Source organism: Acomys russatus, chromosome 14 (assembly GCF_903995435.1).
Source record: "Acomys russatus chromosome 14, mAcoRus1.1, whole genome shotgun sequence".
NCBI classification, from domain to species: Eukaryota; Metazoa; Chordata; class Mammalia; order Rodentia; family Muridae; genus Acomys; species Acomys russatus.
The window spans coordinates 20841481-20913263 of record NC_067150.1 but is presented as its reverse complement, the minus strand read 5'-3'; the positions used below and the strand labels follow the sequence as shown (position 1 = coordinate 20913263).

At 44.2% G+C, this 71783-nt stretch overlaps 1 protein-coding gene across 1 annotated transcript; it reads left to right on the top strand.

The window, feature by feature from the left end:
* The first annotated feature begins 18142 nt into the window (after positions 1 to 18142).
* Positions 18143 to 70675, top strand: Jam3 (junctional adhesion molecule 3). Its single transcript, XM_051156103.1, has 9 exons — positions 18143 to 18306; positions 62679 to 62744; positions 63296 to 63409; positions 66772 to 66924; positions 67294 to 67496; positions 68693 to 68792; positions 69969 to 70098; positions 70181 to 70235; positions 70432 to 70675. Exons 1-9 carry the CDS (start codon positions 18231 to 18233, stop codon positions 70465 to 70467), a joined length of 933 nt encoding a protein of 310 aa, XP_051012060.1. The 5' UTR covers positions 18143 to 18230; the 3' UTR covers positions 70468 to 70675.
* The last annotated feature ends 1108 nt before the right edge of the window (positions 70676 to 71783 follow it).

Here is a 71783-nt window from a genome sequence, read left to right as displayed (position 1 = left end):
CCCACGGCTGTGATTGAACTTTTTGGATATAGGATGCAGGGTTCAGGCTAGGTTAGAACCTATTATGAATATGTAACACTGTTTCAGCCTTACGGTTGAGCCCGGCAATTGGTCTTTACTCTTTGCATTATTTTCTTGTTCCTGGGACAAAATACCGTACAAAAGCAACTTAAGACAGGAAGAGTTTGTTTCTCCTTAAGATCCATTATGGAACATGGTAAACCCGGCTCTAGCAGGCCTTGCCTTCCCACCCTGCCTCCCCCCCCTGCCCCCAACTCCCTCTGCCTTGCTAAAAACAAAACAAAACAAAATGGATAAGAACCAAAAAAGTTAGATTGCCTTCCTAAAGCTAGCCACTAGGGTCTATTCCCTTATTTGGGCATTTCCTCCTCCTGAGGCTGACTACCAAGGTCCAGCTATCCAAATATTGAAACCTAGCCATCACATGCCCCCTTTGGCTCACCTGACTAACATGCCCAATTAAAATTAAACATTCCATCCTAACAGAGGTTCCTCTTTTTCTTTTATAAACGACCATTTTCCTGTGGGCCGTGCCTGTCTCCTCTCTATTCAGAGGCCTGTCCTTTGTCCTCTAGGAAAAATAGCCCTGCCCCCTCTCCTTTATTCCTTCCTTTCTCTCCTTAGTCCTCTATCTTCTCTTTTGTCTTTGTCTCTTATTCCCTGTCCTTTGTCCCCCTAGAGCAAAAAAATCTCCTTTGTGCTGGCTGTGGGGTGCCCTGAACTGATACAGTTCTCTCACAGAGGGGAGGGCATGGCAGCAGAAACAAGAGGCAGCTGGTCACACTGCATCTGTAGTCAAGAATCAGAAGTCAGAAGTCAGAAGTCAGCTTGCTCCCTGCTCAGCCCCTTATTTTTTCCAAGACAAGATTTCTCTGTGTGACCTTGGCTGTCTTGGACTCCCTTTGTAGACCAGGCTGGCCTCGAACTCACAGAGATTCTCCTGCCTCTGCTGGGATTACAGGTATACATCACCACACCTGCCCGGCTCAACCTGGAATTATTTTTTTTAATATATTTTATTAATTTATTCATATTACATCTCAATTGTTATCCCTTCCCTTGTATCCTCCCATTCCTCCCTCCCTCCCATTTTCCCCCTACTCCCCTCCCCTATGACTGTGACTAAGGAGGACCTCCTCCCCCTGTATATGCTCATAGGGTATCAGGTCTCTTCTTGGTAGCCTGCTATCCTTCCTCTTAGTGCCACCAGGCCTCTCCATCCAGGGATGTGGTCAAATATGGGGCACCAGAGTTCATGTGAAAGTCAGACCCCACTCTCCACTCAACTGAAGAATGTCCTGTCCATTGGCTAGATCTGGGTAGGCATTCAAAGTTTACTGCATGTATTGTCCTTGGCTGGTGCCATAGTTTGAGCAGGACCCCTGGGCCAGAAATCAAGAAATTAAACACCACCAAACCAAATAACCCAATTGAGAAATGGGGCTCAGAACTAAACAGAATTCTTAACAGAGGAATATCGAATGGCTGAGAAACACTTAAAGAAATGTTCAACCTCCTTAGTCATCAGGGAAATGCAAATCAAAACAACTCTGAGATTCCATCTTACATCCATCAGAATGGCTAAGATCAAAATTTCAAGCGACACCACATGCTGGCGAGGATGTGGAGAGAGGGGAACACTCCTTCATTGCTAGTGGGAATGCAAACTAGTACAGCCACTTTGGAAATCTATCTGGCACTATCTCAGAAAGCTTCCTCAAGACCCAGCTATTCCACTCCTTGGAATATACCCAGAAGATGCTCCAGCACACAACAAGAACATTTGTTCAACCATGTTCATAGCAGCCTTATTCATAATAGCCAGAACATGGAAACAGCCTAAGTGTCCCTCAGTAGAAGAATGGATAAAGAAACTGTGGCACATTTACACTATGGAATACTACTCAGCTATTAAAAACAAAGAATTCCTGAAATTTGTAGACAAATGGATTGAACTAGAAATGATCATAATGAGTGAGTTAACCCAGAAGCAGAAAGAGTCAAATGGTATATACTCACTTATATCTGGACACTAGTCCACAGGGCATGTCCCATGGAAGTCTTCACTTACCAGGAAAGTGGGACAGAGGGGAGGACATCCTATTGGGACTCTCGGTGAGAGAAGCATGGGAGAATGAGGAAATAGAAGGATCCAGAGGGTCCTAGAAACCTACAAGAAGAACATTATGATAAGCCTGGAATTCTTGTCGGGAGACCAATTCCTTTCTCTTTGACGAAGGGGCTGACTCACAGCGAAGGCAGGTTTATAACCTCCTGGCAGGAGAGAAGGTATTCAGCACGGAAAGCCTTAATCTCCTTCCTTTGTTTACGGGACTGTTGAAACAAAGGATGCCAAAGAAAAATCTCCCAGGAGTCTCATGCTTGGGGAAGGAAAAGGCTGGAATCCTGTCAGCAGCCAGAGATTTCACAGGCTTCTATGATTTACAGAGCTGACCTGAGTAAGCCAACACCTTGACCAGGATTCTTTACTTTCGAATGTTTCACGTCTTCTGTTTAAACCTAAACCTCAAAAGAGTCCTGAAGACAGACTTGGACTCACAGGGTTACTAGACCACTTCATTTTGTTCTCTTCCCAATGTGGCCTCGTTAGAGATTTCTGCTTCGCTTAGTGTGCAGGGGATGGGTGCTCCATCCTAGCTTGTTGGGAGTGCCAAAGATGAGGGAGGCTTTGACCCTAAAACCTCCAGATTCCACTAAGAATCACATCGTAATCTTTTGTGGGACACTCAAGACATAACCGGGCCACTTGGTTCTTTGTGCAGGCAGGTTGGCAATCCAGCATTAACTGTCACTCCTAGAGTACCCTGTCAGGGGTAGCATCTTTAAGCCAGTGAGCCATGTCTTCCATGAATCCTGAGTGTTCTGAGCCTTCCCTTCGCTGCCTTATTTACATCTTTGTTCACACGCTGTCCTGCAGTTCTCATACTCTGCACTTCTTACCTCATGACACCTCTCCATCCTTCCGGTGTCTCTCCCTGGGCAATTGTCTAGTGTGTCCCTTTCATCTCACTGTTTCTCATTTGTTCTCCAACTGACTCCTTCCACGGAGGCATTCCCTGTTCTGTTTTTCTTTGGGACCATTTCATTCATCTCAAGATTTGAACAGAGTTTTCCATTTGCTTCAGACTTCTGGAGTATGCAGGCTGTGGAAGGTCAAACAAGTTCACACCCCACATAGGCGTTTGTCATTGTCCTAGAAGCTGGGATTTGTCATAGGAAATAGTTTGTCTCTTACCCAGAGCTCAGGGGCTAAACTGGATGCTTTTCTTTCTTTCTTTTTTTTTTTTTCCTGACCACCCTCTTTTCAGTGAGCAAGCTTTCAATAGCAACGTTGCTGCTCAGAAAAGGCCCTCCAGGCTGCCCCTTTTTTTGATGGGTACTAGGCGTGTCCTGCTCTGCCTGATTCCCTGTTCATCTTCCTGCCCTCTCTTTCTTCTGTCCCACCCCTTCCCCATCCCTTCTTCCCATTACCACCTCTCTAACTTTCAAACATGATTTTGGTTTGAAATTCCTTTCAGTTTCTCTCACTTGGAAACTTATGTTCTATTTCCGGCTCTGTGTATTTGACTTTATTCTTTTCTCTTATACAGAATTTGTCTATATACACTGAGGCCTAGTAGAGATCAGCTGAGTCATGCTGAGGGTTTCTGCCTTCCTCCATTTCCTACTGGAATGCAAGCTCCTCCAGGCAGGAAACTTTTATCTCAGCTCCTGAGTTCCTACCTCAACACTGAGCAACATAAGCAACAAACTCTTGTTAAATGACGGGTTGAACCTGTTAGGATCAGGCTGTGCTTCTCTAGGTTACTCTAGAATGTGTGAAACAGTGGGGTTTTTTTTGGGGGGGGGGTTGTTTTGTTTTGTTTTTGTTTTTTGCTAGGCTGTGCCCCACCACAAGAAGCTCTGTTTTACAAGCAGCACTCTACTCCATTTTGAGTACAAAAGTAGAGACAGGATGACTCTCCATCTTGGTGGGTATGTAAACATCTGTCCAGCACCACGTATGCAAAGACTGGCCGAAGGCTTACTCCTAACAATAAAAAAAGTGTTCCTGTTAGGATTCTGTTTCAGTCTGCCTACCTGTGATGTCATTGCCTACCTGCCATGGAGGCATGGCCCTCCCCAGGGCTATATAAAAGGACAAAGCCTCCTCCTGGCTCCCACTCTTACTGTTCCTCTCTACCCTCTACTCCCCCTCCGCCCCCTCTCTCTCTTTCTCTCTCTCTCTCCCTCTTACTCTTCCCCTCTCTGTCTCTGTCTCTGTCTCTGTCTCTCTCTGGGGTACCCCTACCCCTTTCCTTCTCTCCCCATGCTCATTTAATAAACTCCTCTCTAACCTAATATCTGGTGCCTGGTACCTTATTGTTTTATTGTCTTATATTATGTTCTTATACTAATCATAAGAGTTCCAGCCTACAAAGTTATCAAGGCAATTTGGGACTGCATGGGGACATGATAAAAACTTTTCATGAGGAGGCCCAACACACACATCCATTCCCCCCAGATAGGGAGTACTTGGCAGAGCAAAGCATGGATACCAGTAAAGTCTAACTCCGTGAACTGAACCAATGAGTTTTATTAGAATTACTTACAGGAATGTGTATGAGAGGTTACTTGCAGGAGTAGAAATGACTCAAAGACAGCTGCATCACCCAATCCCACCCCAGCATGGGTGGCAGCTCACAAAAGCTAGGAAGTTGGAGCACACTGCACAGCCTGCAGACAGCCCCACAGGCTGGAGGCAATCCTTTCCAGGTACCTCAGTTGGTCTAAACCTCTTCTAGACAGCACAGCTGGTTTCTGCTTCTTCTAGACAGCTGGTCTTGTTTCGAGAGTCTTCTTGGCAGCTTGGGTTAATGTGGGAATCTTCCTTGTGGCTCGCTTTATTCTGAGAGGGACTCTCAGTTTTAATTGCTTATTCTGGCAGGAGGGGCTTAGTGAATCTGATCAGTTTCAGGGACTTCCTGAAACTAGTTTGAGTCGTTCGCCTTTCTCCTTAAGAAGTCTCCTGCTTCCCTGCAGGATAGAATGTTTCAGGCTTGGAGGAAACTGTCAAAAAAAAAACCAAAAAACAAAAAACAAAACACATGGATGCATAAAAATCATATCAGTAAAATCAGGCCCACACAGTTTTCAAATACCAGCCTGAGGAGAGAGTACAACATCTTCATCTGTGCCCTACAAAGAGAATGCCATCCAACATTGTGGTGGCAACAGCCTCCATCTCATTACTTTATGTGTTTACCACTGAATCAGTAAGAACTGTCCCAGGTGCTTCAGCTTGGCTCTTTCCCCACTGTTGACCTAAATGACCACCCATCCATCCATTCACTTATTTGTCTCTCTGGGTCTGCAGCTTGCTCATCTTCCCCTTGGTCTATTTGGAGTTTGTCTTGTCCTTTATCCCTATAGCCTCCCTAGTCTTACACCTTACTTCTGCAACTCCACTTAACTTGTGGCTTAAATCTGCAGCAGAGCGTTGGGCCAACAAAGTTGTCTCGTCCAAAAGACTTTCTCCTGTATCCCTATGGGTTTTCTGTTTGTTTCCAGTTAGGACTCTTTAAAACCCCTTGTGGCTTCTTTAGCCCTTTGTAGCCATTTATTATGTAATATGAGCTGAGAGTTAATATAATAAAGATGAGCCGTTTCCCCCCAAGACAGGGTTTTTCTGTGTAGCCTTGGCTGTCTTGGACTAGCTTTGTAGACCAGGTTGGCCTTGAACTCACAGAGATCCACCTGCCTCTGCTTCCCTGAGTGCTCAGATTAAAGGCATGCGCTACCACTGCCTAGCTAAGATTAGCATTTTTAAAACTTATGTTTTAAATGGTTATCAAGGAAAATAAGAAGGATGTGGCAAATTGTGGCCAATGAAACCAGTAGAGGTTATGAATGTATTGTCAATAAATTCTGACAGTGTCTATCTATGTTTCTGACACAGTACACTCATAACAGTGCCTTTCAAGGGTGAACCTCTAGGCACTTCTCCATATCCAGGGGGGGGGGGGGGGGGAAACGTTCTCCAGGATTCTCAACATGAAGATATTGTCTTATTTACTCATTTGCAGAGATTGGGTATTGCTATGCAGCTGACCTGGGACTTGTAATGTTATGTAGACCAGGCTGACCTCAAAGTCACAGAGATCTGCCTGCTTTCTGTCTTTGAAGTGCTGAGGTTAAAGGATGCGTCACTGTACCTTCATTCTTCAAAGTCTTTACAGAAGGTTATGCTGTACATGTTGGTTATGACTCCTGTGTGAGTGGGTTTCACTTTATTTAGGGCTCAAAAGTGCTCTAGGAGCAACATGTGGTAGACTTGGCCTATGGTACAGGAAGCAGAACTTACACTGAGCTTTTGCTCTTGTTGGAAGAGATGATATGGAGACTATACGCCAAATGTGGGCACACACCGCAGGGCACATTGTATTTGTCACGATTTTGTTCATTGAGAGGATTCGAGCAGTTCAGATTCCAGGGAGCTTGCGGATGGAAAAGCTTTTCCAAGGCAGGTGGAGTCTTGCATTTTGCTCTTGAGCTAGAAGGAGATGGAAGAAGGAGGCTATAAGCGAGTGGAGGTCTCACATTTTCTGATCACAACATAACGGTTCAATACTCTGGTGTATCCGTGTAGTTAAGAATAAAAGGAAATTTGACAGAACTGTAATGAGATATTAGAAAACCTATAGTTACAATGTGATATTTGGCCCTTTTCCAGAAAGAGAACACATAACTCCATGAAGATGTGGAGTTTGGTGGGAGTCTAATTCATAAATTAACTGAATAGATATTAATTTATAGCCCTATACCCAACTATCAAGAATATACTTCATTTTCTAATTACGAAAGGCACATTTAAAGTTGAATATTAGTAAGACATAAAGTCACTCTCAGCAAATACAGAAGCATTAATTTTAGTCATTTCTCATTCTCTGACCACAGCAGTGACACTAGCAGTGCTGGTGGTAGAACTAAGCAGTAGATTTATTTCCTAGCATGCTGAAGGTCCTAGATTTGATCCCCAGGCAGCATGGGATGGGGGGGAGGAGACAAAGAGGCTCCAAAAAAGTAGATCTCTAAATAATGAATAGTAAAGTATAAGTGATGGCCATAGTGGCTTGGGAGATGGCTCAGCGGTAAAGGGCACGTGCTGTTCTTAGAGAGGACCCACGTTCACTTTCCAGCACCATATGGTGGCTCACAGCTATCTGTAACTCCAGTTGCCAGAGACCCAATGTTGTCTTCCAATCTCCCTCAGCCTTGCATATATGTGATGCACAGACATACATGCAGGCAAAACACCCACTCACCTAAAATACACATAAATAAAATTAAATCTTAAAAATGTAATGGTCATAAATGAAATCATAAAAGTCTTGTGGCCACATGCCAAAGAAGGCAGTATGTATGGCTATGGATGCATCTAAAGCTATTCTTAAAAAGGTTTATGGCCTCAAACACATACGTTAACACAAAGTTAAAAAACAATTAGACTAAAAGTCCACAGAGAAGCCGGGCATTGTGGCATACACCTTTAATACCAGCAGAGGCAGGATCACTGTGAGTTCGAGGACAGCCTGGTCTACAAAGCAAGTCCAGGATAGCCAAAGGCTACACAGAGAGACTCTATCTCGAAAAAACAAAAAAACAAAGCAAAAAAACAAAACAACAACAATAACAAAAAACCCAACAAAACAAAAGACTACAGAGAAAATATGTAGTACAATTCAATATAGTATGGTATAAACTAGAGGTGCATGTATTATATTTGGAAAAAACAGAAAACATTTTATTGGAGGGCACTGTGGAATGAGTGAATCTAGCGGTCTAGTCATGAAGACGTAATGTGAAGTGATGCTAGGTGTGGTGGTGCATTCCTTTAATCCCAGCACTTGGGAGGCAGAGGCAGGCAGAGATCACTGTGAGTTCGAGGTTAGCCTGGTCTACAAAGTGAGTCCAGGACAGCCAAGGCTACACAAAGAAACCCTGTCTCAGAAACAAAACAAAATAAAACAAAACAAACCCATAATATGTGAAGTGGATCCACAGGACATAATGGGTCATTCTGTGTCTGATGGGAGCCTGGGCCTTGTTGAGTAATCTCCCGAGAAGCTCCAGGCCCCTCAAGCACCAAACTGGAAGTGCATACTCCTCTGCTAGAAGGTCAGGATTCTGTTGGTTTCCAGACGGAAAATGGTGAAGCGCGGGGTCAAAGAAGCCCTGGGCTCAAAAAGCTGTGCTGGTAATGGAGGCTTCAAGCTCTGAAACCAAAAGGTAGCGGTGGGAGCTGGGTTTGATTAGGGCCAACAGAGTGGCTGCTTCGAGAAGAGCTGGGCACTAGCCTTCGCAGATGGGCACCGCAGTGGGCATAGTGACACAAGAAATACGGCGGTAGCAATCAGCGCTGACATGCCCAGTGAATAGCGGAGGGTTGGGAGTGGCAGTGGTACCACAGTGTCTCACCCTCCCGTTAAGCTGCTGTGCTAAAGGCAGAGGCTGTGCGCAAACACCTGGGCCTGGTCTGTTCACAACCAGAATGCAGGTCCTCCGGGAGGTGAATTCTTTGAGGAAGAGGAGAACCCTTCTTTCCGCAGAATAAACGCTAGTCCCAGAAGGTCATGGTGGAGGAATGGAGTGAGGGGGTGCTTATTTTAATGAGTCGAGGACATTACAAACATTGGGCAGTGGGAGGGGTTTTGGGGGTGAATGTGTTTGATTCGCTGGGGCCAAGGGTGCTAGAGATACTTCATTTACGTGCAGCAGCACAGTCCTATCATAAGAAGGGGATCACAGTACTTAATTATCCTATGGGCAGGGGTGGGGGGTGGGGAAGAGGTATGGGAAAAGGTCAATGGTTGAAAGCTAAGGTAACCAAACATCTCATTAGGATGGAGAGAGTATTTCCAGGAATCCCCAGGTGCATATGGGTTTCTTATCAGAAAAGGGTTGGACCTATATTTTCCCTGAGGGCTCTGTGATGCTCCAGAGAGGATCTAGGGTTTCTCCAGATCAGGTGGAGAGAAAGAAACCCAACTGAGGAAGGGAGTCCTTCATTTTAGCACCAAGCTCAGGGGCTTTTCGGTAATGCCAGACTTTGGGCTTAGCAACAGGGTCCAACACTAATGGAGCTTAGAAATGACCTTGGGAAAGGGAAGGGAAATGTCACACAGCCACTGTTGGGGACAGAGGAGTTTTGTGAAAGGTTAAGTCTTCAGTATAAGCAGATTCTAGGAAAGTGAGGAAAAGGTAAGTAAGCAGCTGGAGTTATGATGCTCATAAGCATAACGGTTGGTTTTCTAGCTGTGACTTCTTCAGTCATGGTCATGCTAAGGAATGTAAAGGGCATAAGGAACAAATTACGAATTTCAGGATGATAAGCTGAGCAGTCCAAATACTTGGGAGCCAGAGGCAGATTTCTCTGAGTTTGAGGTCGGCTTTTTTGACACAGCAGGTTCCAGATCAGCCAAGGCTACGTAGAGGGACATCGTCTCAAAAAGAAAGAAGGAGCTGTGTGTGGTGGTGCACGTCTGTAATCCCAGCACTCATAAGGCAGAAGCAGGCTGATCCCTGTGAATTTGAGGCCAGCCTGGTCTACAAAAGCAAGGCCAGGCCAACCAAGGGTACACAGAGAAATTCTTGTCTCAAAAACAAAACAAAATAAAAACAACAACAAAAATGAAGAGGAAGAAGAGGAGGAAGGATTTCTTTTTTTGTTTGTTTGTTTTTCCTTTTTTTATTATTAATTTATTCATATTACATCTCAGTTGTTAGCCCATCCCTTGTATCCTCCCATTCCTCCCTCCCTCCCGCTTCCCCCCCTATTCCCCTCCCCTATGTCTGTGGCTGAGGGGGACCTCCTCTCCCTGTATATGCTCATAGGGTATCGAGTCTCTTCTTGGTGACCTACTATCCTTCCTGAGTGCCACCAGGCCTCCCCATGCAGGGAATGTGGTCAAATATGGGGCACCAGAGTTTGTGTGAAAGTCAGATCTCCTTCTCCACTTAACGGTGGAGAATGCCCTGTCCATCAGCTAGTCTGGGTAGGGGTTCGAAGTTTACAGCCTATATTTTCCTTGGCTGGTGCCATAGTTTGAGGAGGATCCCAGGGCCCAGACCCGCCTGTACTTTTCCAGGACCCTCTGGATCCTTCTATTTCCTCATTCTCCCAGGCTTCTAACACCTAAAGTCTCAATAGGATGTTCTCTCCTCTGACCCACTTTCCTGGTAGGTAAAGTTTTTCATGGGGACGTACCCCTTGGACTAGTGTCTCAATATAAGTGAGTATATACCATTTAACTCTTTTTGCTTCTGGGTGAACTCACTCATTATGATAATTTCTAGTTCAAAAAGGAGGAAGGATTTCAATCTGAACATGTTAGCCAGTTGTCTACAGGACACAAGAGTTTCCTTCGTTCTAAAGATATTACTTATTAATTAATTAAATAAAAGTACTAAGCATCTATTACTGTCTTGGCCTCAATTTTGAAGTCTCCATATGGAAAGAGCTTCCGGTAGACCACTGCAACAATACAGATAAAACATAGGGAAGATGCCCTGGGTCAGTAACAGCAGCACTGCTACCCTGTGGGGAAGACATGGGGACTTGGTAACCCAAAGCTTAGCAAAATGGCCTATTTCCTTCCTTCCTGCATTCTAGGGAAAAGGGCCTGCCTGGAAGACAGGATGTTGCCTAGAAAGAAGGAATGGGTTCAAAGGTGATGAAACCAAGGTGCTCTTAGAGACGGGTGACTCAAACTCCTCATCCTGCACAGGGCTGAGTGTCATCGCCAAGGGAGACGGTCTCTGCTGAATACAGTGCTGTCAGGGTTCTGAGTGCACCCACGTGCCTTGGTCCCCAAACTGCGCTCCGTTTTTTTTTTTTTTTTTTTTTTTAGGCTAACCGTAGAAGAAATAAATACTTATTCTCTTAATGGTAGTCTAACACTGCAGTTAGTAAAGGCTGATTTGTGAGGCCGAAAACTCAGGATGAGTGCTTGCAATAGGAGATACCTAGCCAAAATGATGTTATCACGAGTTTATCTTTGTGTCAGGGAGGCACAGCTAGTTGTTATCCACTGTCATCTGTTTAACCTTCAGCTTTGTGGCCATTTGAGGGTCTCAAGCTGTTTTTCTCATTAATGTTTGTCTTTTTGGTTGTGAGCATAGCCTTTAATAGCTGAGCTATCCGTCTCTCCAGAGACTCTGATTCTTTTTTAATTAGGCTCTGATAAGAAGTTCAAGGACTGTTTGCTGCATTATTAGTATTAGAAGGTTTTTAATATGTATGAGTGCTCCATCTGGATATACACCTGAATACCAGAAGAGAGCATCAGATTCCAGTATAGATGGTTGTGAGCCACCATGTGGTTGCTGGGGATTGAACTCAGGACCTCTGGAGGAGCAGACAGTGCTCTTATCTGCTGAGCTGTCTCTTCAGCCCATATTAGAAGATTTTAAGTTGCCTCCTATCACTGACTCGGGGGAAACTGGGAGTAATAGATTGATGTTATAATGGGCTTAACTTGCTCAGGAACTACCGAGTTACACAAAGGAGCATTGAGCTAGAGAAGAACACTGCGTCCAATATGACTTAACACACTAACCAGTAACGTAGTTAGCAGCCAGTAAGCAACACACTAACCAGGCTTCTTAGAAGGAAATTTTGTACCTTACACACTTGAAGTTTAGGCTTGCTGAAAAAAAAAAAAATTTCTATTAAGATTTGTTCACTAAGATTGACACCAATTAGCAGGGTGGTGGCAGCACACACCTTTAATCCCAGCACTCAGGAGAAAAAGGCAGCCTGATCTCTGCGGCTTCAAGGCCAGCTGCCTATGGACAGAATTCCAGGACAACCAGAGCTACATAGAAAAAGCCTGTCTTGAAAAAAACAAAACAAAACCGGGCGTAGTGGCGCATGCCTTTAATCCCAGCACTCGGGAGGCAGAGGCAGAGGCAGGCGGATCGCTGTGAGTTCGAGGCCAGCCTGGTCTACAAAGTGAGTCCAGGATGGCCAAGGCTACACAGAGAAACCCTGTCTGGAAAAACCAAACCAAACCAAACAAAACAAAACAAGATTGCCTCCAATTAGACTCTCTTTCCATAACAAAAGGAGACATTAAGCTTTACAACTGGCAATTGTGTCACAGCCACCATCCATTGAGTCCCACTTGGTTATCAGGAGACACATGATTCTGTGAGGTGGGCAGGGTGACCCTGAGTCACAACTACTGGAAAAGAACAGTGGTTTACTACAGAAATAATTGGTGACAATAACTTTGCTGGATAAGTCTCTTACTTGAACAAAGGGCCAGTCTTACAGTCTGCTGTCTCTGTCTAATTGCTCAAAGTATGTCTTTGGGTGGGGACCTGAAAGAGATTTAAAGATGACAGTGTATGTGGAAGGTTAAAGCCTCAGACCTGTATCAGCTGCTAAAATTTCGGTTTCTCTTTGGGCCTTAGTCAGAACTGGATGTGTGCTACTAAAGACCCTTTTCCTATGTTGGGATTATATTTGTAATCCCAGCACTGGGGGAGGCAGAGACAGGTGGGTCTTTGTGAGTTCGAGGCCAGCCTTGTTTACAAAGTGAGTCTAGGACAGACAAGGTGATACAGAGAAACCCTATCTCCAAAAACCAAAATAAATAAATAAATAAATAAATAGCATTTTCCTTATTCATTGAGTGACTGGGATAAATTCTCACTGTGGGGCTTGACATGTCACACCATGCTCATGTACTCACTTTGTCTACCTGAATACACCCATTCTCACTAATCCTGCATTTTATGGGACTAGAGTGCCATATAATTAAAGAGAAACTACAGAGTATTAGCTAGCACCCTTACTTGTTGTCTTAAGATTTGCAGAACTGAATAATATCTGGACTTGCAGAGACTTCTTTCTCTCCTGTAGGTGACCCAGGAAATACATTCTAATCCCCACTGTTTCCATTCCTAGAACGTGGTGTCTAGACTCTGTGTAATGGCAACTACAGAGAGATTTCCCTACCCATCCCCTGGAAAGGTCTGAGCAGTACAGGCCACTACTCTCTGGAAGAACTTGCTCATTGTAAAGGCCTGAAACACCAAACTGGGTCTAGCAGGGTCTGTACTTAAGGGCACAAAATCCCCCGCAGCAAAGGGAAAGTGGCAAGTGACACCTTCTGGTTTCTCTCTGGTGCCTTGAGGAAGCAAACATTCTGTGATACAATTTGTGTGAAGTGAAATGAAAATTACTTCTAATTGGAGGGCTGGGATAAAAATATCTCCAATCTGTAAACAAAGCAATTGCAGTTTTCTGGAAGCATACAGCTATAGCACAAGGTGCCACAGGTTAGGGACACTGCAACAGAAGGTGGGTCTACCCTGTGCTACAGGAGCAGCTTCTGTCTTTGTTCCAAGGTAGCCTAGGCTGTCCTGGAGGCTCCTCAGTACTGCCAGTGGCAATGTGTTTTAATGGGTCCTGGGGAATAAAGAGTCCCTGATGCTTTAACCCCTGCTCTCTCATAAGCCCTGGCACATAAAACATGAAGACACATTCACAAGCACCTACACTTGGGATCCCAGGAGATGGCTTTGTTTATTTTTGTTTTTAAATTTTTAGATGGAATTTCATGTAGCCTAGGCTGGCCATGAGCTGGTATGTCATTGAGGATGATCCTGAATTTCTGATCCTATCCTCTAGTTCCTGGGTGCTGGGATTACAGGTACATGTTACCAAGCCTCTTCAGCCAGCACTTGGGGGGTTAAAACCCAGAGACGCACACATGCCAGGCGAGTGCTCTGCCCACTGAGATGCTTACCCAGCTCCCCTGGGCAGTTTGTATTAAGCAGCTGCTGCTGAAAGCCTCACCATAGGAAGGCACTTGAGAAAAACTTGGTTATCAGTGTGATCCTTTTCAGCTGAATCACACAGAGGAATATGGAAATCAAGTGAACCACAGCACCTTTTATTGGAGGAGAAGGAGGATGTACCTGCAACGATTCCATTAGATGGATGGCAGAGGGAGGGCCTTCTGTAAGTAAATTTAAAGAACTACTTTGAAGACAAAGATAGGATGATGGTTAGGATAAAATGTAGGTAAATGTAATGGAAAATATTGCAAAGAGAGAAGGAGTTGATATTTTGTCTTTTTTTTTTTTTTCCTTCCAGAGCTGAGGACCGAACCCAGAGCCTTGTGCTTGCTAGGCAAGCGCTCTATCACTGAGTTAAATCCCCAACCTCAAGAGAAGTAGTTGAAAGGAACAAGAAACAGAGCAACAAACATATAACCAAGCTCCCAGAAAGCTGTGCAGAAAAATGCTTTGGGGTCAAGACTCCCAATAAAGAAAAGGATCCCCCCACCTTGTCTCATGCTGGGAGAGCTGGCTTCAGGTGATTATTTAGGGGTTTAGTGACATAGGGAACAAAAGTATGATTGTGTAAAATTTTTTTTATCAAAGAATAGTATCAGCTGGTGTTGTGGCATATGGCATTAATTCCAGCACTTGGGAGGCAGGTGCAGGCAGATCTTTGTGACTCTGAGGCCAACTTGGTTTAGACAGTAAGTTTGGGGCCTTGAGTCTTTTTCTCAAATAATCACAGAAAGAATATAAGGTAAAGCTGGGCACTGTGGCACGCGCCTGCAATCCCAGCACCTGGGAGGCAGAGGCAGGTGGATCTCTCTGAGTTTGAGGGCAGCCTGCTCTACAAAGTGAGTCCAGGACACCAAGGCTACACAGAGAAATCCTGTCTCAAAACCACCGCCACCCCCCCCTGCCTCCCCCCTCCCCTGCAAAAAAAAAAAAAAAAAACAAAAACAAAAACAAACAAACAAAAACAAAAAACCAAAAAACTCAGGAAAAGCAAACATCCATGTGAAGCTCTTCCTTGCTTTTCATTTCCTCTCACTCCGCTGCAGGCTGAGGCTCTTTTATTTATCAAGGCTCAGACAGAATACTGAAGCCATTTTTACCTGATCAGAAATGTGCTAGTAAGAAAGAGAACTTTGAGCAGTAAACTAGGAATGAGTTCCACCTGTGTTTCAGATGTTTAATCTCAGACAGTCACTTTATTGGGATGAGTAGTGGGGACTCTGTTTTGTAGGTAAGGAATCCAAGCCTTCGATAAGCATAAATAAGTGAGCTGGCCCTGCTCTGGTCAGAGGCAAACCATGCAGGAAACTCACACTTTGCTTCTTGGTTTGCTCTTTGGGTTTGTATTGGACAGCACTGTAGGACTTTTAGGTTCAGCTCACGCAGATTTAATTTCTTTAGTTCTTTTAAGAAATGCATCTCTCAGCTGAGCAGTGGTAGCACACCCTTTAATCCCAGAAGTTGGGAGGCAGAGGCAGGTGGGTCTTGGAGTTTGAGGAGGCCAGCCTGGTCCATGGAATAAACACATTCAGCTGGGTTGTGCTGTGGTTAAAGGCACAGACTCCCAGCTCTGCTTACCAAATGCCTCCAAAACATCGCTTCTGATTTCATTGAGCTTATACCTTTGTCTCTAGAGTTCAGTTTCCCCAGGAAAAACAGACCACATCACAGACGAGTGTGTTACCCTGCTCTGCAGCACCTCTACTTGCATTTCCATTCCAAAACCACGCTTTAGCCATCATTAATGACATATGAACTGTGTGGTGGACGAATTCAGCACTTTACAATGAAGCACCTGCCACCCTCTCTCCCAGGAACCTCTGCCCTTTATGGAATATTCATGAACCCCTCCTTTGTAATCTCTGCCTGAATTTCAAAAGAGACTCTAAAACAGAAGGGTATTTAACAGAAAAAACCATTTCATAATGCAAACATGGGAATTCAGCAGAAGAAAAGAACCCTTGGCTTCTAAATAACGGTACTCTGTCCACAATCAGATATCATCTCACATTCCCCAAGTAATCAGAATGTATTTTTTTTTCCAGTTAGGTAAACATGACTGAGCATGTGACCAGAGGAAAACGGAGAGCAGAGAAAAAACAATTAGGATTAAGGAAAATCCCAGGAAAGTCCACTTTGTTTTGTGTTTGATGCAGGGAGAGAGGTCACCATGCAAATTACTCTTTACACACATTTACTTATGACTTAGACACACAATGACCAGAAATGGAAGGAATGAAAAGACAAGTAGAATAATAGGTTATTTTAAACATTTATCCTGACTTTTAAGATTAGTGTTTATTTTTTTTTTTCTTCCTGGGAATTGTGGTGGAGTAATCAATTCACATTTATAGAAGTTTGAGCATTTATAAAATGTAAATTTAATGTCATATGGGGTGAAAGTTGAAACAAGCTTGGCTATGACTCTTCTCTCTCAAATTTCTTGAAATAGCTTTATCTTACCAATTCAATAATAACATTGATTGTTGTAAACACTGGCACATTTTACTAACAGGCTCAGAATTCTGTTTTAACTATGTTGTTTCTGGAACCTTGGGGATGTTTTTTCTATATTAAACACAGTGCAAACTTTTCTTAAGACTTTTAACATTGTGTTAAATGACACTTCAAATTCTCTAGTCTCCTTAGGTCTAATTTTTTGCTTGTTTGTTTTTTGAAACATAGTTTCTTTGAGTAACCCTGGCTCTCCTGAAACTCATTCTGTAGATCAGGCTGTCCTCCAACTCAGAGATCTGCCTGCCTGTACCTTCAGAGTGCTGGGATTAAAGGCTTGCGCCACCACAACCCAGCTCCAGTATATTTTATCCTTTTTATCATCTGCTTATAAGATCTTGGCACATTTTTCTCCTGTGCCCTTACCATTTCCTACTCTTTAGAGTTCAGAGCAAGGCTAGTGAGATAGCTCAGTGGGTAAAGGCACTTGCTCCTAAAGCCAGCCAACCTGAATGTGATCCCTGGAATCCAGGCAAAGGTAGAAGAAGAAAGCCACCTTCACAAGCTTTTCCTCTGACTTCCACATGCACATTGTGGCATGTGCCCTCCTACCATGCACTACTGCACTCACATACTAATACTGATAATGATAAAAACAAGCAACAATAATAAACCATTCTTAAAGTGAAAAAGAGGGCTGGAGAGATGGCTCAACAGTTAAGACACTTGCTGCTCTTCCAGAGACCCAGGTTCAGCTCTCAGCACCCACACCAGGCGGCTCATACCATCTGCTAGTTCTGCACCTCTGGCCTCTCTGGGAACCCACACTTACTCGAACATACCCTCATGCAGACATATGTACTTACATATAATTAAAAATAATAAAAACAGACAATTAAGAGAATCCAGTCATGGTAGTGCTTACCTTTAGTACTAACACTTGGAAGCAGAGGCAGTTGAGTTTATATGAGTTGGAGGCCAGCCTGGTCTATATAGCAAGTTCCAGGGTGGCCAGGACTACATAAATAAGACTGTAAAAACAAAAACGAAACAACTCAAAAAATTCAGTGTCAAGAATTACCCTTCTATTGTGTAGGATAAACTACTGGGTATACCATTGTGGTTTAGCTCTGCCAGAGAAATGAATTATACTTTTACAGCAACATTGTTTTTATGTACCAGGTACGCCTTGTTAATGTTTTATGCAGTTTTCAGCACATTCTCCTTTCATTACCTATGGATTTGGGGGCTTACAAGTGTGAAAATACTACCATTTCAAACATTTATCTGGTAATCATCTTTACTTGTAAAATAATACCCATGTCCTAAAAATAAAATAATGACTTATTTTATTTCATGTATATGAGTGTTTTGCCTGCATGTATATATGTGCACTATATACATGTTTAGTGCACTCAGCGGCCAGAAGACGGTAGCAGATCGCCTGGAACTGTAATTACAGATGGTTGTGAGCCATAATATGGGTGCTGGGAATGGAATTTGGGTCCTCTGCAAGAGCAACAGGTGCTCTTAACTGCCGCACCAACTCTCCAGTCCCATCATTTCCTAAATTTTAACGAAGTAATCCTTTTTATATCAGTAGTGATAATCTACAGCTTCGTAAAAGCACCCCGCTTCCCTCCCAGACATGCTTTTTAATCCTTCTCCCTCTAAATTCATTGACAGGGCTATCACCTGCAAGCCTATAGCATCCTTGCATCCATAGCAACCAGACTTGAGCTTCCTCGGTCACTATGGTGCCGGCTCTGAGGGCCGTGTGGTCGCTATGGAAACTGGAGGCGGGTCGCAGGGTCCAAGCAGGCAAGGCGCATGCGCACGACGCGGGCTCTCCGCTGCAAGCCTGAGCCCCTCAGATTCCCCTCGACATGGCGCTGAGCCGGCGGCTGCGACTTCGGCTGTGCGCGCGGCTGCCGGACTTCTTCCTGTTGCTCCTCTTCAGGGGTGAGTTGACGCTTCTGTGCCGCCGGGAAGCGTGGTCTGTGGCGATGGGGGGAACTGAGCGGCCCGGCCCGCAGTGGAATAGCGGTTTTCGGCGCCCAGGACTCTCAGGTCCGGCCGAGGCGCTGAGGGGTGGCCTCTGCGGGAGCGTGGCGGGTGCGGCTCAGCGGGCTGAGGGGGTCGGGTCTCCGGCTGACCCCCGTGGATGCGGCTGGTCCGGGACAGGGACACGGCCTTCTGGTAGGACCGTGGCAGCTGCTTCGCGGGCTCGAAAACTTGCAGGAGAAAACCCTCCATCAGCAGCGCGGTGCCGAGAAGTCGTGGACCAAGAGCAGCTTGGGAAGCTCCAGCCTAGCGGAGCTCCGTGAGAGGCCTGTCCTCCCGGGAGCTGCTGGGGTCAACAAAGAAGCTGGACTAGCCCTGGCCGGCCATCCTTGCGCAGAGATGGAATTGTCCAGGGATGAGTCCCTTTGTTGCAGCGTGGTGGAGGAGACCCTTACCCCCAAATGGCATCTGGGTCATTTTTGATCCCGATACACTGCTAACCTTGGAAGTTTTACTCATTTCTTTCCAGTGGAATTCCTGGGAGACAGAAGTTCCCTGGTCAGTTGGGCAAACGCATTGTTGAGTTTACTTTGCTGCTACTTTCTATAAATACCACGGACACTTTGAAGCCATTATCTCAGTCCTTAAAACAACTCTGGGAAGTAGGTTTGTGAAACCCATTTTCAGAGGCTAATTAATAGTCCCTTTTTTTTTTTTTTTCTTTCAAGACTACCTTCCGAATAAGTAGTGCCAAACTTAAGGTTGCATAAGGCACCGCTCCTTACTCAAAAGTAACCCAACCCGGACCATGCACTCTTCAACCCTTGGGTCATTTGTTCCTTGCCACCCGTGATGTTTTCCCCAAAAATACAAATCTAAACACCAAAGCACTGTTTTGTGTGTGTGTGTCCAGACAAGAAAACAAAGTGTTTTTGTGTTTGAGGCTTATACTAGTGGGGTGCCCAGAGTGGTGGTAGTAAAAAGAGGGGGCCCTGGTGCAGAAGCCTCTGTGCTAAGGATGAGGCTTAGCTACCGGGTGACCATATATTTTGCCTGAAAGTTATTTCAAAACCAAATGCAGTTGGGAGCTAGAGATTGGCCAGAGGCTAGCCAGGAGACAGGAGTGTCAGCAATGTCCAGCGCCCACTGTGCTGCTCACACGGCATTGTTCTATTCACAGACCAGAACAACTCCCTATTGTTGAAGAGATTTGCTCGCATGAAAGTCTGCAGTTTTTATTGGAGAAACATTTTTGCAGTTGATGTTGGGGATGAATTGCTTGATTTGTTAGTAAAAGCCCAACATGCTAAGGCCTCCATATACTCTTTCTTTTTTATTTTATTTTATTTGTTTATATGCATGTTCTAGCTGCATGAACGCCTGCATGCCAGAGGAGGGCATTAGAGGGTATAGGTGGTTGTGAGCCACCGTGTGGTTGTTCGGAATTGAACTCAGGACCTCTGGAAGAGCAGACAGTGCTCTTAACCTCTGAGCCATCTCTTCAGCTCCAGGCCTCCATATAGTCCTGTCTCTGCTTTTGCCCCTCAGGAGGGGCTGATTTGCTGTCAAGGGATGGGATTTGCTTGCGCGACTTAGGGAGTGCAATCCATATTTGCAGCCTTGGACTGATGGCAATGATGGTGCTAGGATGTATTGTTGAAAGCTGTAGCTTTCTTCCTAAAGTAAGGTGCTTTTAGTTGTATGGCTTTTAGCTCACGTCTACCTTAGAGCTGTAGTTCTGAGGTTTGGAGAGAGGCTCTTTGATTGACAGTTTACTCTGGCAGAGGACCCAACTTCTGTTCACAGCATCCAGATCGGTGGCTCAAACAGCCTGCAGCTCCAGCCTCAGGCTGTCTGACAGTCTTATGACCTCTGCAGGCACCAGCACTCATGCATGCACAAAATATCTCCTTCCCACATACGTTAAAAATAAAATAAACCTTTAAAAAAAAACCCGACATCTCCACAGGTGAAAACTGTACCTTTTTAATTTTTAGGGCTATCCTTTTCAGTTGGTATCACTATGCGCTGTTTTCACTTAAAGAAGAAAAAAAAAAAAAAAAAGCTAGCTCCTGCCTGCTGTGACTCATGCTTATAATCCTAGCACTGTGGAGGCTGAGGCAGCAGAGTCAGTGTGAGTTTTAAGCCAGCCTGGGATACATAGTGAGTTCCAGATCCCCCTGGGGTAGAGTGAGACCCTGCAACAACAAATTACTAGTTCCAAATTGGATATGGTGATCCATGCCTGTAACCCCAGAGCTTGAGGAGTGGAGGCAGGGGGATCACTGCCAGTTCAAGTCTAGCCTAGGCTACATGGCAAATTCAAGGCATGCCAAGGCTATGCAGTGAGTGAGACCCTATTTCAAAAATTAAAAAAAAAAAAAGTTTCTAACACAGCAAACATTTCATGTATTTACCCTTTGCTGGCATCTGTTACAACAACTTAATTTGGATTAAGTCATTTAATTTTGATAGCTTAAGAATATCTTATTGTAGTTCCTGTTTTGTATATGAAGAAACACAGGCATGCAGAGGAAAGGCACTTGAGGCAGTACCTCAAGCATCTTAAACTCGGAAGTCTTTGTCTGTCTGCACGTATAGTCTTCCTTTGTGGCATTGGTGACGGGTGTGATCCAGTTTTACAGATGTTACGGCTCATCTCCTTTTTTCTGTGATTACGCAGCAATTCAGTAACTTTCCAGAATTTTCAGTGTACCAGAGCGAAGCCTGCATCTAGAACTTGAGCAAGAAGACAGTTTGCAATGTGAAATGGAGAGTTTTCTAACCAGATATTCCAGATCTGTTTGTTTATTTTTTGGGGGGGGCTCCTGAAACATGTTTTAGGGTGGCCTACATAATTGATTGATAGACTGAGATACTGGGGCTTGAACTCAGGGCCTTGAATATACAGCTCCAGCCCTTTTAGGGCATTTTTAATTCCTTTAGATGACTTGCTTGTTACGTCATCATCGGGGTTGCATGTGGACTTTAAGAAGAACAAAGGACACCTGATCCTAAAACATGAACTACTTGGATCAGCTGTTCCTCTCCAAATGGCTTATTTGCTACAGGCTGAGGAGACTGCCTGGTCTTAGCCATTAAATAACTGCAGTCTTAAGCTCAGAGTCACAGCGATCCATCTCCCGGACTCTGGATGTTGCTCTCAAGGCAGCCCCAAGGGATAGCAACGAGTCGGTTTTCTGTAAGGAAACAGATGCACCAACATGCTTTCTCATTATATGTTGTAATAGAACACTATGGATATAGGACATCCAGCTAGCAGCTGTTAGAGACGCGGTGTTAACAAATGCCTTCTTCCTAAGTCCTTTGAATTCTTTCAAAGCACAAGTGGGGCGACAAAAGAAAATATGTGTGAGTATGAGTGAGGTTAGAATGTGCAGTCGGCCGAGGAGGGCATCCTAGCGAGGGGAGGCAGATTCTCTCTTAAGGTGTTTTGATTTAGGTCTGTGAGTGCAATGGCATCAGGGTTGAGTGCAAATTTTAAATCTTTGCCCATGCCCTGTATGCATGTATCTTCCCTGGCATATGAAGAGATCCAGAAGTTAAGTTGGGTGAGCACGTTCTTTTACACTCAGATTAGCAAGGGCGCACTATCCATTGTGTGGGAGCCATAGCAGTAACTTACCGTGTCTTTGCTGCTTGCCATGATGCACCAATATAGCCCTGTTTCTGATGCCCCAGGAAGCAGTGAGTTTTCCTGTTGTGGTGTTTTGGGTTTCTTGCCTCTTGATGGTATTGATTATGTGCTCTGTATTGTGTTTCATCCTCATCACTGAACTTGGAGTGCTACTTTGGTCTTCAAGCTATAAGGAAGATTCTTCACTTTTATATCTTTTTTTTTTTTTATTTCTAAAAGTTTATTTTTCAAGTAAATATTTTATTTTTTGTCATCTTAGTTACTTTTCAGTTGCTGTGACAAAACAGCATGAGCAAGGCAACTTATAAAACAAAACATTTAATTCGGGGCTCACAGTCCTGGAGGCTTAGAGTCCATGGCTATCATGTTGGGGGTCATGGGGAGTCTCAGATAGGTGTGCTTCACACTGGAGCAATAACTCAAAGCTTAAATCTGAATCCGTAAAAAGGACAGAGGGAGACAGGGAGAGAACAGAAGGAGAGAGCTAATTGGGAGTGAAATGGGCTTTTGAAACTCAAAAGCCACCACCAGTGACACACTTCCTCCAACCAGGTCACATCTCCCAATCCTTCCCAAACAGTTTGACCAACTGGGTCCCAAGCATTTAAATACATGAGCTATAGGGACCATTCTCATTCAAACCAGCATCACAGATATGTACAGATGTTTTGCCTGCATGTTTGTCTGTGCCACATGTGTGTGCAGTGCACAAGAAGGCCAGAATAAGGCACCAGATTCCCTGAGACTGGAGTTACAGATACTTGTGAGCTGCCGGGTGAATACTAGGAGTTGAACCCAGGGCTTTTGGAAGAAAACCAGTGCTCCTAACCACAGAGCCATCTCCCCAGTCACCATAACTTTATTTTATCTATATGAATGGTTGCCTGTTTTACAGGCATCATATACCCAGAGTGGCCAGAAGAGTGTGTCAGATCTCCCAGAACTGGCTTTAACAGGCAGCTGTGAGTTACTGGGTGCTGGGACCAGAGCTGGGTCCTCTGCAAGGGTAACAAGTATCCTTAAATGCTTAGCTCTCTTTCCAGCCTCCTTATGCCTTTCATTTGTAGAGCATCCCAGTACTTCCTTGGGTCACCCTGTTTCTACAGTTATTGTTAAAATCAAATTCTGCCAGTCATACTGTTTGTTGTGTCTGGTAACTTCAACTCACACTAATCTTTCCCGTCTCTGAATAACCATATATCTTAGTCTGCAGTTCATTTCATTCCAACAACCATTTTTTTTTGGTTTTTCGAGACAGGGTTTCTCTGTGTAGCCTTGGCCATACTGGACTCACTTTGTAGACCAGGCTGGCCTCGAACTCACAGCAATCCGCCTGCCTCTGCCTCCCAAGTGCTGGGATTAAAGGCGTGCGCCACCACGCCCGGCTGTCCCAACAACCATTTTTAAATGCCTATGTTTTATGTAAGGTACTATTCTCCACAGTAGGGATATACAATGAGGAATCCCAGCCCTTGAAGACCTGCATATGTGTATGACTCACACTGGGATTTGGGTGTTGTTTTGAGTACAATGCATATTATCAGTGATGTTAAAAAAAGAAACTGGGCAGGCAGATCTCTGTGAATTCAAGGGCAGCCTGGTCTACAAATTGAGTCCAGGACAGCCAAGGCTACACAGAGAAACCCTGTCTGGAAAAACTAAAAAAACTTAAAAAAAAAAAAAAAGAAAAAGAAACAAGAAAAGAAAAAGAAACTGACCCAGAACAGAAATGGCTCTAGTAAGTGTTGCCTGTCTGTCTTTGTCACTTGAAAGCCAGTTAACATTTTTAACCACTCTGTGTGTCTAGGCATTTTTAGTGTAACTTATTTTAGTTCAGTGGCTGCAGGGACTTCAGGGGAGTCTCAGTTTTTACTGTAGTGGTTGTCATGGAAGGAAATGGTATTTTCTGTCATCTACTCTGTGTAGCAGCAAAGTTAAGAAAAAGTGGAGAAATGCTTACGATGCACTTAAAGGACACAAGCTGCACCCAGTACAGTTTGTAATTCAGTAATGTATAGCGCCAGGGGAAATGTACAAAACATTGATGGGTGTGCTTCCAAATAGCAGAGGTCAGGGCTGGTTGTCCTCTGCCCTTGATTTTTTTTTTTTTTTTTTTTCTCTATTTTTGAAGTCTTCTTTAATGAGGGTTTTTGGTTGATTTGTTTGTTTTTGTTTTTGTTTGTATAAAAAAAGTTGCATTTTGTTTTGATTTCCCATAGCTATAGTCTTGGATTTTTAGGCTTAATGTCAGAAAAGGGATTTATTTAAGAATGTGTTCCCTCTGCCTTTTGCTAGCCTCCTCGCAGCAGCTGAATTGGATGGAGGAGGAATGTCCTTGGAGTTGAGTTGTTTGCTCATGTATTCTTTGTGAGATGAATTGCCTTTGGCTTTGGGTAGGAGAACAGCTGTGGTGTGTGTCAACAAATGGTTAAGGGTGACTGAAAGCTGCTCAGAGTACCTGCCCTGCCCCCATTCATTAGGAACAAACAAAAGAACCCAAGCCATTGCTTGGCTTGCTGCTGCACTTGGAGCGCCATTCTGTGCCAGCCGGCCGCAGAGCCACGGAGAATGATTCTCTTGGATGATGAGAATAAGGAGGGCAGGTGGACTTCACGCGAAGCAGAGAGTTGTGTGCCCGCCCGAGTGGTCCATGATTTCTTCCTGCCCCGTGTGGACGACCCTGTCTTTAGAATGAGGTGCAGCCTTGCAGCTGTCTACAAGCTTGTGGAGGATGTAACAACCCCTCAGACAGCTGCTTCTCTTTCTTTGGCCTAGGTTTTCACTAAAGCATTTCTACAGTTCTGTTGTTGTTTATTTGCTTGTTTTGTTTTGTTTTTTTCATATGTTGCTCAGGTTTGCCTGTAACACACACACACACACACACTCTCTCTCCATCCCCTCTCCCCGTGTGTGTGTGTGTGTGTGTGTGTGTGTGTGTGTGTGTGTGTGTGTATGTGTGTGTATGCTCCTATAATGCCAGAGACTGATGTCAAGTGACTTCCTAAGTTGCTTTCTATCTTATTTTTTGAGACACAGTCTCTTGCTGACCCTGGAACTTGACGGATTCCACTTGGCAGGGTGAACAGCAAGGCCCGGGGCTTCCTGTCACCACCTCTCCAGCTCCAGGATTGTAGCTTGTGCTGTGCTGTCTGACCTTTCACGTGGTTTTGGGAAGTCCACTGAGGTCTCCATGCTTGCTTGACTTTACTGACCGAATCTCCTGCCTCAGCCTCTGGTATTCAGGGATTATACTCGGCTTTCTTAGGGATAACTTTGATTTACATAAGTGCAAATTTAGGGTGAGTAGAGATGTTGAAAGACAGTAACGTGGAGGAAATAGTGTATACAGGGACGTACCTGGGAGTGTATGTGGTGTAGACTGGGTTATTATGATAAATAAATAATAGCAGCTGTTGAATGCTGTGTGCCAGACATTGGATAGATTGTACTGGATAATAGATCATAGTGAGTTCAGACTGCTATAACATAATATCATAAACCAAGTGCATTAAGCCATAGACATCTGAAGCTGGGTATGGTGGCGCACGCGTGTAATCCCAGCACTTGGGATTAGCCATAGGCGTCTGCGTTTCACTGTTCTGGAGTCTCTGCTGAAGGTTGCTTGCAGGTCCGGTTCCTAGTGATGCCTTCTTCCTAGGCTGTAGATGTCAACTGTCTTTTCACATAGTGGAGAAGGAGAGAAAGCTTTGATACCTCCTCCTCCTCCTCTTTTTTTTGTTTTTGTTTTTGTTTTTTCAAGACAGAGTTTCTCTATGTAGCTTGAGCTGTCCTGGAACTCGCTTTGTAGGCCAGGCTGGCCTTGAACTCAGAAGTATGCCTGCCTCTGCCTCTGGAGTGCTGGGATTAAAGGTGTGCACCACCGCCCGACCTGATGCCTCTTCTTGTAAGTGGAGCTGTCCCTCATGGGGTCCTACCCGCAGGACCTAGCTGCTGTTTAAAGCCTGTACCTAAGACCATCTATTAAGGATTAAGGTTTCACCATACACTTTAGGAGGACACGAACTTGAGCTATCTTAACCAGCCTCAGCAGTCATTTTTATTTGTGGGTACTGAATTTTAGATACGGAATCCAAGGCCTGTCCCAACGTCACAATAAATAAAAGAGCCATACCCTAGGTGAGACATCTGCAGTGCTCTTTCCAAGGCTCAGGACAGAAAGAATGAAAGGCCTAAAGAAGGGTGGAATGATGTCTAACACTGTAGTCTAGGCACACTATAGCCTCTGTACCCTTAAACTCTCAACAGCTGAACTGTAACCATACCCGGCATTCAGGCCCTTTACACAGGAGGGATTTGAGTTTGAGCCCAGTTTGGGCTACAGGATGAGATACGACTTTATGACTAAAGCTACAGAGCGCCAACCTTAGAGCAGTGTTACCTGCACTCCCTCCCCAGGGACAGCACGCCATCCTGGAAGTGTGTAAACTATAACAGTTTAGCTGTAGGTTGAGATCCTGTCCCAGTCAACAAACAGACAAGTTTTAGTATGTATGCACAGCTGTCTCATTTTCCATATCTGACATTAAAAATACCTAAAGTCTTAGGTGACTTTGACATGTAGGGACTTGCTTTTTTGCTTCTAAGAAATATGTTCATCTGTGACAGCTATGCCTAACTCAAGGATGATTTTTTGTTTTTCTTTCTGTTTTTGTTTTTGTTTTTTTGAGAGCAGGCTTTCAATGTCAGCTGCGACCCTCTGGGATAACTGTTGTCCCTTGCAGGATCCCTGGCATAATTTGAAAATGTTAAAAAAAAAAAAAAAGAAAAAGAAAAGAAAATGTTAGGCTCTGCTTTCGTTTGTTCCCTTTTGCTTAAGGACACAGTGAACCCTGAAATCCTAAAGTATGAGCATGTGCCTCAGTGCCCCCCACTCTGCTATCTGCTTTAGCCCAAGCTATTTCTGTCCTTTTACTGTGTCCCCACTGCCTGTCCAGACCCTGCCTAGTTTGTGAAGATCTCACTGTTACGGTGCACTGTATTTCTGGAAAGCCCTATTTTCCTTGTTTTCTCTTTTGATGAACTTCTGTTCCAAGCTACACACATTTCTTTTAATGTTTGTTATGCAAATAATGCTTTTGTAATTCAAATATATTTGTAAAAAAACCTGCTACAGTTTACACACTTCCAGGATGGCGTGCTGTCCCTGGGAAGAGAGTTCTAAGGTTGGGGTTCTGTAGCTTTAGCCTTCTGCTTAGTCCTGTGATTGTAATTTCTGACTTTCATCTGTCATCCAAGACAGAGCAATGTAGATGAGAGAGTTACAGTGACCCAAAGTGGCAGACACTGCAGTAACAGCTGTGAGTCAGACATCCAGAGGCCAGGGACAAAGATGACCTGGAGCTTCCAGCTGAAATCTGAGCTTCTTGCTTGTACAGGGTGAATGTTAGCTTGAAGAGTCAGGTGCTAGCTACCCAGTGCACCCTGTTTATATGCACACACTTCCTGGGTGATGGAAGGAGCACTGCATTGTGGGTATTGAACATTCTAGATGCTTTCCAGATGTTCATGTAATTCCTATTTGGATCTCAGGGAAACAATACTGGTTTTAATCCAAATAATCTGAAAGTAATTAAAATCGCACCTCTTCTCTTACACTGCTGCCAAAATATGTGATTCTTTCCCTTTGCTATTATATAGTGACTTTTAGTTTTGAATGTTAGATCCAAAGAAAGGTTTTTCCAGGCAAACAGCAGGGTTTTTAAACTGATTAACTGAACTAGTATATATTCATTCTTTATAATTGCATTTGAGAGTGTTTAAAACTTCAACAGAAAATTCTTCTTCCCCCAGAAATTTAGATGTGGCATGGAGCCAGGTAAGCTTCACTTGGAGCTTGCCATGAAAGGTTGGAAAAGCTCACCGTCAAAGCTGCAGCATTTAAAAAATACCCCCCACCCCCTTTTACATCTCTCTTATTTACTGGATCTAGTATTTCTGGAGTTACTGCTCTAATTTACCAAGAATCAAAGAGGCATAGCTAATTGGTTGGGTTGCAGTCTTTTTTGTTGTTGTTGCTTTTGAGTTTTTTGTTTGATAGGTTGGATTTTTTGGGACAGGGTTTCTCTGTGTAGCCTTGACTGTCCTGGACTAGCTTTGTAGACCAGGCTGGTCTTGAACTCACAGAGATCTGCCTGCCTCAGCCTTCTTAAGTGCTGGATTAAAGGTGTGTGCCATCAAGGCCCCCCCCCCCCCCAACTCCGCGTCTCCTTTTGGTTTTTTCAAAACAAGAGTTTCTTTGTGTAGCCTTGGCTGTCATGGACTACTTTGAAGAGCAGGCTGGTCTCGAACTCACAGTGATCCGCCTGCCTCTGCCTCCCGAGTGTGCCACCATGCTCGCTGGGGTTGCATTCTTAACTTGATTGAATTCCTTAGCATGTTAGTGTTTGTTACCCTGACAGTGTTGAAACTGTAAAAAGGAGGAAGGGTTTGCTGGGCTCGCTGTTTCAGAACTTGCAGTCCATGTGTCATCAAGGAGTGTGGCAGAGCAGTTCAGCTAATGTCATGAGTCATTAAGGCCAGGAAGTGTATCCAGAAGGAAGAGAGGGGGTCAGGGAAGGAGGGGGAGAAGGAAATGGACACACTGAGGCCACAGGCGTGCTTCCTAATCTCCAAGTGCTTCCGCCTTACACTTGCCATCAGATAGGGCATTTCCTCTTTTGCTCTCTTTGGTTTGGCTATACATTGTTTGGCTGTATTTATTCACTTACTTAAATTTAATGTGTATGTGCACGTGTGCCTGTATGCATGTGTGTATCACATGTGTGACTAGTGCCTACTGAGGCCAGAGGAGGGTGTCAGAGCCTCCGGGAACTGGAGTTGTCTGTGCTTGTGAGCTGCTTGCTGAGGTCAGACTCGGGACTGCTGGCGTATGTACTTTGTGCTCTGCCTTCTCAACCTCACAGAGTTTAGTCTCTGTGCGTCTCTTTGTCAAGTGTGGTTGCTACGTGTGAAGTAAATAAGATCTGTTAGGACTTGGTTGCTTCTATTCTTACGTGTGAGCAGCACCTTTTAGCTCACACGTTTTTTAAAGCTTTTAAAGAGACTTCGAGGAAGAAAATTAGCTCAGGCTGGAAGATACCATTAGAAATTAATACTTTATTTCTCAAGAGAGTCATACATGTAAACCGTGAAGCATGATTATTCCACTCCTCTGTTTTCCCCAGCTTTCCCAACAAAGCCCCCTAAAAGCTGTCTGTGTCCCTCCCTCCCTCCTTTCTTTCTTTCTTTCTTTCTTTCTTTGTTTCTTTGTTTCTTTCTTTCTGGCTTGCTTGTTTTTGAGATAGGGTTTCTCTGTATAGCCTTGGCTGTCCTGACCTTACTTTGTAGATTAGGCTGGCCTAAAACTGACAGCAATCGGCCTGCCTCTGCCTCCCTGAGTGATGGGATTATAGGCATATGCCACCACACCCTGCTTCTTTTGTTTGTTTGTTTTTTGTTTTTGGTAGGCCACTAAGTTCTGTGGGTGCTGCCCATGCATGTGCATAGTGGGGCTATGCATTGAAGCACAGGAAATCTATCAGTGGCTACATATTGAAAAAAGACTGGTTTTCCTTTCCCAGCAGCTCACGGCCGACAGGTGCTCAGTAAGGGGTGGTTCCTAGGGAGTACGTCATGTATCCTAGGATTTTGGCTGGACTGATCCTGTACAAGTCTTTCACAGCTAACAATTAATGCTGTGAGGTGATGAGTGTGACAGCCAAGTCAAGTCAAGCATTTCGTGGGACCCTTCCCACCCTCCGACTCTACTTCCTGGGTGCCAGAGACTGGGTGGTGGTGGTGTGGGGTGGGATGGTGTGTGATAAAGATGTCCCATTGAGGACTGAGCACTCAGTTCTTAGTCTCAGCACGTTGACAATCATGCATCTATCCAATGACTGCTTCCTAGTACAGAAAGAAGCTTCTCTGACCAAGTTTGGGAGCAGCCCTGGCCTGAGTTTAACCACAAATACTAAAGACAGTTGGATGACATTACATTTGAACAAATTAACCCTTTGGGCTTCTACCGTAGTTTCTCTGACCTTCCCATGGGCTTGTAACCAGGATTATGTGCCAAAGCATGAAATTCCCTTCTGTGGAGCAGACCTCAGATCCAGTCAGAACAGTGTTAGTTACTTCATAACAGTCATGCCACCATTGTACACATTGCCATATCTTGCCTGGTATAGTAGTGTGCAAGACCCAGCACTGGGTAAGAAAGACCACTGAGGTACTTTCTCCCCAGTAGTTCACTTAGTACCTTCTGGTACTGTGAAGCTAGGCAGGAGAGAGATTCCTGATAGGTCTGATTGATTTCTCGATGTCCAAAGCTGAAGTGTGTGGTTACGACACCAGTTTTTAGCCTTATGGCTTACTGCATTTTCCGTTATTTGCAATGGGAGGACCATGTGACCTGCTTTGTTGTAAAGCCTTGATGTCCTATGTAACTACCCTATAAGGGAAAATGACTAGGTTTAGCTTTCTGGATGCTATTGTGGTACCCTTCTTTTCATGTCTGTGTCCTGCCTTCCCAAAGAGGAGCTGAGAGATGAAGCTGGGTGCTGGAGAACCGTTGTGAGCATATGGCAATATAGTAGGGAGAAACTGATAATGTAGGTGTAATAGTTGGTTTTCTGTTGGAAAAGCCTGAGTGAGTAGAGTGCCCTCAAGTTCTGTGGAGTCTCACTGTCCTCTGAGTCACCGCCGAGTTGGTGTCCTCCAGTTCTGTCTCCACAGCTGACCCAGCGCACTGCAGGACATCACCTTTCTTCTGGTTCCTTTTCAGCTCTCTTCACAACACTAGCTTTATGGCATCTTTGTGCAGTCTCTTGGTAGAACTTTAGTGTGAGGCAATCTCCTTCTCTTCCATAGACCTCTTTATCAGAGCAAGCGTAAGCTAAATCTGGCTTTGAATCTCACTCCTGCTGTGTCCGCTCTAAGTCACTTTCCTTATCTAGAAACCAGTAGTAATGCATACATACCTCTTTAGGGTTATTTTACAAAATACTGGCAGTATAAAGGTCCCATCAAAGTACTTAATGGTAGTAAAAAAATAACTTATTAGTGTGCTACAGTTAAGATGAAATAATTTAGTATGGTGGCCCTCACCCAGCCCAGGCTATGTAGTAAGTATTACATCTGTGCTACATTACAATGCCCTGTCTCAAAAAAGTAAGTGGATTAATAAATAATAAATTAATGTCCATGTGCAACATAAGCAGAGCTCCTGGCAAGACCACAAGCGCTTTTTAAAGTTTGCTTTTCAGCACTAAGTGATGAAGATTTACTGTTACCAACTCCTGTTACTGTAGTTACATATGTAAGCCACAGTTCATTTGGTTCTTAGTTATCTGGACACAAAGTGATACTTCCTAGGCAATATGTCCTTGGTTTTGAAAAGATAGTTTAGCTGTAATCAAGACTTCTATTTTTCCTTTATTTTTCCTTTTCTCCTGTTGTTCTTCTCTTTATATAGGTGGTGGTAGAATAGCCACAGGTATTTTTCCCAGGTAAGGGGACTTGATTTGGGAAGTTGCAATTTCTATCTGTCTGTCTGTCTGTCTGTCTGTCTGTCTGTCTGTCTGTCTATCGTTTTTCTGAGACAGTGTTTTTCTGTGTAGCCCTGGCTGTCTTAGAATTCACTCTGTGAATCAAGCTGGCCTCGAACTCAGAGATCAGCTTGCCTCTGCCTCCTTAATGCTGAGGTTAATGGCGTATGCTGCCACCACCTGGTGGGAGGTTGCAAAATTTAACAAATTCCTATGCTGGAAAAATGTTATGTTCGAAATGCAATTTGTTATCCTGAATTTTTTCTGCAAAAACATTAGTCTAATTATAAATTTGTAAATAAAGAAGAAAGGAATTTCTCTGACATCTTTAGTTTCAAAAAGTGTGTCCCAGATTATTTATAGAAAAAAATTAAACCTCTTATGCCTGGGAGACATTTTTCCTGCCTGAACCATAAAACACTGACAGCAAGAAATTGTAGTGGAAATTCTTTTGAAATAAAGGAGCTGCCACTGTAGCTCAGGGTTTACACTAGGACTGAACACCTGGTTCAATAAATATCCTTAATGGATATGTGGTGCATATGTATAATCCCAGCCCTCAGAAGACTGAGGCAGGAGGATGGTGAGTTCTAAAATGGCCTAGCAAGACTCTGTCTTAAAAGAAACAATTGGTGGGAATCCAGGGCATAAAAGGATGCACGGCTAGACCTGTCTCTATGTTTGTGGTGTGCTTGTACTTGGGAATTTTAGTTGGTTTTAATTTTTCCCATAATCTTTCAGTTAATCGTTTTTTTCATATTCTGTTACATAGTTTTTGGGTGAAGGACATTTATTTTGGAGTGGGATGTAGGGGCAAAGTATAAGAGAAAATCAAACTCCTATCCCAGTGAAGTTCACCCAAGGATACAATGAGCTACATGCATGGGCATTAAGCCAAGGCACTGTGCATTTAGATTCTGACCTTTCCGATCTCTCTCCTAGATTATATTCATATTCATTTCAGATCTTTAGTTGAAGCCTTTTGGGTCTGGAAGTATGAGTTGTTGCTTACGTTAGAGAAATGCACTGGCCAGCGAATCTTGGAATCTGCGTTGTTGTAGACCTAGATAGATAAAACAAAATTTCTCTTGTCCATGCAGTTTGCTTGCATTGGGCTTCTGTGCCAGAAGCTGTTTTATAAAAATCATGTTACTTAGTAACAGGGCTGATGACCAGGAGACCTGGGCTGTGCCACTGGTTCACCCTGTTGATCCAACTTGTTTCATCCTTTTCTGTTGTATTCTACCCATAGACAAATCCTTACCAATCTACTCACATAGACACACAGGGTGTTGAATTTTAGAGTAGAGAGATGCTGTAAGGCAGGACTTTACCATTTTCAATGTGTAATCAATTTACTGGTATGCTGCAGAGGGTTGAGAAGCATCTGCTTACTACATGCCAAGACAAAATGACTCTAGATGTTTCCAGGTGTGGTGTCAGCATCCTCACTGAGCACCACTGCTTGTAAGTCTGCTCAGTGGGAGGCAGCTGAGGCCTACTGAGCTGAGCAACAAGCTTTAAATAATATGACTATTAGGTGGTAGAGGGGAGTCTTCAGACCCAGCTTCATGAATGAACTTGACAAATGCTCAGTGTTTTATCTGTTGCACATCGCTCTGAAACCCTTACCATTCATCCTAAAACCCCCATGTTCCCTTGCTCTTAAATGCTGGAGAAATGTTCAAGCAGTGCGAAACAGCTGGATTGGAGTTTTTGGGAGTACTCAGTTGGCTGTTATGAGCCATAAAGTAACTTTGATGTGATGTGTGGCGTAGTGACAGCTTGTGAATTCCAGACCAGTGGAGAGTGCAAGAGAATGCGTCTGTGGAATCCAATATCCATTTGCCAAATAAAGTTAACAGCTTTAGGGCTTATGTTGAACTCTTTTGTACTTTTCATTTGTACTTTCTATACTCCCCAGTTTATGCTTTTTAATAAAGGCAAAAATCGACACATAGAGTATCCATTTGTTGTTTAGTTCCATTTTATCATCGGGTCTTGAGTCTTCAATGTATAGAAATTCTGGATGCATTCGAAAATAAGCAAGAAAAGTTACAAAGGAGGGTCCTAGAGAAATAGCAACCAGCTGTGGTGGTGCACGCCTGTGATCACAGCACTGGGAGACAGAGGAAGGACGATCAGGAGTTCAGGGTTGTCCTTGGCTACAACAGTGAGTTTGAGGCCAGACTGTCCTTCATGAGACTCTGTATCAATCAGACAAAAAGTTGAGTACAGCTAGTTCTCAGAAAGAAACTAAATGTCAGGCTCCGGGCGTTTAGAACCATTAAGCAAACACTTCTGTAAGGTCGCGTCACATCTTCTGAACGTTGGATTCCAGAGCGCTTTCAAGCTCTGAGCTGAGGAGTCTCTTGGCGGCGGTGCAGTCCTGAGCGGGACTCTTTCCCTGGCGGTTGTGTAACAAAGCCATTTATCTTTGTGGATCTCTGGAGCTACTTGCTGTGTTGAAGACCTCAGATGCTTTGCTTTGAAGATGCTTTTCTTCGTAAATCTACTGAGGGTTCTGGATTTATAATTGAGTTGTTATATAACGTGGTGCTAAGCCTGTGGATTTACAACACGAAAGAGCCTTGAGTCCCATGGTCAGCGTACCAGGGCACATCCTTAAAATAAACTCACTCTGTCCCCCTAGAAGCCATGAGCTGCCAGGAGCTCCTCAGGTAGGGATGGGGGGCTCTGAGTCCCTCCCCATCCCTGCCGGAATGTTGAGGGCTTGGTCTGGAGTAGTTCTTCTGCAAGCAACCACAGCTGCTGGGAGTTCATAGGTCCAGTGGTCCTGTCATGTCCACAGACTCTGTTTTGCTCCAGTCCTCCCAAGCTCTGGCTCTTAGGCTCTCTCCACCCCTCTTTGGCTACGGACCCCGAGTCTTGGGAAGGGATATGATATAGATGTCCCATTTGCGTCAGACATTTATTTTTTGCCCTCTGACTAATTGTGAGCTTGTGTTAACCACTGTCCATCACACAGTCAATGCGGTTTAGAGCTATACTAATGGATGGGCACTATACCGTTTTATAAGGCATTTGATGGCTCAGTGGTAAAGAGTCCTGGCTGTTCTCCCAGAAGACCCAAGTTTGGTTCCTACATGGTGGCTCACAACTATCCCAAGGGATCCAGTGCCCTCTCCTGGCCTCTGGAGGCACTAGCCACACACTTGTTCTACAGGCAGACATGCAGGTAAAACACCCATACACATAAGCCAAATGAACGAATGATAGGACTTTCAGCATCTGCAGGTTTTTGTATTGGTGATGGTCCCAGAGCCAGTTTCTAAGGCAACCATCTGTAGTTGGTAGTCAGTATCTGAACTCTTATTTTTCATAGAGCTAATGACTATATTAAATGAGTTTCTCTCGGGTGCACTGGTGTTTTTGACCAGCGGCTCGGGTTCAGGCTTACCTTGGCAGCACCAGGGCTAAGAGGCAGCTGTGAAGAAGAGTGCTCACCTGCTGCTTGTTGTGTGTTGGGGCCATACCCTTATCTATACACTCAAGAGCCTGCTGTGTCCTTCCTGTCTCTGTAGTCTATGTGTTCAGATCTGACAGCCCATATGTCTGAAACTTTTACATCAGAATTCCTCTTTTAAAAAGTTAAATTGCATTTTATTTATTTTGTATATATGCATGCATATCATGCCATGTATATAAAATTACAGGGCAACTTGGAAGAATCAGTCCTTTTTTATGTATGTGGGGACTGGACTTGACTCAGTGGGCTCCAAGTTTAGGATAAATGGGAAGGGCTGTTGTTATTTCCCTGTCTTTATCTTCCCAATCCAGCTAGGTCTTCCGTGTGAGGACAGGAAAGGCTTCTCAGGCGAACTGAAGCACATGAGCTTCCCTGTGCTCTGCTTGATTTTGTCATTACTAGATTCAAGATGCTGCCCTTTTCATTCCAGGGCAGGCAGCCCCTTTGAAGTCTCCTCATTCCTGTTGTCCAAAACCCAGCTTGTATTTTTACCTTCATATGCTTTCCTTTAGACAGAGAATGGTTCTTTTCTGGCTCCGTCACCCCATACTTCAGAGTGACAGCTTTGAAATGTTGGAGTGTGCAGTTGGTCACTGATAAACATTTTGATTTGCCTCTCCTTTGTTAGACAGTGCCTAGATTCACTAATTAAGAAAAGTAACTAACTCACCAAATGCTAACATTTAATTTGGCTTAATATTATTAAACATTTGTTGGATGCTCATATTGGTACTTCCCAGAATGGTTTCTAGATTACCTAAAAAGGGTGTACGGGTGTCTCGTGGTTGTGGGGAAGGGCTACAGCCGCTGCCTTTACAGGGTTCTATGTAGGATATACTACAGAAACCCATTTCTTTGCCTTAGACATTCATGCCTCACTGAGAGCTTGGGATGGGACAACACCTTAAAATAGGAATGGGAGTTGTGATTGCCTTCACTTCCTTTTGCCATCCTTCTCCCCACAAGTTTGCTCTAGAACCAGTTTCTCAGAGATGCTGGCAGACCATGGGCACAGTTGTCAGTATCTGTGCAGGTGCCCTGCGTGGCTAGGCCCTTGCTTTGGACTGTCTCTGGCGGTCATGTTGTGCATCGAGCAGTTGGAGCAGGGCACATGACACCTTTTTCTAGATTATCCTATGTGATTAAGTGTTTTGGCTGCGTGTATTGCATGTGTACCACGTGTATGCCTGGTGCCCTCTGGAATTGAGAAGATAGAGTTGGATTGGAGCCCCTGGAACAGGGATTAACAAATGGTTGTGAGCTAGGAATCAAGACTCCTCTGGATCTTGCCAGTGGTTTTAACTGCTGAGCCATGTCTCCAGCCCAGGCATCATTATTGCATGCGTGTACATATATGTATCATGTGTGTTCCAGGTGCCTGTGGAGGTCAGAAGAGGGCTTTGGATTCCCTGGAACTGGAGTTATAGGTGGCTGTGAGACACCATGTGGGTGCTGGTATCTGAACCTCAGAGCAGCAAGTATTCTTAACCACTGAGATACCTCTCTATCCCCTGGCATCATTTTTGAGACCTGTGGAATCATTTGGTGAACCTTTTTGGAGCATCATGACACAATTTCATACCTTTTGCAGAAGCATTCCTTAAATCTTAATTTCTGGCTCATTTCTGGCTGTGGGGATAGCTCATGTTTCACTCTACTAACAGAGAATAAAGCACGGAAAATGCCATCAGTGAAGAATTAAAAACAAGTCAAAACTGTCTTCTTTCACATTTGCTGTATTTCTGACCAAATAATGATAATTTCAGGTTAACCTTTCTTTGATTAGTCCCATAATTTATGGAAGGAAGATTTAAGGCCCCTCTTTCAGGTCTTCATTTATTTGTGCTCCCTCACTGGCAAGATAGGGCCCTGCTGCGCAGTGCAGGCTGCCTGCGGAGTTGGGGTTCTTCTGTCTCAGCCCCCCAAGTGCTGAAATTACAGCATCACCACACCTGCCTCTGTTTTCAAAATGTTTACGTCTACTCTTTTGTTGTGTTTGTGTTTTGAGACAAAGTCTCTCTTATTATATAGCTCTGCCTGTTCTGGAACTTGCTGTGTAGACCAGGCTGGCCTTGAACTCACAGAGATGCAGGTGTTTCTGCCTCCCGAGTGGGCTGCTATGCCCAACCTAAACTCTTTTCTTTCTTTCATTTTGTATGCATAAGGTCTTCGCACTTTAAGATCGGTTCTCAGGGGGGCTGGAGAGATGGCTCAGAGGTTAAGAGCACTGACTGCTCTTCCAGAGATCTTGAGTTCAATTCCCAGCAACCACATGGTGGCTCACAACCATGTATAATGTGATCTGATGCCGTCTTCTGGCCTGCAGGTGTGCATGCGGCAGAGCACTATATTCATAATAATAAATAAAGATGGGTTCTTAGTTTTCTCATTGTTAAGGGCTTTGTTGGAGGTAAGGTGTCTCCTGCTTCTGCTGCTGCACTTATGAGCTGCAGGCTACCTGGCCCATGGGTTACTGGGAGCTTCTCTTGTTTCTGTCTTCTATTACCCCCGGACGTGCACCCTTCATTCCTGTTTTTCATATGCAGTTCTAGGGTTCCAAACTCAGGTTGTCAAGCTTGCAAAGCAAGTGCTTTTACCTGCTGGCCCATCTCTCTGGCTTGCCCTTGAGTTTTTAATTTCTTGAAAATTTAGTGTTAATAGAATTGTGAGGACTATGTTCATTCTTTTCTAATTATTTCTCTTTGTAAAAACATAAGCTTGATGTAGCACACAGGAAGCATTTCCTTTCCCACTTAGCTCCCTTGAAAATCTGGGTCAGAGCCAGCCCTTGGGCCTAGTCCATATTTAGGATGAGCCTGCTGTACACACAGGACTGAATGACACGGGTTTTACCTTCTAGGGGAAGAGCGCTAGCCCTGCTTTCCACCTGCTCGGCACTTAATAAATACTCTGTTCTTAGGATGTCTTTGCTGCCAATACATGTTGGTGTTCCATCAATAGAGGCAGAACTTTGGGCTGTCACCATCTCTAGAGAGTCTCTGTTTAAAAGTGTGTCTGTTGTGTGGCACAGGGGTGAGGTGAGATAAATGTGAGCTGAGAGTGATGGGGAAAGCCCGAAGCACGTGGCTGTTGGAGTCAGAATGACAGGCTCAGATACAGGTGCCAGAGTAATAGTAAATGATGTTGAAGTCCCTTTGCACTCTCTTAATTTTTTTTAAATGTTCCTCCCACTCCACTAATTAGAAGGAAATTTGAGGTGCACACATAAGGATTCTATTCACTCCTTCTTTCACTCTGTCCTGATATTCTCTGATAGTAGTATATTAGAGATGACAGCATTGATCAGCTTCGGTTAACTATAGTGTATTTGTATGTCAAGTTTTACCACTTACTTGTATATGTTAATTTCTATATTTCTACCCTTTTACTTTTTTCTGCTTGGTGGGCATTTCTTAGTATTGCTCTAAAGATATTTAGATATGTGCATTTTTTTTTGCATTAGTGTCTGTAGGATTAGACTTCTTCTTTGATAAAAATTAACCCCATGATATTGAAAGATAATGTTCTTATTGAACTGGGGATCACAACTGTGCCCCCATGAAGCCTGGCCATCCATCCTCAGTACACCAAATTATAGAGCCAAACTAAAAGTGGAGAGCAGAAGACTGTTTCTTCAATGTGGCCTCATAGGGAAGAGGACTGTCTTAGTTACTGTTCTATTGCTGTGAAGAGACACCATGACCAAAGCAACTTATAAAAGAAAGCATCTAACTGGGGGCTCGCTTACAGCTTCGACGGTGAGTCCATGCCCATCATGGCAGCAGGCAAGCATGGTGCTGGAGCAGCAGCTGAGAACACACATCTGGTCCATAAGCATGTGGCAGAAAGAGAGCAAGACTGGGTCTGCCATGAGCCTTTGAATCCCCAAAGCTCACCCCCAAATGACATACCTTTTCCAACAAGGCCACACCTCCTACTCCTTCCTCAAACAGTTCCACCAACTAGGGACCAAGCACTCAAATATATGAGCCTGTGGGGCCCTTCTTATTCAAACCACCGCAGGGAGAAAAGGATGCAGAGAACTCCCTATCTGTCTTTAGGTCCTACAGTGAGATCCGAGTTTAAGTAGCAGGTGAAGGATATGCACAGTCCTACCACTTACCCATCGTGATCTGACCAGCCTTATCCTGTGCGTGGTTGGACAGGTTGTTAGAAGCGTGTGAAATCTGTTTTGGGGAGACAGATTCCCCCTCTGGCTGGCACCTTTACTTTCTCCTAGCACCAGATTCCGGAGGGAAATACTCATTTCTTTGGGGCCCATTGGATCAGTAGTCTGATAATCAGATTGAAGGACAGAAGTGTGTCTTTAGAAAACCTTCATTTCTGCCAGGCTTGTTGCAATGTCCTTTATTAGATGGTAGGCCAATAGATATAAAGATAGAAATGAATTCTTGTTTCCATGTACATGTGTGGGTGCACATGTGTATGAAGATGCACATTCGTGTTTGTGATGGCCAGAGGTCAACCTCAGGTGTTGTTCCACGGGCGTCTTCCATTTGGGTTTTTGGTTTTTGAGATAGGATCTCATTATATAGTTTGGCTGGCTTGCACTCATTATATAGACCAGGGTGGCCTCAGACTCAGAGAGAGCTGCCATCTCAATCTCTGGAGGGCTAGATTTAAAGGTATGTATACCAAATCTAGCTTTCCATATTGCTTTTTGAGACAGTTCCTTACTGGTGCTCTCCAGAAGACCACCAGTTCAACTAGGCTGACAGGTCAGGAAAGATGGTCTTTCCCTCTTCCCCCTTTCCTTTTAAAAAAACATTTATTACCATTTGTGGTTTCTCTTGAACTGTCTGTTGAGGCCATTAGCGTGTGTGTGTGTGTGTGTGTATGTGTGTGTGTGTGTCCGTCCCCATCAGCCTGTGTGGTGTGTGTGTGTGTGTGTGTGTGTGTGTGGCCATTAGCCTGTGGGGTGTGTGTGTGTGTGTGTGTGTGTGTGTGTGTGTGTGTGTGTGTGTGTGTTTGGGTTTTGCAGTTCTTTATATCTTTTAGATGTTAGCCCCAGCTGAAGTATAGCTCCTTCTGAAGGCAGCCCGCTTACTCCGTTGATAGTTTCTTTGCTGGGCAGAAGCTTTTTTTATTTCCTGTCGTTTCATTTGTTGGTTCTTGGGTAATTGCCTGTGTCACTGGGATTTTCAGAAAGTTCATAGTTATGCCATAGTAAGACTGTAACTAGCCTGGTAGAAATGACCATATTCTAAATAGATACTTAACAGGAAGTGGGGATTCCTTCAGGAATCTCATTCTGGGAGAAGGAAAAGCACCACACACGGGGGGGGGGGGGGGGGGGTGGGGTGGAGGGGTCGAGACTTGTTCTCAGGAAAGGGATCTACTATTTAGACCATTGTCACAGGATGAGGCCAGAACCAGAAGACAGTGGGGCAGTGTGGTCAGAGCTGCACCTTCACTGGGACTGCCTAGATGTGCACATCCCTGTTTCCTACCTCAAGATGAACTGTAGGCAGGTCACTGGACCTCTTTGTCTCTCTTCCCATGTGCCACATTGAATAAATCTCTTTTTTTTTCCTGCTTTTTACTATTAATTGGGCTTTTAAAATTTGCTTCTTGATGACAAGTGCTTAACTTTGGCTTCTTGGAGTACAAGTTTGATAATATTTTCCTATAGTAGTTTTGGGGGTTTAGGTTTTAAATTAAGGTCTTTGGTCCATTCTGATTTGATTTTCATGCAGGTGAGAGAATAGGTCAAATTTCACTCTTCTGAGGGTAGGTATCCAATTTTGCCAGCACTCTAGTTATTGAATAGGTTGTCTTTTGTCAATGTATGGATATTTTTCTTTAAATATGCCCCCCCCCCCATGTGTATGGGTATTTTGCCTGCATCTATGACAGTGAGCCATATATGTGATAGGCTAAATGCGAGGAAGGGTCGGGGTACCTTTGATGGGCCCATGCCAAGATAAGGCACTAAGAAATTACTTCAGGCAACAGATCTAGTGTAAGAGATTTAATGAGGGAGAGATAGAGACAGACAGACAGAAAGAACAAGACAGAGAATGAGGGAGAGAGACAGACAGAATGGGAGAGAGAGGACAAGACAGATGAAAGAGAGGGAGAGAGAGAGAGAGAGAGAGAGAGAGAGAGAGAGAGAGAGAGAGGGGAAGAAGAGGAGGAGGAGGAAGAGGAGGAAGGGGGTGAGGTACCTAGGAGTGGGTGGGCTTTATGTGCGTACCTGTTGCACCTGTCACACTTTCCATTGGTGGGTGATGGCCTAGGCTGCTGCTAGGCCCCCAAGGGCAGGCCAGTGGAGATGTCTGATTGCTAACGGTGTGGGCATGTGTGCCTGGTGTCCACAGAAGCCAGAAGAAACCATAGATTCCCTGGAACTGAAGCTACAGATGGTTGGTTGTGAGCCACGTCTATTCTAAGAATTGAATCCAGGTCCTCTGGAAGGTCAGCCATTTCTCTTAACTGTTCCAGCCTTTGAGTGTAGGTTTTTGACAGTTTTCTTAAAATTAGGCAGATACAGCTGTGTAGGCTTATTTATAAGGTTGTATCATGTTTGACGGGTCTTCATGTCTGTTTCTGTGCCGTACCATGCTGCCTCTGTCTCTGTGTTCTGTAGTATAAGTTGACGTCATGTGCTGTGATAATCTTCTTTCTGTTGCAGATGGCTTTGGCTACCTATGATCTCTTGTGCTTCCATGTGAATGTTAGAATTTTACTTTTTTTAAATTTAAATTTAATTTTATTTTAGTTCTGTGAAGAATTGGACACATTTCTGATAAGAAAAGTACTTGACGTTAACCCTTTTCCCTCCACCTTAAAAACAGTTAGTAGTTATGATCTGTGCACTTAAAAAAAAAATTCCATATTTTTACTCTGATCCAAACAAGTTTCTTAAGTCTTTGATAAGGCCCGTGTGTCTTCTGGAGAGTGTTTGCGTTGTACATAACATACAGGGTTCTTTGCTGCTTTCCACCCACAGAGCCTTTCTTGGTGAGGAGGAGGTGTGATATAGGAAAATCAGGAAGGCTTTTCAGACCTGCTTTAATTGATGGCCCAGATGGTGAGGAAAACCCTATGGAGAGCTAAAAATTAAATGAGTGATAGCAGATTAAAAGTTCATAATTAGACGTTCACATTCTCTCTCCTCCTCCCCTTCCTTCCTCCCTCTTACCCCACCGTGTGTGTGTGTGTGTGTGTGTGTGTGTGTGTGTGTGTGTGTGTGTGTGTTACTGTGTTACTGTGTTTTGAGACAGGGTCTCAAGCAGATGAGAGTGACCTCTAACTCACTGTATTGCTCTGGAAGAACTTAAACTCCTGGTCCTTCTAATCCTGCTTCCACTTTGCGCATGCTAGAGTATAGACGTGCTATCACCTGGGTTTCTCTCTCTCTCTCTCTCTCTCTCTCTCTCTCTCTCTCTCTCCTCTCTCCCCTCTCTTCTCTTCTCTCTGCTTAAGACTGCTTGTGAATACCCAGTCTTTTATTTATACATGGGAATTCTGTTTCCTAGTTGATAATGAGTTTCTTGAGATTAGTCTTGAACTTGTACAGCATTGGTACCTCAGCACGTGTAAAGTCATCCTCCAGTGTACCAGTAATGACCAGCATAAGCCAAATGCTGTCGGTGTGTCGGGTACTGCACTTTGTATGTGCTGTCTTATTTAATATCTGCTTTCTTCGGAAAGAAAGCACTGTCATCATTCCCTCTTATGCATGAGGAGAGATTAGGATCCAAGGACAGCTGGGAAGCAGTGGAGCTAGGGCTCAAGCTCCACAGTGTCACACCACTGCCCTATGAGACACTTAGCTTTTAAGTAAATACCTTTTGTGCAAAAACTGTGAAAGAACTGAGCTTAAAATTAATTTCCCAGGATCACAGAGATGTTTTGTGCCTCCTGACAATAAAGTGTGCTCAGTGTGAGTGGTCAGCTGCTGTGCTTGGCTATGCTTGTAATTAAGGGAGATGATGCCCCCACTGGTTACAGTGCAAACATGTCCTTCTCGTTCTTCTCCTTTAAAGAAGAACAATCAGGAGCAGCTAACAGCCATGTCTTAGTGAGGGGCGTCACAAGCACCGCTTAGTTAATGCGGCGTTATTTACAGAATGGTCTTGACATTTAAATGCAAATTAAAATGTGGATTTTCACTCCAGTTCTATAATAAGTGACGGCGCCCTGGGAACCACTGAGTATCCCGTGGAGCATCATTAAGTAGAATCCTTGACTCGCTAAGGGGAAGAAGACCAGAGTATTTATTCAGCTATAGCAGTGTTCTCTCAGCCCTGGAGTTGTGACTCCTTTGGGTGTGTGTGTTAAATGACACTTTCACAGGGGTCATCTAAGACCATCCTGCATATCAGATATTTATATTACGTTCATAATGGTAGCAAAACTACAGTTATTAAGTAGCAAGAAAATATGGTTGGGGTTACTTCAACACGAGGGCCGCAGCATTAGGAGGCTTGAGAACCACTGAGCCAGAGTGTCTTTGGTCAGAATTCTCCTGCTTCTGTTAACTTGTGCTGGACTTAACAGTTGCTCTGTAGTCAGGGTGGTTGTGATCACCCTCAGGAGACCCGCAGGAAGCCTCCTACCCTTCCTTTGTGCTGGCGGAGGCTGACTACAGATAGGGCTCCCTTCTCTGAGGTTAGAGAAAAGGTAAGCAGTCAGGACACGGGGCTCTCAAGTTCTATAGCTGCCTGCGGGTGTGTGGGGATTCTTTAGGGGTGCAGCTTTCTGTGAGTTGTCCATGCTCCAGGTGGACTCTTTAGATGTGAAGCAGCTAGAAGTTGCTGAGAGGGCGTTCTGGTGATGTTGCTGCCTTTGCATCACTCATGAATAATCGGAGCACACGTTGATTCACTGGACTTGTATGGGATTGTTTCTTTGGCCCTTCCTACATAGTGCTTATGTGTTTTGCTATGAGTTAAAAAAAATTTAAAGTGTGTGTGTGTGTGTGTGTGTGTGTGTGTGTGTGTGTGTGTGTGTATGTGTGTGTAATTTAGCTTTGTCTCACTTAGAATGTTCTGGTTTAGGTAAGGCATTCCCTTTTCTGGAACCAGGAAGTATACTAAGTATACTACAAAGTAAATGAGCTTCTTGGTGCTTCTGTCTGGAGACAGTGTTCTTTTGGTAAGGTTTTCTGCCCACTACAGCAGCACCTGTCACTAGCTTAAAAAGAAGTCTGGCCATTACTCTTCTTTATTACTTTTTCATAATACTTTTTCTTTATTTCTTATTTCAGTTTTTATTGAGTATTTGCTATGAAGCAGGATATTTTATAAATCCTTTATATGCAACCCTTAATAATGCCAATTACTTTATAAGATAGACACTAATGTCAATATTTCACAAATGAGAAACAGTGACACCCAAGTAGCATGGTAAATGGTGGGCCTCTTATCCACCCAATTCCAGAGCCACAGTGTCAGTTACTGTCAGTGAGTCACATGTCTCAAGATTCACACAGCAAAACCGTTATGAGCCCCCATTATATGTTAATTCCTGTCCTAGCACTAATGGCTCAGATGGCCCCAGTGCTCTCTTTCAAGTGCCCTTGACTGGAGTGCTTTGCTAATGACCTTGGAAGTGATTTATTCAGGAGCTCTGGCCCCTCCAGCCCTTGCCCAACACACAGAAGGCAGCGTATTAAGTTCTCTTTAGTCCCAGGCCATTGCCTCAGTCCTCTCAGGAGACAGGGTTTTTATTCTCCAACCGTCCTTTCTCCTGCTGAAGATGCCTGTTAATGACTCATGCCTTGTGAAGACAGAGTGTTTTAATTTTGTGCAGAGTATGGACCCTGCCCTCGAGTGCTCTGCAGAACCTGTTGGGTTTATCTCTTTTACTGTTCTACTTAGTGGCTGGATGATCCCGCTGAGTCAGTTTCCCTGTCTGCAGCCTGGGTGGTCACAATACCCTCCTTCTAGGATAGTTGGTAGTAATTAACAGTTTTTTAGAAGTTGCTGGCTGTCACAGAACAAACACTCCAGGGAACCCTATATGAGAGTGTATAACTGATGTACACACATAAATATAGTAGCTTAGATGGTCTTACTCGAACCAAATTTACATTTCTGATGCTGAATATACAGCTTTTCTTTGCGGGAGGTTGTTGTTAGTGGTATTTTTAGATTGTTTTTGGTTTGCCAAGACACAATCCTACTGTGTTGGCCTGGCTGGCTTGGATCTCACTATGCAGCCCAGGTTAGCTTCAAACTGGCAGTATCTTTCCTGCCTCAGCCTCTACTGTGCTGGGATTATAGGCGTGTATTACCGTGCATATTTATACATCTCATTTTAAATTGTAATGAGAATGTTGTCATGAGGAGGGTTGTTCTCATAGAAGCTATTATTCCTTCCCTTCCCCTCCCCTCCATCTTTCTTTTATATTCTAGATCAAATCAGGATATGTGTCTGTGTGTGTGTGTGTGTGTGTGTGTGCGCGCGCGTGTGTGTGTATGTGTATATCTCAGCCTGATTTTCTTTTTTATGATTTTATTCACCTATTTCTTTTACTTAGGATTGTATAGAAACAGCTGAAAAATGAAACTTTGACTTTCCATGGATGCCTTCTGTAGTTGAGTTAAAAATAGGTACATATTGAATAGGTTGCCAATATGGTGAATAGAGGAAGGTTGTAAACGGAGCAAGTCATTTCTATTCCCTAAGCAAGCCACTCCTTGGAGGACATGGTTATACGATTTCATCTCTGTCCTCCGGTTACTGTTTTAAGTGGTCCACAACCAGTACTGTCTTTGGGTTTGGAGTTAAAAACAAACAAACAAACAAACAACAAACAGTTGAGGTGTAGTTGCCATATGATAAATTGTATATATTTTAAATGTCTAATTTGATAAATGTAACATATATGAAAGGCCTTGCAACCACTATCATAGTAAAAATAGTGACTATAGTCACTATCTCCAGGTACCTCCCAGTGGACATACCCAGCAGTCTAGCTGTCCCCAGTGGATATTGTGCAGTCGTTTCTTCATGGGCAAGAGTCCTAGTGTTCCCTTTTAATCTCTGCCTTTGTCATCTCTTCTTCACTGTCCTGCATTCCTTGGCACTACACAAACATTTACTTGTATGTGTATATTAGTTTGGATTTCCTACAGATTTAAAAAGGATTTTTATTTGTTCAAAAACATTTTATTTTGTGTATATATGTGTCAGCGTCTGTGTGTGGGCCTTGTGTTCATGAGTGCAGTGCCTACAAAGTCCTGAAGAGGCTGCCAGATCTCCAGGAGCTGGAGTTACAGATGGTTGTGAGCCACCATGTGGGTGCTGGGAACTGAACCCCAGTTCTTAGCAAGAACACATGTATGTGCTCTTAACCCCTGGGACATCCCTCCAGGCCCTGTTTCCTGCAGTTTTATATAGCCGGATAAACCGGATAGACTCTTTGGTCATGTTTCCTCTGTGTACTCTCTTAGTTCATTCTTCTTAGTGCATAGCAGCGTTTTGTGAAACAGCACCAATTGTTTTCTCCTTATATTGACAAGTATTTGCATTATTTCAAGTTCTTAGTAAAAAAAAAAAAAAAATATATATATATATATATATATATATATATATTAGAGCACACCCATGTGTAATTGCTCTGATTATAATTTCATTCCCTTTTGTATCTAAGAGTAGTATGGCTTGGAAAGTAAGCAAACATTTAATTTTTTCAGGATGGTTCTCCAAATTGCTTTATATTTTCACTGGCTTCACATGGGAAATCAAAAGTTTGATTTCTGTATCAACAATTAGTTGTGGCCGTTCCTTTTAGTGTATAGCAGTGTCTTGCTGTGGTTTTAATTTGCAGCTCACTGATGATGTTAAGCGTCTTGTTTTATCACCTGTAAGATGTCTCACAGTTACTCATCTTTGTTGTTTTAAGAGTGCTGGCAGCCATAGATAACAGGCAAATGAAGACTGTGGCTGTTTTCCAATAACATTGTATATACTAAAGCAGCAACCCTGAGTCAGGCAGCAGCTTGTATTCAGCCTTAGGGTTGTAATTTACTCTTCCCCTTCCCCCACATAGATGACCATGCCCATGGCCATAAAAACTGCTTTGCCTTTCCTTTCTAGTTTTGTTGTTGTTGTTTTGTCTTTGTTTTTGTTTTTGAGACAGTCTTTCTATGTAGCCCTCGCTGGCCTGGAACTGACAGAGATCCTCCTGCCTCTAGCTACAACTTAAAATACAGAGTGGAAATCTTGAAAGTAAATGTCTTTGCCGGGCGGTGGTGGTGGTGCATGCCTTTAATCCCAGTAATTTGAAGGCAGAGGCAGGTGGATCCCTGTGAGTTCAAGGCCAGCCTAGTCTGCAAAGCGAGCCCAGAACAGCCAAGGCTACACAGAGAAACCTTGTCTCGAAAAATCACTCTGTTTAATGTTGTAGTGCTCTGTCTGCATATACACATATATGCTAGAAGACGGCATCAGATCCCTTTATAGGTGGTTGAGAGCCACCATGTGGTTGCTGGAAATTGAACTCAGGACCTCTGGAACAGCAGTTAGAAAGTATTCTTAACTCCTGAGCCATCTCGCCAGCCCTAGATAATGTTCTTTATCACGAACTTGGCTTCTTGTTTTTTGATTTTTTTTTTATTGTTTATTTTTTTAAGTTTTTAAGACAGAGCTTCATTGTGTAGCTCTGGCTGTCCTGGAACTTGCCCTGTAGACCAGGCTGGCCTTGAACTCACAGAGTTTTGCCTGCCTCTGCCTCTGGAGTGCTGGGATTACAAGAATGTGCCGCTACCTCTCGGCTATTTAAACATTTAATTTTATGTTTAAGTGTGTGCTTGCATAATTTTATATGTGCTGTATGTATGCGTCCATGGAGTCCAGAAAAGGCCACCAGATTGCCAGAACTGGAAGTTTAGAGGGTGGTGAGCCACTGTGTAGGTTCTGGGAATTGAACCCAGGACCTCTGCAGAGTAGTACATGCTCTTAATTGCTGACCCTTCCCTCTAGCCCACTCTTTAATAGTTATGCTATTTGTTTTTAGTCAGTTTCTTACCTTCTGGTACTACAAGGCTCATATATTTTTTGCCCTAGAATCATCCATTTCTCCAGTGTGTCCTAGGTTCTGTTACTGGAGAAGGCTATTTAGAAAGCCACATGGTGCTTGTGTCTCCAGGCCCCTCTGAACAGCGCTAGGCTATACAGACATTTATGTTGTCCCATTCACACCCACATATCTCTGTTTATTTCTGCACTTGTGTACATTAAAATACAGTGTTTTATGATGGTATCTCTTCTAATCCAGCACAAAAGCTTTTATCACCCCCTGCATAGTCACTTTTTCTCTTTTTGTAAGAAGCTTGGTTCTCTATCTACAACATGGTTTATTTGTTTCACTCTTGTACTTGAAAGATTTTTTTTCTGAGTTGCTAACCTACATTGCTGCTGGGAAAAATCAACTAGAGTGCAGTGTCTTTCCTGAGTGTACTTTTCAGTGTTTTGTTTTGCTTACCTCAGCGATCCCTGGGAATGAGGGTCTGTTATTTGTAAGTTTCCTTTGTCACATTCTGTCCCCCATCTTAGCTTCCTGAACATCCTAGCTGATTGGTTTTTTTGTTTCCATACAATAAACTTCACTGTTTATTATCTTTAATTCTAACCTCTTGACAAATGCTTAGTCATGCATTTTCTATTGCAGCATCATACAAATGCTTAGTCATGTATTCCCTGTTGTAGAATAACAAAATGCACTGTCATGTATTTGCTGTTACAGCATCATACACATGCTTAGTCACGTACTCACTGTTGCAGCATCATACACATGCTTAGTCACGTACTCACTGTTGCAGCATCATACACATGCTTAGTCACGTACTCACTGTTGCAGCATCATACACATGCTTAGTCACGTACTCACTGTTGCAGCATCATACACATGCTTAGTCACGTACTCACTGTTGCAGCATCATACACATGCTTAGTCATGTATTCACTGTTGCAGCATCATACACATGCTTAGTCACGTACTCACTGTTGCAGCATCATACACATGCTTAGTCACGTACTCACTGTTGCAGCATCATACACATGCTTAGTCATGTACTCACTGTTGCAGCATCATACACATGCTTAGTCATGTACTCACTGTTGCAGCATCATACACATGCTTAGTCATGTACTCACTGTTGCAGCATCATACACATGCTTAGTCATGTACTCACTGTTTGCAGCATCATACACATGCTTAGTCATGTACTCACTGTTGCAGCAATCATACACATGCTTAGTCCCGTACTCAACTGTTGCAGCATCATACACATGCTTAGTCATGTACTCACTGTTGCAGCATCATACACATGCTTAGTCATGTACTCACTGTTACAAGCATCATACACATGCTTAGTCCATGCATTCACATGTTGCAGCATCATACACATGCTTAGTCATGTACTACACTGTTGCAGCATCATACACATGCTTATTCATGTACTCACTGTTGCAGCATCATACACATGCTTAGTCACGTACTCACTGTTGCAGCATCATACACATGCTTAGTCATGCATTCACTGCTGCAGCATCATACACATGTTTAGTCATGTACTCACTGTTGTAGCATCATACACATGCTTAGTCATGTACTCACTGTTGCAGCATCATACACATGCTTAGTCATGTACTCACTGTTGTAGCATCATACACATGCTTAGTCATGTACTCACTGTTTCAGCATCATACACATGCTTAGTCATGTACTCACTGTTGCAGCATCATACACATGCTTAGTCATGTACTCACTGTTGCAGCATCATACACATGCTTAGTCATGTACTCACTGTTGCAGCATCATACACATGCTTAGTCATGTACTCACTGTTGCAGCATCATACACATGCTTAGTCATGCATTCACTGCTGCAGCATCATACACATGTTTAGTCATGTACTCACTGTTGTAGCATCATACACATGCTTAGTCATGTACACACTGTTGCAGCATCATACACATGCTTAGTCATTACTCACTGTTGTAGCATCATACCATGCTTAGTCCATGTACTCACTGTTGTAGCATCATACACATGCTTAGTCCATGTACTCACTGTTGCAGCATCATACACATGCTTAGTCATGTAACTCACTGTTGCAGCATCATCACATGCTTAGTCATGTACTCACTATTGCAGCATCATACACATGCTTAGTCATGTACTCACTGTGTTAGCATCATACCATGCTTAGTCATGTACTCACTGTTGCAGCATCATACACATGCTTAGTCACGTACTCACTGTTGCAGCATCATACACATGCTTAGTCATGCATTCACGCTGAGCATCATACCATGTTTATTCATGTCTCACTGTTGTAGCATCATACACATGCTATTCATGTACTCACTGTTGTAGCTCATACACATGCTTAGTCATGTACTCACTGTTGCAGCATCATACACATGCTTATCTGTACTCACTATTGCAGCATCATACACATGCTTAGTCCATGTACTCACTGTTGTAGCATCATCACATGCTTAGGTCATGTACTCACTGTTGCAGCATCATACACATGCTTAGTCATGTACTCACTGTGCAGCATCATACACATGCTTAGTCAATGTACTCACTGTTGCAGCATCATACACATGCTTAGTCATGTACTCACTGTTGCAGCATCATACACATGCTTAGTCACGTACTCACTGTTGCAGCATCATACACATGCTTAGTCATGCATTCACTGTTGCAGCATCATACACATGCTTAGTCATGTACTCACTGTTGCAGCATCATACACATGCTTAGTCATGTACTCACTATTGCAGCATCATACACATGCTTAGTCACATACTCACTGTTGCAGCATCATACACATGCCTAGTCACATACTCACTGTTGCAGCATCATACACATGCTTAGTCATGCATTCACTGTTGCAGCATCATACACATGTTTAGTCATGTACTCACTGTTGTAGCATCATACACATGCTTAGTCATGTACTCACTGTTGCAGCATCATACACATGCTTAGTCATGTACTCACTGTTGCAGCATCATACATATGCTTAGTCACGTACTCACTGTTGCAGCATCATACACATGCTTAGTCATGCACTCACTGTTGCAGCATCATACACATGCTTAGTCATGCACTCACTGTTGCAGCATCATACACATGCTTAGTCATGTACTCACTGTTGCAGCATCATACACATGCTTAGTCATGTACTCACTGTTGCAGCATCATACACATGCTTAGTCATGCATTCACTGTTGCAGTGTCATGCTCCAGAAATTCCATTATGTCATCCTTCCTGGCATCTTTTTACTTTATTTATTAAAGTAACTTACTTCATGAATACTGATAGTATATATTTTTAAGCCAAACCAACAGAAAAAAATGTCATGGTCATTTTTCCACAGTGGCTTTTGATATTTAAAAAAAAAAAACATGTAAATTAGGCAGGAATAAATTCATTGCATTTGACACCTAAAATTTACAGGAAGAAACTCATCTAAGCTATTGCTTTGTTTTCATTCTGTACAGGAACGGTTAGTTGCCTTTGCCGTGGGTCTGAAGCACTTCCCTCTGAAATAGCAGCTCTCCTGTTGTTACCCATGGCAGAGCAATTTAAAACAAGTGAGTGGAGTTGACGGGCTGCTTAGATAGTCCGGAGCCTCCACTACTAATACCTGTGAATCCCTTTCAGTGTAGTGACACAGTCTCCTGATTGTGGCGTGTGTTGCATTTTCTTTTCTATCTCTTTAAAAATATTTTGTCATTCTTGTATTTTTCTTATATTTACAAATTATTTTATTCAGTGAACTGTAGATTTTTAGTCATGATTGTATCTATGGCATTAAAGTGGAGACTGTTTCCTTAAGCTAAACATAAAATTACAGTATTATTTTGAATTATTAGCTGTGCTTATTGACTATATTTATTTGTAAGTCTATATATGTATAATTTATACACTAAATATACATGCATATCTTTCATGCTTTAATTTAAAATATAAACAGTCTTTTTCTTTGGTGAAACAAGGTGTCACTGCATTGCAGGCCTCTCACTTGCTATGTGTGTTCACAACTGACCCCAATGGCCTTCATTCTGCTCAGTACTCCAAGTGTTGGAATTACAGGCACCCTACTAGCACACTTGGCTCACGTGAATATTTTTCTTATTCATTGAGGAAAGAAAAATAAAACTAAATTGCTTTTTTCTAAGTATAAAACCCAGTAGTCATGAGCTAGAAAAGACTTGCCTGTAACAGAGAAATACTTTGTAGTGTGCATTTTTTAAAAGATTTATTTATTATGTATACAGTATGCATCAGATCACATTATAGATGGTTGTGAGCCACCATGTGGTTGCTGGAGATTGAACTCAGGACCTCTGGAAGAGCAGTCAGTGCTCTTAACTGCTGAGCCATCTCTCCAGCCTGTAGTGTGTATTCTTATCCAATTTTGATGGGACTGACCTGAAGCTAAAGTGTACAGGAGAATGAAACTTGCTTCTTTTTTTTTTTTTTTTTTTTTTTTTTTTTAATAAAACCTCTCTTAATTTTCCTTATGCAGCTTGAATATCTTTCTTTGTTTCTCTCTTCCTCCTCCTCCTCTTCTTCCTCCTTCTCCTCTTCCTCCTCTTCCTTATTTTTTTGGTTTTTCAAGACAGGGCTTCTCTGTATGGCCCTGGCTGTCCTGGAACTCTCTTTGTAGACCAGGCTGGCCTTGAACTCACAGAGATCCACCTGCTTCTGCCTCCTGAGAGCTGGGATTAAGGGTGTGCTCCACCACAGCCCAATGAATACATTTCTTATTACTATGACAGTGGAATAAAAAAATCTCATCCTTTCTTTCCAGTGTTCTGGGTAGGTTGAATTACCTTACAATGTTCAGTGTGGGAGCCATGAAACAGCTATTCCATTCAAATTTAAAGTAGGACCATCTCTTCATCGCCTTCGACAACAACAGCTAAGGCTGTTTCCATGTACCTCTTGAGGTCGCAGAGATGGAGAGGGCCTTGAAGAGTGAAAGCAAGATGGAAGATCATTGCAGAGCTTATGCAGTTGGAATGCAAATATAACTTTAAGCTATTTTTTGTAGCTCATGAGAGCCCATATTCTTGTCTTGTAATTCTGATACCGGATTTTGTAATGAGATGCAAATAGTGTTTGTAGGACTGGGTTCACACAGAGTTGCATCAAGCCAAGGTCTCCACTCAGGGCCAGTGTTAGGGACCATGGATTTGCAGATGAGGTGTTTACAGAATAGGACTTGTGCCTTGATATGTGTATTTAGTCATAATCACTTGTCATGCCTCAGTACCTCCAAGATGAGTCTCCTGGAAACAGATCAGAGGATTTTATGTATCCGTCTACGCTTTCGAGCCAAGAGTGATGTGCTTTTGGTTTGACTAGTCCGCTGTAGAAACCCTGCAATATAAGCACATTATAGTTTCAATCTTGTTCAAGTCAAAGCTAAACTCATGGTAAGCAAAGCAAGGATGCCATCCAGCTCTTTTTCTTGTATAAACTTCTTGAATGACTTTTAAAAAATGGAGATTACCGACCAATTATAAAAAGAGGTAGTACTGTTATTCTGGGCCATTCTCTGCCTTCCTCTGTTTCCCCTCTGCCTTTCTCCCCCTGTTCCTGTTCCTGTTTCCAGTCTTATTTGCTGCCTCATCCATTCTTCATCCTTCCTGGGAGAGTGAGCGCTTGCTGCTGCTGGAGTGCAGAGGCCGTACACCTCGCCTGGTGGTTTGGTATGAGGACCGACCGTGTGTAATGCCCGCTTCCCCTTCTCTTCTTTCGTTCTTTCCCCATGGACCCTGAGCACACAGACTCCTTCCACCCACAATCCCAGACCTTCTCTTTAAAGCCTGCGGAGCGACATGTTAGAGAAAGGAGACGAATCCGGGGTGGGGGTGGGTAGGTGGGGTCGTCACTTCTTCCAGGACAGTTATTTCTTTAGTGATGCCTGTCTCAGGTATTATTAGACAGTTTTACTATTTTTATGTTAATCGTATTTGTGCTTAAGATATCTTTGGTTGGTGGTGCTGGGAAGATGGCTCAACAATCAAGAAGGCATCACGCTTTTCTTACAGAGGACCTGGGTTTGGCTCTCGGCACCCACACCAGGTGGTCACAGTCACGTGGGACTCTAGCTGTGGGGGATCTGATGCTGTCTTCCGGACTCTGAAGGCATTCTATGCACCTAACATTATACACATAGTTAAAAATAAAAATTAGAAAAAGAAACCCTTGGTGGAGCGAGTTAGGAGATGGTAAAATCAAATAGAAGTAGCTCCTCATCTGCCGTTCCCTCACTGAGGTAACATCGGAGGTGTGACGAGCCAGCGCTCTGACACGAGCTGAGCTTCCCTTCGAGAATCCTTCTGAGCATGCGCACAGTGGAATCTCATAGTTTTTTTTTTTTTTTTAAGATGTACCACAGCCAGAGCATTAGATCATCAGCATTTTTAGAGAAACAGAGCTCCAGAGAAGAGGAACAGTAGTAAGGAATTGTCTTGTGAGCTTGTGAAAGCTGGCATGTTTGGAATTTATGTTGTGTTCCTGTAGCCTGGTGACCCTGGAGAGAAAGTAGTATCACCAAGTCCAAAGACGTTTGGTGAAGAACTCCCTCTTCCATGGGGAGGGCGCTCTTTAGTTCTATTCAGATCTGCAGCCAATTTTAGGATAAGATCTAATGACACCATCGAACCCAGACTTCCACAGTTTAAATAGTAACACTGTGCAAAAATACCGTCCGCATTGACTCATAAAATTAACCATTCAAGTTAGATTTATTTTTGATCCCATCATGTTTGCTGGTCCTTTTTTATCCTCCCCATGACTCCCCCCCTTCCTCTGGGGTTTCTCCCTGTAGCCTTGGCTGTCCTGGAACTTGCTCTGTTTACCAGGCTGGCCTTGAACTCATAGAGATCTGCTGCCTCTGCTGGGATTAAACATGTGCACTTCTACCGCCCAGCCTTTCTTTTCTTTCTTTTTTAGAGACAGAATTTTGCTCTGCAGCCCAGGCTGGCTTAAAGCTCATGCTGGTCCTGCCCAGCCCTCCACGTGCATCACCAACCAGGCTTAGACCTTATTTTTAAGGGTCTGTTTGACTGCATTGACATTTAGCTTGGCCCTGGTCACACTGGGCAAGCATGAGCAGGCCTCCACCCACTGTGCTACAGTCAGAACCTGCTCTGAATGAGGGAGAGTCTGCCGTGTGTGTAGGTGAAGGTCTGGACAGTAGTGTTTTTATGTCCTTTCTCTCTCCATTTAACCTAAAGTTCCTTGAACGTTGTCTAAGAAGCTGTGACATTGTTGAAATGATACTCTTTACTGAAATGAGACTTTTCTGTTAGGTGGATTTCACAAGTATAAGCAAGAACTCTGTTTGGAACAGCACACATGCGTTAATGTACATGGAAAGGCCTGTATTGCTGCTTTATATTTAGACTCGAGCCGCAGTGGGCCAGCGCAGTCCCACAGCGCTGCGTGCTGACGTGCTGTGTGTGGCCTGAATCCCAGTTAGGGGAAAGTTTCTTTTGAGCAGGAGGCAAAGTGAACAGAATGCCAGAAAGCTAAATATAAACCCTCTGAGAGCCAGTAATACATAAACTAGTTTTTAGCCAAACATCTCGTAGACTGAAATATTTTTAAAAGAAATTTTTATCTTGGTTTGAAGTAATGGGTATAAATCCCAGTTAATGTAATTTTCTATGAAAAGCTAAGATTATTGATTTTTCTCTTTTAGCTGGCCCTGTATATAAATAATAGCCATGGTTATGGATAGAAATCCCTTTATCTCTTGTTACTGTAGCATTTTATTCATGAGTCAGTAGATCTGGTGTACTGTTTGTATGGCTTTAATTAAAAAGCAAAAGAAGAGAAAGTGGGAAAAAAGGTGCATAGTTTGCACTGAGATCCTGAGCAATGTAAGTGTGTGGAGCTTAGTTCTTCCCCGTGCTTTGCACTTTTAGAACACTCAGCCAGAGGAAGCTGACCGCCACACAATGAAGGAGTGCGGGGCTGGGACTCACCCCATCCACATTCAACGGCTCCTCTGGTTTGTCTGGTTTTGTCCCAGGAGTTTATTAGTTGGTCTTGCTTGAGGCTCTAGAAGCATTTCACAGCCAATAACTCTGGTGTAGTGAAAGAAGGCATGGGCATCCCCATGCCGGACAACAGCTGTCTCTGAGTGTAGCTACAGATGAGGGGCCTGGCCCCTGAAACGAGTGTCTGCTCAAGGCACTGCATGTAAGAGTCTCCAGGCATGCCTGGCAAGACTGAAAAGAGATGTGTGCATTCCAAGGAGCGAGGGGATTTGGACTTTAAAAATTTTAAAGGGATACTTTTATAATCAGGACTATGGTACCAGCCAAGGATAATATGTGCAGTAAACTTCGAACCCCTACCCAGATCTAGCCAATGGACAGGACATTCTCCACAGCTGAGTGGCGAGTCGGGTCTGACTTTCACATGAACTCTGGTGCCCCATATCTGACCACATTCCCTGCATGGGGAGGCCTGGTGGCACTCAGAGGAAGGATAGCAGGCTACCAAGAAGAGACTTGATACCCTATGAGCATAAACAGGGGGAGGAGATCCCCCTCAGTCACAGTCATAGGGGAGAGGAGTAAGGGGAAAATGGGAGGGAGGGAGGAATGGGAGGATACAAGGGAAGGGATAACAATTGAGATGTAATATGAATAAATTAATAAAATGTATTAAAAATAAAATGCCTTTTAAAATTAGCTATTTTAGTTAGCACAGTGGGTTTCACTGTTACATGTTCATATGTGCATGTCATTGAACCTTGCTCATATTTGCCCCACCTTATGCCTCCCTAATTCCTTGTCCCTTTCCCAACAATGTCCTCCTCCTCCTGACATTCCCTCCTTTGTCTCTCATATATATGAGAAAATATACACTATTTTCTTTCTCCTTTTATGTCCACCTTCCTTCTTCTCCCCTCCTTTTAGACTTCTCTCATAGTCTCCTTTCCAGTGGTGTGTGTGTGTGTGTGTGTGTGTGTGTGTGGCTGCATAAGAGAGAAAACATGTTGTCTGTCTGAGTCTGTCTTAGGGAAATGTTATTTAAACAAGTGAAGGACCAGCGTATAACTTATCTGTCATCCTAGCCCCAGACCCTGGCAGAGTCTAGATTCTGCAGGAGGAGATCCTGAAGGAGGAAACTGCAGTTGTTGTTCACAGCTGCTACAGCTGCTCAGATAAGGAAGGGGAAGGGGAAAGGAGGAGCACAGTAGCTCCGAGGTGCTCTGGGACTGGGGAAGGCCGCTGTGAACTCAGAGCACCAGTTTTCTCTCTTGCTTGCTCCCTGCACTCTCCTTTGACTCCTCCAGGGAGGAAGAGGTGTTGGGTTGAAGATGACTGTGCCAACTGCACATCACATCAAGACCTTTTTTAGGCCACTTCCCTTGCAAATGTGTCTAAAAAGGGATTTCACTAAAACAATGGGCTATCAATTTAGACGTTAGGGTCTGATTCATGTCTTCCTTTTAGTATACAGTCTCCATTATATGTATCTGTTGCTGTCTCTCTTATTTCTGGGTAAATTTTAGCATTAGGTTTCTTGTAAGAAATTTTATAAAATAAATCATGAAATAGGGATAGATGACAAGTCCAAACTCCCAGCTTTTATTTTGTTTGCTTGCTTGTTTGTTTTGAGACGGGGTTTTTCTGTGTCACCATGGCTTTGTAGACCAGGCTGGCCTCAAACTCACAGAAATCCACCTGCCTCTGCCTCCCGAGTACTGGGATTAAAGGTGTGTGCCACCATACCTGGCTCCTGGCCTTTATTTTTGACTGTCCTGGTTGCCAATAACCTCTCTAGGCTCTGTTCCCCTGCCTGGGAAGTACATACAGTAGTTTTTAAATTCAAGGGCTAAGGGGAGGCAGAGTCAGTGTTGAGAATGTGTTGTGAGATAGCCCCAGTGATGCTCAGAGGCACAGCTCATTAGAATCCCAGCAGCACTGCCTGCATCCTTCCCCTGCTCCATCACCTGTCAAAGTACTGGGGGAGGGAGAGGGTTACAGTGTTTGCTCGGTCTTTTCTTTACAGTGTGCATCCCTTTGCAGACAGAAGATAATTTCCTTTAGCAGAATAGCCAGCTGATCTACAAAAAGCAAACTGTCACAGTTGGTGCTGTCTGTAAGTTTAGGTCTCATTTCTCGTCTGTCTTTTCTGTGCCCTGCTGACTGGCTCCTCATATGTCGAGTTTTACACTTTGTAGATGCTGGATATTCATATGACATTCTTTTCCCCCGAATACTGTTGTTTTCCCAGGAAAGCAAGGCTTATTTTGGGTATAATTTCCAGAAGGGTGGGGTGCTGGTAATTCTTGGAGCTAGTTTCTTAGCCAGAGGATATGAGCACTCGGAAATGACCTGAGGTCCTCTGACCTGCTCAACTTCATCTGCTTGGCTAAGACTTAAGAACGCCAACTTTTCTCCTGCTTGCTCTCTTGTGCTACAAATAACCTGTGTTTGGTGTGTTCTAGGATATCCTTGCTTTTGGACCAGTTTAGCATTTGGGAAACAAGTAGCTAGATCACAGATAAGGGATTTCCAGAAGTTTATTATCCCTCCCTAACTGCTACTTTTCTGAGACAAGGTTTCAGTCTGTAGCCCTAACTGGCCCTGAATTTACTATGTATCATGGTCTGGCCTCAAACTCCTGATCCTCTGACCTCAGCCTCTCTAGTGCTGAATTACAGGCCTGCACCACTTTTCCTGGTGCCTCATTTCTCTCTCTTTATTTTATTATTTTAAAATAATTGGTATTTTTGAAAACATAGTGTATTTTGATTATGTCCATGTATCACCTCCTCCTTCCAACTCACCTATTGCCTCTCTCACTATTTCTCTTCCAGGTTCTTGTCCTCTTTTTATTTTTATTTTTGTTATTAGTAACCACAAGTCATATTAGTGCTATCCATACGCATGCGCACATGTAATCATTCACTGGACATGAAGGACTATCAGCAGCTGTGTCCCCAAAGAAGCTGGGCTCTTTCTCTCAGAAGCCCTCAATGGCCAGTGCTTCATCTGGTACCAGTGGGGTCTTGGGCCCTTCCCCATCCACACTGGAGTTTTGACTGGCTTGATCTTGTGCTGGTTATTAGCATAATAGTAACCATAGATGCCAAGAGACAGTCCATGCAACAGCATTGCCATATCCAGAAGTGAGCATTTCACAGCCCTCCTTTCTGTCCACTGCTTTCATATTCTTTCCACCCCATTTTGCAAAGTTCTCTGAGATTTGGATGGTGGGAAGTTGTTACAGTGATGTGTGCAGAACTGAGCACTCATAACTATTTATACTTGGCGCTTGGCCCAATTATGAGTGTATACATTAACAACTCTCCACTGCAAAAAGAAGCTTCCCTGTCCGAGGTTGAGAGCATCACAAATCTATGGGCATAAACATAAATCTTGAGCAAGCAGTTCGACAGATTAGACACTTAGCAAAACAACAGCTGTGGGATTCCCAAATCAAAAGTTTTTGACCAAGTTGATTGTACTAGGCATGCTGTGGATCAGGGTTATTCCCACAACAGTCATGCCATTATTGTACCAGAGGCGATGCTTGGCAGCAGATCAGTACTGTAGCATGCATTGTCCAACATCATTGTGTTGGGGTTTCCCCCCATTTTTTTTTTGAAACAGTATTTCTCTGTGTGTAGCCCTGACTGTCCTGGAACTCAAGTTTTAGACCAGGCTGGCCTTGAACTCATGGAGATCTGCCTGCCTCTACCTCCCAAATGCTGGGATTAAAAGCATGTGTCACCATGTACATTTATTGTGTTGCTTTTAATACAAAATCCCAAACAGTCGATTTTCACCCCAGATGCGGGAGTGAAAACCTGCTAGTTCTGAGAGGCAGAGAAAGCACCCAGCTGACCTCCCTGCTCAGCTGATGTCCCAGAAAGGAAAACAAAAACAAAAACAAACAAACAAAATAAACCCTTTTTTCTCCATACTGTCTTAAAAGTCTTTCAAATTCAGTGTTCCTCCTTTTTACTTCTGTGTATCTCTCCTCTGTCCTCCAGACTTCCTCTCACTGTCTATGGATTGTTGTTGTTGTTTTTTTCCTGTGTTCACTTCCTATCAACTGGTTGCTTGTTCTGCCTCTTGACCTAGGATTAACTTTACCTCTTGTTTACAGAAAACTCTTGGGTTAAAGCTGTGTGTTAGGGCTGAGCCACACCACAACAAGAAACAAGTTTTTTGAGTTGCAGTCTCCAGGTTCACAGTGTGATCAAATATCCTGCAACAGCATTGATGTGTTCTCTTTAGCAGCTTGCATAGCACCTTCTGGCAACAGTGTAAGATAGTGTCCTGGTCAGTTTGAGTTGATTTCTCTATATCCTACATCTAAAGCCAGTAGTATCTTTAGCCATTGGGATTTGCATCTAGTTAGTGGACAACTAAGCAATGGCAGTGGCCTGTGTTGATTTTAGTGCCTCTGAGGCCTTTAAGACCAATAACTCACAGGAAGGCCTATATCAGACTGTAGTGGCAACTCTGCGGGGCATTTTCTTGGTTAATGATTGACTTGGGGGAGTGCCCAGCCGATCGTGGGTGCTGCACCCCCGTCTAGGTGGTCCTGTGGTGTATAAGAAAAGCAGGCTGAGGAGGAAGCCATGAGGAGCAAGCCAGTAAACATCATTCCTCCGTGGCTTCTGCCTCCGGGGATTCCTTCCTTGGCTTTCCTCAGTGATGGAGTGTGAGGAGTCGGAAGGTGAAATAAACCCTTTCCTCCCCAAGTTGCTTTTAGTCATGGAGTCTTATCACAGCACTAGACATCCAACTTAAGACACAAAGTGTCATTTAAAAATAAAATACATGCTAGAGAGATAATTTCATCAGTAAGGTGCTTGCCTTGAAAGCATTGAAGACCTTAGCTAGTCTCTGGAATCATGTAAAAAAGCATGTGTGGTGGCATATACCAGTGACTCCAGCGCTGGCCAGGGAGGCAGAGACAGTGGCTCCCTGGTGCGCCCTGGCCAGCCATTCTATTATCCTAGTCTGCGAGTTCCAGAGAGGTCACACTGTGGCGTCATTAAGACGTAGGAAAATTCACTTTGTTTCAGGCTTGCTAAATTTTAGTTAGTCCTGTCCTTTGTCTTAGTAGATGGTAATGACAGGTAGATATTTCCACTTTCAATGCTCTTTACATGTTTTTTTTTAAGAATACGAGAAACAAAGTTTTATTGTATGCACACGTATCTGTTGGGCCTTCATGAAAATCGACACTGTCAGACTATAGCTCCCCAGTGCCTGGACAGCAGTCCTCGAGCTCACCTGCTGTTGTCAGCTCCCGTGCTTATACCACATAGAACCTACTCACCTCCTAATAACATGCATCCACTACATTTTTTTTGTGACTCTCATTTATTGTAACTCATACTCATTAGAAAAAGGGCCTGGCTTAGTTGTGTAAGCTCTTATGAGTCATCTCAGAGGACCCTTTGGATGCTTTGAGTGGTCATATAGTCCCTTAAGGCCAGTTTTCATGTTATTTAAGTCATAGTGACCTTACCAAAAGAGCTGATAATGGTGACTTCCGGGCGGGTAGTGCGTCACATGTTACTCTATTAGTGAGCCCCCGGGGCCCTCCGGGCGTTTTGGTTCTGCGCTTCCATAGCAGTTACAGCAGCTCAGGCGTGTCATGCTTCTGTTTCCTGTCATCTCGTACTCAACTCTCTGAGACTTCCGCTAAGATGTGAGTGAATTCTTATTAAATAAGGAAGTAACACACACGAGGATCATTGTGTACCATAAAGGAAACAATGGACGTCCATGGCTAGCAATCCATTGATGTAGAAGGAGTGAGAAGGCAGCTGCTGGTCTACAGGAATTCCATGTTGTCTCAAGTGTTAGGCAGTCTGAGCTCTTACCAGCTCACAGCACTTTAGCCACAGAGTAAGCCAATATCCCAACTGATGATAAAGGGTTCTGTGTCAAAGTCCTTTTAGTGGAATGGCAACTTTCTGTGGAGGCAAGAAGCTGAAGGGCAGCATATTGTAGGTGGTTTATTACCTCTACAAGGGTGGTTGGAAGATGGTGAGACCATGGAGGCAGCACGTCTTGATTTCATCAATTCTACAAACTGAGCTGCATGGAAATCACTATACTGGTCTCTTTCTCACTTCACTGAAGTCTGGCGTGAACTAATTCGTGGACTAGATGCACTAAGCTAGATGACAGTCGAGCACGGTAGACTCTTGGCTCACTGACGACCGCTGCCGGCCTCAAGGGGAGGCTTCTGCTCATGGGTTTTATAAGACTTGTCGCCTGGAGGAAAAGGAAAGGCGAGGGAGGAATGTTAGAGGCCACACAGTCTGTGCGAGAGAGGGCGAGCATCAGTGAAGAAGTACTTGGGAGGCTTTCTCACTCTCCACCTGGGACTGAGAAGGAAGGTGAGCGCATAGATTCTTCTCTTTCTCTTGGTTGCTTCCAGCGGCATAGGGAAAGCAAAGCATCAGCTGCTGTTTGTCCCAAAGTGACTGCTTAGGATGTCTTCTCCCATCCCCTGTGCTTTGCAATGGACAGTCACGTCTACATGGAAGGACAAGCTATGGCCTCCACCCACTGTTTCTTGCTGTTATGGGGCTGTAGAGTGACTGATTTTACTTTTCTTTTTCTTTTCAGGCTGCTTGATAGAGGCAGTGAATCTCAAATCTAGCAACCGAAACCCAGTGGTACATGAATTTGAAAGTAAGTACAAGGAAACAGAGAGAGGGCTGGGCCCTCTAGTGGTCATTGGGTAGCTCTGCGGCCAACCCAGCACCTGTTGCCCTATTTGATTATTTTATTTTATTGATACACTCACACATTTGTTTGAGACAGGATCTCAATGTGTATCCCTCACTGGCCTCAGATTCACTCCAGAAACCAGGTTGGCCTCGAACTCACAGTGCTCTACTTGCCTTTGCCTCCTTGAGTGCCAGAATTAAAGGTGTGGGCTCAGTAAGTATTCATAACCATTGAGCAATCCCTCCAGCCAGCCCCTACTCCCTTATATGTAATGGTCAAGAATGTTTAGGATGCCTAGCAGTGCACTCTGCAGTTTACATTGGCTGCCATCTGTTTCCTACCTATCCTTGTACCTACCCAACAAAGAAATCCCACACAGTACATGCAGGGTATTTAAAGAAGGTGTGTTCCCTGCAGTAAAATCCTCAGTAATGTTGCTATTGTTTTTCTACAGCAACTCATCTTGGGAGCGTGGAAAGCTTAGGCTTATAATCTCTCTCATTGCTCACCAGGTGTGGAACTGTCTTGCATCATTACGGACTCACAGACAAATGACCCTAGGATTGAATGGAAGAAAATCCAAAATGGCCAAACCACATATGTGTATTTTGACAACAAGATTCAAGGTGCGATCCCATCATCCTCTGTGCTACTAGCTTCTCTTTTGTCTACAGGTCTTGGAGTTTACTTATAGCAGAGATTTACCCCAGACTCCTAGCCTGCATCTGTAGATAGGACTGTTCTGATTCTGAGTTTACTGTTGTAGAATATTTCAATTTTAACATTGCTATTTTGAGCCTCCCTGTACCTTGTAAAATGCATCTTCAACAAATCCCAGCTCACTAATAAGGACTGGGATCTCTGCACCGCTTGCCTCTCTGAGAACAGTCACATTCAACAGTTTCCTTAGCCATGTTGTTACGGCTCATGAGCGACCAAAGGGATCTTTGCAGCAGCATGGGGCCATGGGTAGTCATTGAGCTATACTGTGTCCACTGTTAGGTGCGGGTGTGTGTGTGTGTGTGTGTGTGTCTCCCTTTGTTGACCAGCAGGGCATTATCTGGGGGCAGTGCTAACATAAGCTGCCATGGCATGGCAAGGAGGAGGAGAGGGCTGAGAGCTAGGCATCAGCAATAGGGTGCAGAGTCAGACAAAGTAGCAAGTGTGGCACGGGGAGAGATGGAGTTGCAGGAAAGACGGCTGCAGATGGACACACAGAAACCAGGGAGAGCTTAGCTGATGACCAGAGCTGCAGCCAGGGTCTGGCAGAGAGGGAGGTGAGAAAGGTGCACTCCGTTTCAGGCAAGCCAGGACAGCAGGTAATGCCATCAGAGGTGCTAGGAGAAGTGACATAGAGACTGGGTTGAGCAAAATTCAGAGCAGGACCATACCAGTCTTCCTTTGCAGAGTCTGGTGGGTGGGGTTGGTCACAGTGGCTGAGCTGAGGTAGCGACACTGGAAACACAAGGGGAGAATTGCTAGGACTTGGCTGTGCTGCAGGATGTAGTGGTGGGGCAGTGAGAGGCAGCACGCAGTGGGAAGCTACTTTCCATCTGACATTGAGGGAAGGAGTACATAGGAGGTCCAGTGCAGATACAGCCAGTTTTAGGGAATTCGTGGTCTCTGTGACCTGTGTTCTACATGTTATTAGGAGTTGTGTGCTCTTAAAAATAGTTTGTTGGGCAGTGTGTTGGTCGCGCATGTCTTCAATCCCAGCACTCGGGAGGCAGATGCAGGTGGATCTTTGTGAGTTCAAGGCCAGCCTGGTCTACAAAGGAAGTCCAGGACACCCATGGCTCTACAACATAGAGAAACTGTCTTGAAAACAAACAAACAAACAAACAAACAAACAAACACAGTTTGTTGGCTACAGCTGTAGCTCAGCGGTGCAGTGTCTGCTGAGCATTCAAAAAACCCCGAATTCAGTCTCTAGGACTAAGGGGGGACTAAACAAAGCTGGACCCCCTACAACATCCAAGGGCTTCATTTGTAGCTCAGTGGTAACACCCTTTAGAGCTCACAACTCCAGGGGATCTGACACCTCCTCCAGGTCGTCACAGGCCACACATGCACGTGATGGAGATACAAAACACCCCTACACATAGAATATAAGCAAGTAAGCCTTTTTAAAAAGGCCTACTCATTAAAAGCACAAAAATGCAGTGTATTTTGGGGGGACTGGAGAGACGATTGAGTTGGTAAGAGTGTGTAGTAGTGCAAAGGCCCTGAGCTCTAGGCAGCCAGTAACTCCAGCTCCTGGGTCTCTGCTATCCTCTTCTGCACTCTGCAGGCCCTGCACTCACACTTGCACATACCCCCACACAATACATACAATATAAATAATAATCATAAGTCTCTAAGAAAACTCTTTATTTCCCTAGCTCTTGGAGTGTGGGCAGAGTGAGGGACCACTTATCAGTTGATGTGTACAGTTGGGCTGCTTTGACACTTTGCCTATCATCAGTATTCTGTGCTCACTTCTGTGTGAAGACCAAGTACACACAATTGGGCCATACGGTAGCTGCATACAGTAGCTGCATGGTGAGTGTTTGAGGAAGCTGTTAGGCTGCTTTCCAAAGTGGTGTCATCACTTTTAACATATTTACTTTATTTCCTGCATGTATTTTGCCCGCATACATATATCTGTGGACTAGATCTGCATGCTGGGTGTGAAGCGTTCAGAAGAGGGCATTGGATCTCCTGGAATTGGAGTTATGGATGGTTGTGAGCCACCATATGGTGGCTGGGAATCAAACCTGGGTCCTCTGCAAAAGAAATAAGTGTTCTTAACCGCTGAGTCATCTCCCTAGCCCTGGCTTCATCGTTTTACATACTCACTAGCAGCGTTTCCCCTGTAGTCACACCAACACTTGTGGTCATCTGACCTTTGATCTTAATAGTCCTAGAGGATATGTGTAGCGATATCTCAGAGAAGAGTCATCTTTTCATGTGCAAGTCGGGCAGCTGTAGATTCTCTCGGGAGAAATACCTAATCAACTTTTATGTTCATTTGAAAAACATGTGCATTTGTTTTTGAGTTATATTTATATATATAGTCCTTTTTTTCTGATATGATATAGTTTCTCCCATTCTGTAGCTGCCTTTTCACCTGCTTATGTCCTTTAAGCACAGCTGGTCTGACTTGATGAACTCTAATATTGCCCCAGCTTTTTGTGCTTGTGTCTTTGTTGTCATATCTAAGAAGCTGCTACTAACTCCAAGGTCATGAAGACTGTGTCTTCTGGAGGAAGGCCTCCGTGGTTGAGAACACCGGCTGCTTTTACAGAGGAGCTAGGTGTGATTCCCAGCACCCACATGGTAACTCATGCTCCAGGGGGTTTGATGCTCTCCTTCTGACCTGTGGGGACACCAGGCACACACCTGCTATACAGACATGCATGCAGGCAAAACACTCAGACACATAACATAAGTCTAAAACAATTAGGCATTTTTCCTTAAGACTTTAGAAGTTTTTGCTTTTGAGCCAGCACTTTGCTAATGTTGCCGAGGCTGGCCTCGCGCTTACTGTGTTGCCTAGGCTATCCTCAAGCTCAAGTTCTTGTAAGCGTATAGTGTTACAAATAGCTGCCCAACGCCCCCTCAACCCTTAGGAAGGTGCTTGCTGCACAGGGAGGGCAGCCAGGGCTCAGCTTTCTTCTTTTTCATGTCGTAGCCACAGCATCCTTTGTGGATTTGGTTTTTAATGTTTATTTGGTTTTTCTTCAATTTCCTTTTAATTTTTTCCTTTATCCTCTCCAGGAGATTATCAAAGAAAAGAAAAGTTCCTGGCTTTATTTTAAATACCAGCTACCATTTTCGATGCTCGGGTTGCACATGGGGAGAAGTCAGTGGCCTGGTCCGCATGAAGACCTCTCCTCTCACATAGGGACAGGACAGACAGCAGTCTGCCACCTTCCTGCTCTGCCATCAGGTCCAGCCCCACACTGTCCTCCAGTGGCTATATCTTGTGTCCTCCTTTTTTCTCTAGGGGACCTGGCAGGCCGCACAGATGTGTTTGGAAAAACTTCCCTAAGAATCTGGAATGTGACACGGTCAGACTCCGCCATCTACCGCTGTGAGGTTGTTGCTCTAAGTGACCGCAAAGAAGTGGATGAGATTACCATTGAGTTAATCGTGCAAGGTAGGAGCCCGCTGATGTGGAGTGTTGCCCCAGCCTTAGCTCTAGATATTCTGAGTCCATTCCCCCAGAGGTGCATTCCTGGGGCTGTCTGCAGTTTGAAGAGGGGAGCCAGTGTGGCTGTCAAGAGTTGGGATGAGAAGATGAGATGTGGAGCACCTGCTGGGGTCCCTACCAGCCTCCTGAGCGTGGAGGAACCCAAGACTGCAGGATTAGATGCACCGGGTGGGGTGAGCTCAGAGAGTGGGCAGGGTACAGGCAGCCAGCGGCCTGCAGATGAGCTGTGGTCCTGGGAGCTGGTTTATTACACCAGGTTTTGGTATGAGGGGCTTGTGCTGAGATTTTAAACACCAACCTGTATTTTGCCTGCAGTGAAGCCAGTAACCCCTGTCTGCAGAGTTCCAAAGGCTGTGCCTGTAGGCAAGATGGCGACACTGCAGTGCCAGGAGAGCGAGGGCTATCCCCGGCCTCACTACAGCTGGTACCGCAACGATGTGCCACTGCCTACAGATTCCAGGGCCAATCCCAGATTTCACAATTCCTCTTTCACCGTGAACTCAGAGACAGGCACTCTGGTAAGAGCTCTTCCGAGGTGAGGTTGCAGATGCATTTGTTGGGGCCTTGGCTGCCTGTAAGAGCCAGAGGTTCCTTTTCAAGGCAGAGTCAAAATCCAGAATGTCAGAAACTACAGGAAAAGTGGCTCTCACTTTTCTATAAACAAGTGCTAAGGGGGTAAACAAATGGAAACCTGTCCATCTGGAAGAGACCAAGGGACAAGTAAACAAATGGGTATGCATTGTTAGAATCTTAGTTTGAGTAAGCAATGGAACATATATACCGTCCTGTGAAGGAAATGTGGTTGCTGGGCCGATGTTTGGTAGGAAGCCATTATCAACACAATTGTGATTACTGTTCTTAAATCTTTAGCATATAAGGGTATGTACTTATGGATAAAACATGTCTGGAATTCGCCTCAGAATAAAATACTGGTGTCTGGCGGTGGTGGCGCACACCTTAATCCCAACACTTGGGAGGCAGTGGTAGGCCTCTGAGTTCAAGGCCAGCCTGGTCTAAAGAGTTCGTTCCAGGGGTTGGAGAGATGGCTCAGCATTTAAGAGCACTGTCTACTCTTCCAGAGGTCCTGAGTTCAGTTCCCAGCAACCACATGGTGGCTCACAACCATTTATATTGGGATTTGATGCCTTCTTCTGGCAAGCAGGTGTACATGCAGATAGAGCAATCATACACATTAAGTAAATTGAATAAAAAGTTTGTTCCAGGACAACCAGGGCCATACAGAGAAGCCCTGTCTCAAAACCCCAAAAAGGGGGTGGGGTGGGTGGGAAGACTTACTTGGTAGTGGGAGGGCACATGGGAGAGAGAGAAAAAAAAATGGCTTGGTCATGCACCAAAGAACATGCTGACCTTGAGGCACTTCTCATCAGGGAGGTGTCTTGGTTTGTGAAATACCCAGCTGCTTGTAGCGATCAGGTGAACTGTCACAGGGTATTTGGTATGTGTCTAAGGAGAGTCCTTAGGACCCCTTTGATGTTCGAGTGAAAGGGAAGCTGCCGCCTTCTGGTGCAATGCGCAACATTGCTCTCTGTATCCTGGAGGGAGTTCCTTGTTCCCCGATCTATGGTGCAGGCTGGGGAACCATCTCGGGTGAGCTGACTGCTTTGTGGCTTTATTGGGGCCTTGGGTGTCAGCTTGGTGTCTGGTGTGCAGTTTGTCCTGTTGAGTGAAGTAATACTTGTCATTTCTAAAACAGGTTTTCAGTGCTGCCCACAAGGACGACTCTGGGCAGTACTACTGCATTGCTTCCAACGACGCAGGTGCAGCCAGGTGTGAGGGGCAGGACATGGAAGTCTGTGAGTCACTTGAAAAGACTATGTTGAAGACTGGAAAATGAATACAACATTTAAGTTAAAATGTTAGATGTCAATTTAGCTAACCACTCTGCCATAGGTCAGTTTTCCTCTGGAGCTGACAATGGGCACATCAAATTCACTAGGAGCCTGAGGGGACTATAAAAAGGGCATGAGATCTAATTAAGTAGATCCTTACATGAACTTCCTGGGGGTTTGGGTGTTGGCAACATATCCTGTCATGGAAAGTTCACAGAGTGTAGTAAATTCTTTGGTAAATGAGAGAAGCATCAAAAACAGTTGTGTAGGGAGCCCTGATGGGCTTCTAAGAGCTTAGCCAGTTAGAGTAGCTATTTTCACAGGAAACTCAAAAGCCCGTGCTTTTCCCTGTTGTGTGCTATCATCTTGAGTGGGTGGGCGCACAGGGAGGTGTAGGGAGTGAATGGGGTGAGCTGAGCCACCCCCAGAGCAGTGGTTTCCTTAGCCTATTGGAGGACTGTTGCACACAGGGTCCCGAGACCACCTGAAATTGCTGCAAGTGTCTGTGTACACATAGCATTCGGTGCAGCTCATCTGCCAAGTTTGGGGAATTAACTTTCGGGTCATTTGCTGCTGTAGGAAGGCTTCTTGCCGTCTTCACAAATCTTTATTTGCACAGAGAAATAAAACCACTAGAGCCTCTGCCTGGAAGATTACAAGAGGTTCTGAAAGGGCTGAGGGCAGGTGGCCAGGGACGTGGAAGGTCAAATGTGCATTTAACAGTTTTTGTGTCTAAGATTTGAAGCTTTCTTTTCCTAAAGTAATCTATAGCAAAGGCAGGCTGTGTAAACTAGGATGGTTACTTCCCTTAGGGCTCCTGGCTCTTGATTCTACGTAAATACAGCCATTTCTCCGTGAATAACGTTGACAAGGTTTTAAGGCCGTTTGTACACTGGTAAACTTCTCTCAGTGGCTTTGAGTATAACTGCATTTGAACTGACCATATCCCAGTATGCTTTATGACATCAGGGGTTACGGTAGCCTGTGTCTTCTAAAAGGGTCAGTTTCTTCTTCTGGCTCGAGTGGGCATGGATGGACAAAGGAGTAAATGGGGTTGGGGTCAGGGTTGAAAGGGTGACCTAACAGGGTCATGGTCTTTTGCTGGACCACACCATCTCTGCCCACAAACGTTTTCTGCAGATGATCTGAACATTGCTGGGATTATTGGGGGAGTCCTGGTTGTCCTTATTGTTCTGGCTCTGATGACCATGGGCATCTGTTGTGCGTACAGACGCGGCTGCTTCATCAACAGTAAAGAAGACGGAGAAAGGTATGCCCGCCTTGTCTGAAGGGGAGTTTCAGGCCTGTATTCATGTGTAGCCTCACCACTGAGCTGTCTCTTCCCTTCACAGTTATAAGAGCCCAGGGAAGCACGAGGGAGTTAACTACATTCGGACAAACGAGGAGGTAAGACACCAGAAACCCTAGTGGACCTCAGGGTACCTGCAGTGCACTCCTTCCCCGTGGACTCGAGTGCTGGGGGAGGTTACTTACAGCTGAAGAGGGAGGATTCCATCTGCTCAGCTGAGCCCACATTCGACCAGCGTGTCTCCACCACCACCCAACAAAGCCCCTGAATCGATTCTTTGTGCTGGTTTTGCAGGGTGACTTCAGACACAAATCGTCCTTTGTTATCTGAGGCCTGGCGGCTGGGAGAGCACATGCGTATAAATACCTCTATTGGAAGCTGGTCAGGGCCACTGTGAGCCCAGGGCACCCTTACAAAGCTAGACACACAGCTTTTTGTTTTGGCCAAAGTTGATGACTCCTTCCTTACTCTTTAACAAGCCACATGAATAAAAGAAATCCTCCTGAAGACGGATGTAGTAACCTAGACTGTTGCTAGCCTGATCCCCTTGTGGGGATTAGGGTGATCTTCAAGGCCTTTCTGGTGTCGGTTCTCCTGTGCAGGGCGACTTGGACTGTTTTTGCCCCAGGCTGTTTAGCTGCCAGGACAATGTTGGCTGTGAGAGAATCCGGGCGCTGGGCTGCAGTAGCAGCAGCAGCAGCAGCAGCAGCAGGTGAACATGACGTCTGTGACAGTGCCCCAGGAAGGTTTTCAGGCAGTGCCTTGCTCCCTGGACCCTGACTCACCTTGTTGCCTCTGCTGATTGGCCAGTATTGTCATGTCCATCCTGGAGAATCTGTTTGGATCAGCATTATATAAAAACCCAAATCAGAAAGGTAGAGTTGCTTGCTGGAGAGAGGGATGTTACCCAGAGAACTCTTCTTTCCAGGAGTTGCCAGGGTCTAGGAGAACCTCTCTGTCTTAAGCTAAGTCTGAAATGGTACTCAAGTCTCCTTTTCTATTGGTTTTGCTTATTTTATAAAATTTTAACATTCTAAATTTTTGCTAAAGATGTATTTTGATTATTGAAAATTTCTATATAAACTGTAAATATATTGCCATACAGTGTTTCAAAACTTATTTTTTTAAGAGTTCAACTTAAGGTAGAAGGCTTGGGCTGCTAGTGTTCAATTGGAAAATACCAGTAATAAACTCTTTTAAGGAACTCTCTTGAGGAGGCTGGCTGAACGTTCCTTTGCTCACAAGAAGTTTTAGCATTTTTCCTAAGAATACTTACTGTGTCTGGCCACTGTTGCTTAGGAAACCATTAAAGAATTCCAACCTAGTCATGTCTCTATCTTTCTGCATCAAGAAACCCTGGGAACACCTGGGCTGATTTTGAATGGCCTCTTCCTGAGACGGTATGACTTCCTACTCCCAGAGCAGTCCTGTGCAGACCTCGTCCGATGGTCCCCAGGGTTAGTTAAATCGCAGACCTGTGTGTGTGTGTGGGATGGAACGTCCATGGACAACTGCAGCCCTGACCTCACTCTGCACCCGTTGAAAGTCTTCACTGGTGGTACTCTGAGCGGGAAGCTGAGGAAGGCTGGTGGCCAGTGGCTTGCCAGTCTTTGGGTGCATGTGACAGAACACTGTAAGACACAGCC

What these genes read in the sequence shown, in the direction of transcription:
- Jam3 (XM_051156103.1), top strand. Translation starts at nt 18,231, where the DNA reads ATGGCGCTGAGCCGGCGGCTGCGACTTCGGCTGTGCGCGCGGCTGCCG. An exon ending in CCTGTTGCTCCTCTTCAGGG is followed by an intron (nt 18,307 to 62,678) that starts GTGAGTTGACGC and finishes TTTTCTTTTCAG; the next exon opens with GCTGCTTGATAGAGGCAGTG. An exon ending in TTTTGACAACAAGATTCAAG is followed by an intron (nt 63,410 to 66,771) that starts GTGCGATCCCAT and finishes TTTTTTCTCTAG; the next exon opens with GGGACCTGGCAGGCCGCACA.